General features: G+C 50.7%; 1 protein-coding gene across 4 annotated transcripts; it reads right to left on the bottom strand.

Moving 5' to 3' along the window:
• Window positions 1-38,781: 38,781 nt before the first annotated feature.
• On the bottom strand, window positions 38,782-63,442 carry LOC120933847 (C-type lectin domain family 10 member A-like). 4 transcript variants are annotated; one of them, XM_040347256.1, is made up of 10 exons: window positions 63,316-63,440; window positions 60,479-60,572; window positions 57,182-57,295; window positions 55,005-55,100; window positions 53,199-53,255; window positions 48,192-48,263; window positions 45,654-45,728; window positions 42,222-42,373; window positions 39,675-39,781; window positions 38,782-39,340 (listed from the first exon to the last, which is right to left on the bottom strand). In XM_040347256.1, the coding sequence occupies exons 2-10, from the start codon at window positions 60,567-60,569 to the stop codon at window positions 39,193-39,195; spliced, it is 912 nt and encodes a 303-aa protein (XP_040203190.1). In that variant the 5' UTR covers window positions 60,570-60,572; window positions 63,316-63,440; the 3' UTR covers window positions 38,782-39,192. The 4 variants fall into 4 exon arrangements, with proteins under 4 accessions (XP_040203190.1, XP_040203192.1, XP_040203191.1 ...); XM_040347258.1 differs by lacking the exon at window positions 55,005-55,100 and having other exon boundaries at window positions 63,316-63,442; XM_040347257.1 differs by lacking the exon at window positions 53,199-53,255 and having other exon boundaries at window positions 63,316-63,441.
• Window positions 63,443-72,089: the final 8,647 nt, after the last annotated feature.

The raw sequence follows: 72,089 nt of genomic DNA, 5'->3' as shown, positions 1-72,089 counted from the left end.
AGGTAGAAGGATGGGGAGAGGAGACAGCAAATGACAAGCCCTACCCTGAAAATAAGCCATTCTGGGTCTTTTATTGAAAAAAGATTATAAGACCCAGGCTTATTTTTTGGGGAAACACAGTAGCAACCCATCAACACCCAGTTCACCCAACACCACCACCAACCCATCAGTAACCCATCCACCCTACAATCCCCACAAACCATCAAGACCTAATCCATTCAACACTCCCAATCAGCCATCGGCATCCCTTTCCAGTCAATACTCTTAGCATCCCATCCACCCAACACTTCCAAAAATGCAGCAATATTCCATCCACTCAGCACCCCAAAGAATCCATCAACACCTTGTCCACCCAACACTCCCAGCAACTCATCAGCACCATGTACACCCAACACTCCCAGCAACTCATCACCACCCTGTCCGCCCAACACTCCCAGGCACTCATCACCACCCTGTCCGCCCAATACTCCCAGCAACTCATCACCACCCTGTCCGCCCAACACTCCCAGCAACTCATCACCACCCTGTCCGCCCAACACTCCCAGCAACTCATCACCACCCTGTCCGCCCAACACTCCCAGCAACTCATCACCACCCTGTCCGCCCAATACTCCCAGCAACTCATCACCACCCTGTCCGCCCAACACTCCCAGCAACTCATCACCACCCTGTCTGCCCAACACTCCCAGCAACTCATCACCACCCTGTCCGCCCAACACTCCCAGCAACTCATCACCACCCTGTCCACCCAACACTCCCAGCAACTAATCACCACCCTGTCCGCCCAACACTCCCAGCAACTCATCAGCACCCTGTCCGCCCAACACTCCCAGCAACTCATCACCACCCTGTCCGCCCAACACTCCCAACAACTCATCAGCACCATGTACGCCCAACACTCCCAGCAACTCATCACCACCCTGTCCGCCCAACACTCCCAGCAACTCATCACCACCCTGTCCGCCCAACACTCCCAGCAACTCATCACCACCCTGTCCGCCCAACACTCCCAGCAACTCATCACCACCCTGTCCGCCCAACACTCCCAGCAACTCATCACCACCCTGTCCACCCAACACTCCCAGCAACTCATCACCACCCTGTCCGCCCAATACTCCCAGCAACTCATCACCACCCTGTCCGCCCAACACTCCCAGCAACTCATCAGCACCATGTACACCCAACACTCCCAGCAACTCATCACCACCCTGTCCGCCCAACACTCCCAGCAACTCATCACCACCCTGTCCGCCCAACACTCCCAGCAACTCATCACCACCCTGTCCGCCCAACACTCCCAGCAACTCATCACCACCCTGTCTGCCCAACACTCCCAGCAACTCATCACCACCCTGTCCGCCCAACACTCCCAGCAACTCATCAGCACCATGTACACCCAACACTCCCAGCAACTCATCACCACCCTGTCCGCCCAACACTCCCAGCAACTCATCACCACCCTGTCCGCCCAATACTCCCAGCAACTCATCACCACCCTGTCCGCCCAACACTCCCAGCAACTCATCACCACCCTGTCTGCCCAACACTCCCAGCAACTCATCACCACCCTGTCCGCCCAACACTCCCAGAAACTCATCACCACCCTGTCCACCCAACACTCCCAGCAACTCATCACCACCCTGTCCGCCCAACACTCCCAGCAACTCATCACCACCCTGTCCACCCAACACTCCCAGCAACTCATCACCACCCTGTCCGCCCAATACTCCCAGCAACTCATCACCACCCTGTCCGCCCAACACTCCCAGCAACTCATCACCACCCTGTCCGCCCACATTACTCCCAGCAACTCATCACCACCCTGTCCACCCAACACTCCCAGCAACTAATCACCACCCTGTCCGCCCAACACTCCCAGCAACTCATCAGCACCCTGTCCGCCCAACACTCCCAGCAACTCATCACCACCCTGTCCGCCCAACACTCCCAACAACTCATCAGCACCATGTACGCCCAACACTCACAGCAACTCATCACCACCCTGTCCGCCCAACACTCCCAGCAACTCATCACCACCCTGTCCGTCCAACACTCCCAGCAACTCATCAGCACCCTCTCCGTTCAACACTCCCAGCAACTCATCACCACCCTGTCCGCCCAACACTACCAGCAACTCATCACCACCCTGTCCGCCCAATACTCCCAGCAACTCATCACCACCCTGTCCGCCCAACACTCTCAGCAACTCATCACCACCCTGTCCGCCCAACACTACCAGCAACTCATCACCACCCTGTCCGCCCAACACTCCCAGCAACTCATCACCACCCTGTCCGCCCAACACTCCCAGCAACTCATCACCACCCTGTCCGCCCAACACTCCCAGCAACTCATCACCACCCTGTCTGCCCAACACTCCCAGCAACTCATCACCACCCTGTCCGCCCAACACCTACAGACACCATGCTCTCCCAACAACCCATCATTAACCCATCATTAACCCATCCACCAAACACTACCAACAACCCATCAACACTTCATTTACCCAACACTGCCAACAACACATCACTACCTCATCCACCAAACACTACCAACAACACATCAACACTTAATTTACCCAACACTGCCAACAACACATCACTACCTCATCCACCAAACACTACCAACAACCCATCAACACTTCATTTACCCAACACTACCAACAACACATCACTACCTCATCCACCAAACACTACCAACAACCCATCAACACTTCATTTACCCAACACTGCCAACACCACATCACTACCTCATCCACCAAACACTACCAACAACCCATCAACACTTCATTTACCCAACACTGCCAACAACACATCACTACCTCATCCACCAAACACTACCAACAACCCATTAGCACCCCATAGACCCGACACTACCAACAACGCATCACCGCTCCATACATCAAACTCTAACAACAGCCCACCTGTCAGGGATCAGCAGCAGGGATGGCCAAATCTGCATAGCTACCATTAGAAAATGGAGACCAGACCATATGGATTTATTTACAATTAAACCAAAATCCATCAAATCATCAGCAAACTGAATATAAAGCAAATACGGAGATATAAGTGAACCGAAACCAAATGATGAAATGCCTAACTAGGAACCTAAGTAACAAAAAGCCAAACTAGCAAATAAACTACAAGAAGGTTAATTCCAGGTGCAGCACATTCAACAAAACCCATAGGGGTGGATTCAGTAAGCAATTGCGTCTGCATATCCATAGTTACGCAGCGCAATTGTGCCGGCGTAACGACTTTTCTGTATTCAGAAAGCTTGTTACGCCGACTGCAGCCTAAGATATGACTGGCATAAGGCTCTTATGCCGTCATATCGTAGGCTGCATTCTTACGATGGCCGCTAGGTGGCGTCCCCGTAGTTGTCAGCGTAGAGTATGCAAATTGCATACTCACGCCGATTCACAACCGTACGCGCGCCCTGCGTACGCATTTTACGTCGTTTGCGTTCGTCGGTTTCTGCGTAAGGCTGCCCATGCTATTAGCAGGGGCAGCCAATGCTACGTATACCCGTCGTTCCCGCGTCGCGATTTTTAAAAATTACGTCGTTTGCGTAAGTGAATCGTGAATGGTGCTGGACGCCATTTACGTTCACGTTAAAGCAAATGACGTCCTTGCGACGTCATTTGCCGCAATGCACGTCGGGAAAGTTTCCTGACGGAGCATGCGCACTACGTTCGGCGCGGGAACGCGCCCAATTTAAATGATCCACGCCCCCTACGGGATCATTTAAATTACGCGCGCTTACGCCGGCCACTTTTATGAAACGCCTTTCCGCAAATTATGGAGCTACTGCTTCCTGAATCAAGCGTAGCGCTGCGCCTCCGTAAGAGTGCGCAGCAGTACCTGAATCGACCCCATAGGTAGCAATAGTAAGAGCAGCCTCAGAGTTCATCAAGGCCTTGCTGTCAACACAGTTTACCCCACCCATGGGGCTTAAGCCTCGTACACACGACCGGTTTTCTCTGCAAAAACCAGCAAGAAAACTGCTCCTTGCCGAGAAAGTCGTGCACAAGGTGTTCAGGTTTCTTGTCGGAAACTGAAGCAGGTAATACCGCCCCCCAGGTGTACTTCAGGTAAATGCAGGATACATTTCAGTAACCCCTGGAATTCCAAAATGAAACACAAGAAAACAGAGTTGAGTGTTCATTAGATCTCTAAAGTTTATTCACTCCCTTGGCTTATATGCAAAAGAAAGATAGGAGGGGCTGTGTATTAATGCATATGGCCCAGATTCCTCGGCGCTTCTTTATGCGGGCGTAGCGTATCGAATATCCGCTATGCCGACGCTGCGCAGAGCGGCGAGCACAGTATTCACAAAGGAAATGCTCCCAACGTTGCACCGGCGTAACGTAAATTCATAGGCGTAAGCCGGCCTAATAGGTGGAAGTGGGCGTGATCCATTTAAATGAAGCATGGAAATGATGGGCCGAACGAACGGCGCATGCGACCGTCCCGTGGACGCATCCCAGTGCGCAAGCTCAGAATCACATCGGAAATACTCCCTAAGATACGTCGAATCACTACGAAATGAGCCTAACCTACGCCCAGCCCTATTCACGTACTACGTAAACGACGTAAAATACGACAGCTGTTCCCTGGTCCATACCTTAACCACTTAAGCCCCGGACCTTTAGGCAGCTAAATGCCCAGGCCAGGTTTTGCGATTCGGCACTGCGTCGCTTTAACCTAGCATATCATGCTTTAAAATTGCGCACATACCAAACTACGGTGCTAAAAAATCTCCAGCGGCGGCGCTTTAACCGTTTCAGCCACGGACCATTTGGTTGGCCAAAGACCAGAGCACTTTTTGCGATTCGGCGCTGCGTCGCTTTAACAGACAATTGCGCGGTCGTGCGACGTGGCTCCCAAACAAAATTGACGTCCTTTTTTTCCCCACAAATAGAGCTTTCTTTTGGTGGTATTTGATCACCTCTGCGGTTTTTTTTTTTTGCGCTATAAACAAAAATAGAGCGACAATTTTAAAAAAAATGCAATATTTTTTACTTTTTTTGCTGTAATAAATATCCCCCAAAAATATATAAAAAAAAATGTTTTCCTCAGTTTAGGCCGATACGTATTCTTCTATATATTTTTGGTAAAAAAAAATCGCAATAATCGTTTATCGATTGGTTTGCGCAAAATTTATAGCGTTTACAAAATAGGGGATAGTTTTATTGCATTTTTATTATTTTTTATATACTACTAATGGCGGCGATCAGCGATTTTTTTGTGACTGCGACATTATGGCGGACACTTCGGACAATTTTGACATATTTTTGGGACCATTGTCATTTTCACAGCAAAAAATGCATTGGCCCAGATTCAGGTAGAATGGAGCAATATTTGCGTGGGCAAAGAGCAAATATTTTTCTCTGCGCCCACGCAAATATTGCGTTTTGCCCGCGATTCACGGAGCAGTTGCTCCGTAAATTGCGCGGGCGATATGCTAAACAGCCGGGCGTAAGGCTGCCTAATGTAAATGATCCCGCTGGGGGCGGGAATCATTTAAATTAGGCGCGCTCCCGCGCCGAGCGAACAGCGCATGCTCCGTCGGGAAACTTTCCCGACGTGCATTGCGGCAAATGACGTCGCAAGGACGTCATTTGCTTCTAAGTGAACGTGAATGGCGTCCAGCGCCATTCACGAATCACTTCCGTAAACGACGTGAAATTTTAATTTCACGAGCGGGAAGGGCGGCTATACTTTAGCATTGGCTGCCCTTGCTACAGCAGGAGCAGCCTTACGCTAAAGTCGCCGTACGGAAACTCCGTACCTTGCGTGCGCAGGGCCCGCGCAACTTTTGTGAATCGGTGGTAGTATGCAATTTGCATACTATACGCCGATCACAATGGCCGCGCCCCCTAGCGGCCAACGCAAGAATGCAGCCTGGGATGTGAAGGCATAAGGAGGCTTATGTCTGTCATATCCTAGGCTGCAGTCCGCGTAGCGATGTTCCTGAATCAGGGGCATTCGTTACACCGGAGCAAGTAAGCCCTTGCGCCGCGCAACCTATGGTTGCGCGGGCGCAAGTGCTTCTTGAATCTGGGCCATTGTTTATTGTGAAAATGACAGTTGCAGTTTGGGAGTTAACCACAGGGGGCGCTGTAGGAGTTAGGGATCACCTAGTGTGTGTTTACAACTGTAGGGGGGTGTGGCTGTAGGTCTGACGTCATCGATCGTGTCTCCCTATAAAAGGGATGACTCAATCGATGCGCCGCCACATGAAGCACGGGGAAGCTGTGTTTACATACGGCTCTCCCCGTTCTTCAGCTCCGGGGAGCGATCGCGACGGAGCGGCTATAAACGAATAGCCACGCCCTCATCCCGGATCGCTCCCTGAGGCTTACCGACCGCCGCATGTACCGGGGGGATCCCGATCGGACCCCCGACCCGCGGCAAGGCAGCGACGTGCGGGCACGTCGTTCTGCCTGCCCGTGCCATTTTGCCGATGTACATGCAGCAGTCGTTAAGCGGTTAACATGACTTACACCTGCTTTATGAGGCTTAACTTTACGCCGGATGTACGACTTACGTAAACCGTGTATATTAATGCGCCGGGCGCAAGTACGTTCGTGAATCGGCGTATCTCACTCATTTGCATATTTGCATATTCGAATCGTAAATCAATGGGAGCGCCCCTTGCGGCCAGCGTAAATATGCGCCCACGATACGACGGCGCAGGAAACCTACGTCGGTCGGATGAAGCCTATTTTCAGGCGTATCTAGTTCTGTGGGCACGGCGCACAGATACGACGGCGCACATTGACACTTACGCGGCGTATCTCGAGATACGCCGGCGTAAGTGCTACGTGAATCCGGGCCCATGTCTCTAAATATTATACAAACTCAGTATATTCTTATCATGATTTAAACCAGCTGAATTTAGTTTTAACGAGGGCTAAAAGATGACTTTGGGCTAGATTCAGGTATCTGCGCCCATTATTACAGCGACGTAGCATATCGTATTTACGCTGCGCCGCTGTAAGTTAGAGAGGCAAGTGCTGGATTCACAAAGCACTTGCCTCCTAACTTACGGCGGCGTAGCGTAAATGGGGCCGGCGTAAGCGCGCCTAATTCAAATGATGATGAGGGGGCGTGTTTTATTTAAATTAATGGTGACCCCGCATGCTCGAAATTCCGCCGCAAATCGTCATTGCTTTCGACGTGAACGTAAATTACGTCCAGCCCTATTCGCGAACGACTTACGCAAACGACGTAAAAAACTCAAATTTTGAAGCGGGAACGACGTCCGTACTTAACATTGGCTGCGCCTCCTAATAGCAGGCATAAGGTTAAGCCAAAAAAGCCTAACGTAAACGACGTAACTGAATTGCGCCGGGCGTACGTACGTTTGTGAATCGGCGTATCTAGGTCATTTGCATATTCTACTCCGAAAACGACGGAAGCGGCACCTAGCGGCCAGCGTAAATATGCACCCAAGATACGACGGTGTAAGAGACGTATCTTGCTTTCTGAACACAGAAAAAAGATACGCCGGCGCAGCTTTGAATTTACGCGGATTCAGAAAAGAGATACGACGGCGTATCTCCTGATACGCCGTCGTATCTCTGAGTCCGGCCGGTCGTATCTATGCGCCTGATTCATAGAATCAGTTACGCATAGATATCCCTAAGATACGACTGGTGTAAGTGTCTTACACCGTCGTATCTTAGGCTGCAATTTCACGCTGGCCGCTAGGTGGCGCTTCCGTATAGTTGCGCGAGGAATATGCAAATGAGCTATTTACGCCGATTCAGAAACGAACGACCGCCCGGTGCTTTTTTTTTTACGTCGTTTGCGTTCGGCTTTTTCCGGCGTAAAGTTACCCCTGCTATATGAGGGGTATGTGCGGCGTATCCCATGTTAAGTATGGCCGTCGTTCCCGCGTCGAGTTTTGAAAATTTTGCGTTGTTTGCGCAAGTCGTTCGCGAATAGGGCTGGACGTAATTTACGTTCACGTCGAAACCAATACGTCCTTGAGGCGTATTTATTTTGGAGCAATGCACACTGGGTTATGTACACGAACGGCGCATGAGCTGTTCGTAAAAAACGTCAAATTCCCTCGGGTCACCAAGAATTTACATAAAACACGCCCCCTCATCTGCATTTGAATTAGACGCGCTTACCCTGGCCCCATTTAAGCTACGCCGCCGTAACTTAGGAGGCAAGTGCTTTGTGAATACAGCACTTGCCTCTCTAACTTACGGCGGCGTAGCGTAAATACGATACGCTGCGCCGCCGTAACTATGCGCACCCCTACCTGAATCCAGCCCTCAGTATATTCTTATCGTGATTTAAACCAGCTGAATTTCGTTTTAACGAGGGCTAAAAGATGACTTTGCTTATGCAATCAGGCTGCTTCGTGAATAGGCGTAACCACAATGACTAGCAGTAGCAGGGTGTGACTCTATGCAAGCTGTTAGCTAAGCTAAGGATGTCAAAACACATATAGAAAAGTAAATTTCTACTTAAAATTGAGTCAATTAGGGTGGCCCAGATTCAAAGAGCAATTGCGCCTGCGTAACCATAGTTACGCAGCGCAATTGCTTACTTGCCCCCCGGCGTAACGACTTCTCCTGATTCAGAGAGCTCGATACGCCGACTGCAGCCTAAGATATGCGTGGCATAAGGCTCTTATGCCCGCATATCTTAGGCTGCATTCTTACGCAGGCCGCTAGGTGGCGTTCCCGTTGTGGTCAGTTATGCAAATTGCATACTAACGCCGATTCACAACGTTACGCAAGCCCTGCGTACGCAGTTTACGCCATTTGCGTACGGCGGTTTTTGCGTAAGGCTGCCCATGCTAAAAGCAGGGGCAGCCAATGCTAAGGATACCCGTCGTTCCCGCGTCGCAAGGTTTAAATTTTACGTTGTTTACGTAAGTGAATCGTGAATGGCGCTGGACGCCATTCACGTTCACTTTGAAGCAAATGACGTCCTTGCGACGTCATTTACCGCAATGCACGTCGGGAAAGTTTCCCGACGGAGCATGCGCTCTACGCTTGGCGCGGGAACGCGCCTAATTTAAATGATTCCCGCCCCCCTACGGGATCATTTACATTAGGCGCCCTTACGCAGGGCATTTTTGAGGAGCGCCCACGCAAATTACGTGGCTACTGCTTCATGAATGAAGCGTAGTGCAAATAATTTGCGTAGGCGCAGGGAAAAAAGGGTACACTGCGCCCCCGTAAGGAGCGCGCAGCTGTACCTGAATCTACCCCAGTGTGTATACTCACCTGTCGCCGTGGAAACCCGCGCATGCTCAAAATAACTTTGACGCATGCGCGGTAGCTTCCACGGCATAGGTAGGGTGAAGCAAGATGGCGGGCGACGGCATCGAATGTGACGAGTGCATGCTCGTCGTACGCGATGACGTCACCGTGTTCTTTCCTTTCAAGAGAACCACGGCTCTTTTGAAATGAAAGTCAGTACACTCAGGCGGCAAGAGTTTCTTGCCAAGAATCTCGTCAGGGAAAACGACTGTTTTTTCCTGACAAGATTCTCGGTCTTCTGTACGAGGCCTAAGTCATGGTGGCAAAAACAAGATCAGGATAAATGGCAAGCAGTATCTAGGTAGCAGAGCAAAACACTAAAGCGCGAGGCACTAGTAGAGGAGGGACTAAATACCCTCCCAGCACCCAGCATCAGGCGGAGACTGATTACTGGGATCTGTTGGCTGCTGGAAGACACCAGCAGGTGAAACTGGAACTACAACCTTCCTCTCTGGCAACCACAGTGCCACCAGCAGGTGTTCCAGGTAGTAGAGGAGGGACAAAATACCCTCCCAGCAGCCAGTATCAGGTGGAGAGTGGTTACTGGGATCTGCTGGCTGCTGGGAGACACCTGCAGGTGAAACTGGAACTACAACCTTCCTCTCTGGCAACCACAGTGCCACCAGCAGGTGTTCCAGGTAGTAGAGGAGGGACTAAATACCCTCCCAGCAGTCAGTATCAGATGGAGACTGGTTACTGGGATCTGCTGGCTGCTGGGAGACACCTGCAGGTGAAACTGGAACTACAACCTTCCTCTCTGGCAACCACAGTGCCACCAGCAGGTGTTCCAGGTAGTAGAGGAGGGACAAAATACCCTCCCAGCAGCCAGTATCAGGTGGAGAGTGGTTACTGGGATCTGCTGGCTGCTGGGAGACACCTGCAGGTGAAACTGGAACTACAACCTTCCTCTCTGGCAACCTCAGTGCCACCAGCAGGTGTTCCAGGTAGTAGAGGAGGGACAAAATACCCTCCCAGCAGCCAGTATCAGGTGGAGAGTGGTTACTGGGATCTGCTGGCTGCTGGGAGACACCTGCAGGTGAAACTGGAACTACAACCTTCCTCTCTGGCAACCACAGTGCCACCAGCAGGTGTTTCAGGTCCTGTCACCACCATTACCCCAGCCAACCCATCACTCCCAACAATCTGTACGTGCTCTGTCCACCCAACACTCCCAGCAACTAACTTGACAAACTCTCACAGAAAGGAAATAATAAACCAGTCCAAAGAGAAATATATCAGGCAATGGAATGAAATATACTCCCAAGGAGCAACCAAGTACCCCATCAAGAGACTACAGACTGGTCCCGTACCTGGAAACATCACCAAACCCTAAAGACACATCCAAACCCCAACAGACTTAGGGCCAAAATTCACAAAGACTTACGATGGCGTATCTCCAGTCCGAATGGCCGCCGTCGTATCTATGCGCCTGATTCATAGAATCAGTTACGCATAGATTTGGCCGAGATACGAGCGGCGTAGGAGAGTCTCCTACGCCGTCGTATCTTGGGGTGCATATTTACGCTGGCCGCTAGGTGGAGCTTCCGTTGATTTCCACGTCGAATATGTAAATGAGCAAGATACCCCGATTCACGAACGTACGTACGCCCATTTTTACGTCATTTGCGTAAGTCGTACGCGAATAGGGCTGTGCGTAAGTTACGTTCACGTCGTAGGCAGTGTTCGACGTATCTTAGGCATTCTATCCGGCACATGCGCACTGGGATACGTCCACGGACGGCGCATGCGCCGTTCGTTCAAAACGTCATTTACGTGGGGTCATGCTTAATTTACATAAAACACGCCCACCTCTTCACAATTTGAATTAGGCGCGCTTACGCCGGCACATTTACGCTACACCGCCGTAACTTAGGACGCAAGTGCTTTGTGAATACAGCGCTTGCCTCTCTAAGTTGCGGCGGCGTAGCGTAAATACGATAAGCTACGCCCGCCCACACTTACGCCGCCCTACGTGAATCTAGGTCTTAATGTCCACATCCTGAAAAAGGAATTATGGTGACCCTAAGGCCCTGTACACACGGTCGGTCCATTCCTTCGGACCGTTCTCATCGGTTAACCGAAGAAGCTGACTGATGGTCTGATGTGCCTACCCACCAAGGGCCAGATTCTCGTAGATCGGCGTAAAACTATGCGACCGTAAGCTATCTCGTTTACGTTACGCGGCCGCAAGTTTTACGGGCAAGTGCTTGATTCACAAAGCACTTGCCTGTAAAGTTGTGGCGGCGTAGCGTAAATCCAATTGTAACAAGTCATGCAGTCCGTTGTAGGCAGAATAGTTCATAGGTCCATTACACTTGTAAAGTCCTAACCTTACCCTTAACCTCTGGGCTTACATGGCCCTTACCCCCAACACTAAACTAAAAAAATGAATTATACTCACCTTCTTATTGCAGGAATATTTATTACCAGTCAAACTATCCCACCGGTATTGTTAATCGCTGAAAACCAACGCGCCGAAAATAATTTACAGTTCAACGTACAGAACATCGAAGGCAATGTTAAGCACTACCGGGTCCCTAAGTGCGGTGGTGGGCGGTGACTGTACAGAATTCCCATACTGTGATTTCATAGATCATACAAACAGTGGTAGCTGACCCGCTGCCGAGCAACTTCCAATGGAAGTGCCTCCACCAGCCAATGGCAGGCAACCAACACTCAGGAAGAAAGATAAAATAGGAGGCTATGGGAAACAGGGGAGTGGTGGCAGCTGTGGGGAGGGAGAAAGAGCGCACTGGGGGCTCCTAACATGGTGTGGGGGTGGCTATCTCGGCAGATTGAGGGCTTTACTTCTTCATGTTAGTTCTGCCCCCCTGAAGCAGGGGCGTATCAAGGGGGGGCAACGGGGAAATTGCCCCCTCTGATAATGTGGGTGAGTGGGCGGGCAGGCGTCACTGCGGGCGAGAGAGACAGTGGGCAAAATGATAGTGGGCGAGCCGGGCAGCTCGGTTGGTGAGCAACTGTGCAGCTCGATGACAGTGTGTGAGCGGGCTGTTGGCCAATCAGGGAGCCGGTGGGGGAGCAGAGATATGACATCATCTCTCACCGCCCGGCGCCCGCCCTGCATTCCTGAAGTTCCACCCTCCCTGTGCAGTGTGCAGGCAGCCGCGGTAGCAGAGAGATTACATTATCTGTCTGCAGCCTGACTCTGGGACACAGCAAGAAATAATTATAGCAGGCAAGTGACAATCCGCAACGTGTGGCATGGAACATGGCAAGTGACAATAAGCAACGTGTGGCATGGAACATGGCAAGTGACAATTCCCAACGTGTGGCATGGGACGTGGCAAGTGACAATCCGCAACGTGTGGCAGGTGGCGCGGCAAGTGACAATCCGCAACGTGTGGCAGGTGGCGCGGCAAGTGACAATCCGCAACGTGTGGCAGGTGGCGTGGCAAGTGACAATCCGCAACGTGTGGCAGGTGGCGTGGCAAGTGACAATGCGCAACGTGTGGCATGAAACATGGCAAGTGACAATAAGCAACGTGTGGCATGGAACATGGCAAGTGACAATCCGCAACGTGTGGCAGGTGGCGTGGCAAGTGACAATCTGCATCTGGTGACAGGCAACGTGGCAAGTGACAATCTGCAACGTGTGGCAGGTGACAGCGGCTATTGACTATAGGCGTGCACACAGGGTGTGCCAGGTGTGCCCAGTCACACCCTAATCACCCTGTATGGCACAGATTCTCTCTACTGCCCTGGGCCCCCCATCCCCCCCCCCCACAGTGCTTCCAGGTTCCCTCCTCTACTTTCCCACCAGCTGCTGCGGCACACACACAGGGGGATGTTTTAGGATGAGTGGGGAAGGGGCCAATAAATATGTAATTTACTGGCCCCTTCCCTTTCTGAGTGAACACATTGAGTAATCGGTAGCACGTGTTTGAGCTTTGGGGTGCACACTAGGGTGACCACATTTCCAAACTGCCATTCAGGGACACCCCCCTCCTTCACAAAAAAAGATGCTTTTTGATACTGTTTTGCCAATTTTAAATGCTTATATGCAAGTAATTGGCCATAATATGGTTATGGGGGGGCTGGGTACTGCCTTGGGGAACATTTATCAATGCAAATGTTTTTTTAAATGATAGTTTTTTCAGGAGATTATATTTATGCTGAAAGTGCAACAATAAAAAATGAACAATTCCTCTAAATATAGTGCCTGGGGCGTCCCCTTAGTCTGCCTGTAAAGTGGTGCATCTGTACCATGTATAGAACCTGCTGCAGCAAAAATGTAATGTAATAATGTATAAATGAGTCAAATCACATTTAAGTTGACTCACGGTTGCAATTGCCGGCACCCGACTATTGAAAAAAAAATAGTGGGGCCCCCCCCAGTCCATACCAGACCCTTCGAGCTCTGCCCCTCCCCACCCCAAAGCACCTTGTCCCCATCTTACCCTGGGCGGTGGTTGTGGTGGCATGCAGGCAGGGGGGGGTTATCAGAATCTGGAAGCCCCCCAAAAGACCCAAAGGGTCTGGAATGGACTAGGGGAGGGGGACCCAACACCGTTTTTTTTTAAAGAAAAAAAGGTTTGGGAACAACTGCGCTAGGGTGAAAGATTGGGATTAATAAGCAGCAATTAGATTGTGTATAAACAAAGTAAATAACGGATAAAAGGAATAATTGCGCTAACCGTTTTTTTTTGTTTTACTTTTTTTATTGGCAGCATTTTTTATTTATTATTCAGCTGTCAGCGGGGGGAAGCCCATTGACAGCTGATGACTTATCAGTTGTTAAGGACGCCGCCTTCCCAGCCCCCACTCCTTAACGACCAGCTTTTACTGCGCCCTGGTTGGGTGCAGTGCATTGCAGGGTAGGGAACAAGGAAGAACCAATGGGAACCTAATACTTGTACATTGAAACAGAGACTACAGTTGAAACACATAAAGGGATTATGATAAGCAGGCAGCCCCTCCTTACACATCCCCCGCTGGGATGTCTCCAGACATTTGTCTACGTGCCATGACTATGGTATACCAGAATACACCCTGACCGCTAAGACCCCTTTCCAGTTAATACCCCACATTACCCCTTAATAAATAATGAGACCACCACTTAATGTTGGAGTAAAAAACTGGCCGTAGCAGCCTCCTTTATTTTAAATACTCTTTAAATAATAAATAACCAATAACATAACAACAAACACGTAAAATTCCTGAGATAATACCTCTCCTAAATGGTGTTGGACTTTGCAGGACCCAGTAACCACTAAACTTGTTCACACTTTAACTTTTTAACCTTGTAACTCTTTATTTGGCACTGCGGTGTCCTAACCTCCGGTCATAGGCCTCAAGCCGAAACTGGCTCAAAGACGACCGTTGACCGCAGTGCCCCCAATTCACCAACCTTCCAGCTACATTAGTAGACTGGGAACTAGAAACCCCTTCAGAAACCATCCACCACTGGGTACTGGTGTCCATCTTTGGGGTAATATCTTCTCCTGCAAAGTCCGAAAAACACCCGCCACCAGCACCCGAAGGTAACACCTTACCTCCGGGCGCACCTCCACACCCTCATTGCTTGTTGTACCCCCTCCTCTAGGCGCAACGCCCACATGTCAATCCCCACGTCCGTGAGGTGAACACCATCACTCCTGAGGTAACGCCAAGGGTCAACCTCCAATTCCGGGTGCCGAACCACCAGCCCCCCGTTCCTTAGCACAAAACGCCCCACATTCCTGTTGAGCTTCCTGCGCACACGATTCACCGCGTCCACCGACCTCGCCATCCTCCACGATGTCCTAGCCACCATGTCCGACCACACTACTACCGCCTCCGGGAAAGACAACCGGAGCCGCTGAAAATCGAATTTAATATCCCGCGCTATCTCCAGCATAGATCTCACCCCAAGATCATTGCCCCCGGCATGAATCACTAGCACATCCGGAGGTCTGTCCAAACGTGCCCATTTGTGTACCTCCGGCACAACTCTGCTCCATAGCATCCCTGGGACCCCCAACCACCGTACCCTCGCCTCCTGTCTCGAAATCCCCAGTTGCCGACCGGTCGGGCGCGCCTCCGCCCGTTTTTCCCCCCGAACCACGTAAGAGTGGCCCAATATCCAGACCAACAAGGGTCCAGTACCTGAAAGACAGTAAGCAACAACAAATAACTAACACATCCCCCAATACAGCGACACCCACGTTTCAAAAACAGTCATCTAACTCATTTCCCCTTATCCCAACATCACCTCCCAATCCCTCAACACAACTTTGCCACCAGCTGCGGCCTAACATATGAACGAAACCTCCTCGATTCCCACCGTCCTATCCTCTTTATTGCGTCCTCCCCCAGTCCATTCCTTGCCGCCTCCGTAGCAGCCCCAATCCTAAATGAATGAGCCGAGAACTCCCTTGCAACCAGGCCCAATTCCCCCAGACACTTCCTAAACACCGCCACAAACTGATATCTCGACAGCGGGGCCCCATTTTCGTGTACCAAAAAAGTGCCCCCCACCTCCGGGCGGATGTCCAGATATTTCCGGACCAGCCCCACTGGGCAAAGTTCCGATCCTTCGATCGGGAACACCTGGACCGCTCTGCCCTTGCCACTCTGGTCCGTTTTGGACCTTCTGAGCCACAACGTGACCCCCTCCGGGGCCCAACTAACGTCCGATGCCCCCATGCCCCCTTGGACCATTTTCGACGGGCTCACCAGCTCGCCTATCCTAAAAGCCCCAAAAAATGCCAGCGCGAATGCCGCGCGAAACAATGTAACTTCAAAACCGGACGAACCCACTGTACCCATCATATCCATCAGCCCTTTTAAAATGTCGAAAGACACCGGGCGGCGCATGTCCAGCCGCCGCCCTTGCTTCCTGTACCCTTTCAGAGCCTGGCGCACCCAGAAATCCTTTGTAAAGTCTGGCAACCCCTGCCACTTGAATAAAAACGCCAAACCGGCCAACTTCTTATCCAATACCGACTGAGACACTCCTGCCTCGATATTTCTGGACAAAAAGTACCAAACCAGTGTCCTCACCTCCGGTCCCGAAAGGTGCACCTCCGATTCCATCACCAAGCTACTCCATTCTAACCATACTTTTTCATAGGCCGCCCAAGTACCCGCACTCACCGATTTTTTAATCCAGGTGGAGATGATTCCAATGGAATCTGCCACAGCCACTCCGGACAGGGGACCCCTCGCTCTTCTGCTTCCGGCACCAACTCCCGGAACCTGTCCCACTGGAACCGAGACAAAGCATCAGCCACGACATTTTCAACCCCCGGTAAATTCACCGCATAAACAAACACATTCAGCTGCAGACACCGAAGTACCAAGTGTCTCAGGAGCCGAATCACTGGGGGAGAAGACGCGGTCACGCGATTTATCACCTGCACGACCCCCAGGTTATCCCCATGGAAGCGCACCTTCCGATCCCGGAAAGACGTGCCCCACAACTCCACCGCCAGCACCACTGGAAACAGCTCCAGCAGGACCAGATTTTTTGTAAAACCCGCAGCCAGCCAGGACTGAGGCCAGGGGCCAGCACTCCACTGTCCTTGAAAAAAGGCCCCAAAGCCTGATCCCCCGGCCGCGTCTGTATACAGCTCTAGGTCAAAATTGCTGACCGGGCCGGACATCCACAAGGCCCTTCCGTTAAAGGCCTCTAGAAAAGAGTGCCATACCCGCAGGTCCTCCCTGTGCTCCTTCACCAGCCTTACATAGTGGTTGGGCAACCTAACCCCCGCCGTGCTGGCCGACAGACGCCGACAAAAAATTCTTCCCAGGCAAAGTTGAGCTTCCCCAAGAGCGACTGCAGCGCTCGCAGTTGTACTTTACGCATGCCAATCATCCCCCTGACCTCCGCCTTGAGGCCCTCCAACTTGTCCACCGGCAGCCTGCATTCCATAGCCTCGGAATCGATGACTATGCCCAAGAACTGAATGACCGACCTAGGCCCCTCCGTTTTGTCGGGCGCCAATGGCACCCCAAAACGCTCCGCTATGTGCTCCAGCGTGGATAACAAAAACCGCGCAAACCTTTGACCCCGCCGGTCCAATGCAGAGAAAGTCATCCAGATAATGGATAACCGAATCCACCCCCGCCACGTCTCGTACCACCCACTCCAAGAAAGAACTGAACTGTTCGAATAATGCGCAGGACACCGAACAACCCATGGGCAGGCACTTGTCCACATAGAATTCGCCCTCCCAGTGACACCCCAACAACCGGAAGCTGTCCGGGTGCACCGGCAACAGCCGGAAAGCCGCCTCGATGTCCGACTTGGCCATCAACGCCCCCCGGCCGTACCGCCTAACCCAACTCACCGCCGCGTCAAACGAAGTGTAGCACACTGAACAATCCTCTGCATTAATCGCATCGTTCACCGACCCCCCTTTTGGGAAGGAGAGGTGGTGTATGAGCCTAAACTTGTTCGGTTCTTTCTTCGGTACCACCCCCAACGGGGAAACCACCAGGCCTGTTAACGGGGGGGACTCAAACGGGCCACCCATTCGGCCCAGCCCGACCTCCTTACGGAGCTTCTCGGAAACCACTTCCGAGTGTTGCCTAGCTGAACGTAAATTTTCGGACATTGGCGGAATCACGGTCAAATTAGCAGGGATACGAAAACCAACTGTAAAACCCTCCTCCAGGAGCTGGGCAGCCGCCCTGTCCGGATACCTACCGAGAAACGGCAGCATCCTTTTCACCATCACCGGTGTGCTCTCTCTTGCCTGAAGGATCTCCGGAACGGCCCTTGCCCTGCTTGAAGCAGCGGGAAGAGGGGTGATTACCCCCACACCCGGAGCACTCATGGTTGTACCGGCACGACCCTCCGAATTTGCAGTTTCCCTCGTTAAACTGCCAACAAACCCCCTTTTTCTTTCCGGCCGACTGTCCCAGGGAAGAGGCCCCGCCGGCCCCCCCCCTGAAAAAACGGAGCCGACGTCCTCGGAGCCGTCATAAACCGCATCCAAAGGCTAATGTCCTTCGCTTTCCACCGAATGTCCGGCCTAATCGCCCGGCGTTGCCTAAATTGCTCGTCATAACGAAGCCAACCCGTGCCCCCATAACACCGATAGGCCTCGCTAATCGCCTCCTGGTAGCTGAAGAGCGCCGAACAGTGTTCGGGGTTCTTCTCACCAATCACGTTGGCCAAAATAGAATAAGCCTGCGACCAATTCGCAAACGTGCGAGGTATGAGCCGATAACTCCGCTTTTCCTCGTCCTCCTTTTTGGAGTCCTCTGGCTTCACCCTGTCCAAATTGAATTTCTCCAACGGTAACAAAGCGAATATCTCCACATATTCGCTCTTCCAGATTTTTTCCCGGACCTCTTGTTTCAGATGTGCCCCCAGCGGCGCATCATAACAAGTGTACACTTGCCCCTTTGCTTCATCCGCTAACCGCACCAAATCCCGCTTCTTACCTGTGGCCCCTGCCGGCTCGGCAGTCCCTGCCGGCTGCGCCGCCGGTCCTGACCCCAAGCCACCCCCGTTCGCCTCCTTCTCAGTCACCACTACCGCCGTTGGGGCAGCTGCCGCAGCCGCCGCAGCCCCCCCTCCCGGCCCCCAAGCCGCTGTCGGGCCCGCGGGGGGTCTGTCCCCCCCTTTTAGCTGGCTAACCAACGCCTCTAGCCCCGACAAAAATCTCTGCAACCCCGCATCCACCCCAGGATTCCCCACCTGTGCGTCCGTAACCTGGGAAGATGTCGCACTGCCCCCAGCCACCGCAGGCACCACCAACCTATCCCGGGCCCCCCCCACCCGGCCCCCAACAATCACATCATCACACCGTGAATTTGAAACAAATGTGGAAAAGGACCTACCGGGCTGCGTGGAAGCAATCCCATCAGCCGATCGCCTGGAATCCCTCGCTGTAGGCACCGTCCTGGGCACGACCTCCTCCTCCGAACCGGACAGCTCCCCTTCCGACTGGTCCTCGCACAGCCCCTCTTCCCCCGATGATGACCCCCCGGGCAGCTCGGTCCCGGCGGCCGAAGGCCCAGGGCCGGATTCACTCTCCCTGCGGGCCCTGGACCCGTGAGCGGATTTTGCCGGCGCTTTCCTGCCAGGCGTAACTCTGCTGCTGCGGTCTTCCTCCTGACTTCTCCCCCTCGCCGCCTGGGCCTCCTGCAAGTGGCTAGCCGTAGCAGCTGAGGGGCTAGCCACCGTACTCTGAGATCCCTCTCGCCGAGGCCTGCTGACCGGGCCCGTCTCCACTTGCTCCACACGTCGGGCGGGCACGGCCGCCGCACCTGAGCCCCCCGGCCGTCCCCCCCTCTGTCCTTGGATGCTTCTGGTCCCCCCTGCCGGGCCCTCAATGACCCCTGTAGCCGCCGCCGCCGCACGTTTTGTGGGGGGGCCCGATGGGGCCCTGTTCCTGCCGCCTTCCGACCGTTGCTGGCTAGGGGATGTGCTGGGTGAATACCTGCGGGGGGGGGGGCGCGACGAGCGCGACCGCGCGGTCCCCCGGCCCGTGTGACTGGGCCCCGATGGCGCTGCTTCCCCACCGCTCTGAATATTGTCCTGGCCCGTGTGGTTAGGCCCCGACGCCGCCGCGCCATTAGCCGCCCCGCTCTGAGGGAGAAGTGCCCCCAGCTGACGCTGCAGCCATTCCTCCCCCCGCACCGCCGCCTCAGCCCTGAGCTGTGTAAACAGGGCCTCAATCCCTGCCATCTCGCCGCCCCTACCTGTGTCCCAACGATCGCTGGCCGAAAAATAAACTGTTGCAGGCTGTACAGACCATGCAACTTTGCTCCCCCACGCCTGTCTGCCCGGGAAACTGGATGGTGGGAGATATATATAATCTCCCCTCCCACCGCTCCTGCTCCTCCTCCCCCCCCCAGCTACCAGGGTTCTGTTAACCCTGTCATGCCGGCCCTACGCTGACTTGCAGTTGGCTCCGTGCCTCACTTGACCCAACACAATTAAACACAGCAACAAGGGGTGGGGGGGGATGGGTTAGGAAGGGATGTAGCATTACATTACATCATCTCAATGCCATCTTGTCCCCAATTCTCGTAGCCCACACTTTGGGAATACCGCCATCTTGTATGCGCCTTTATCAGCTAAAAGTACATTGTTTGTGGAATACAAGTATATATTTAGACCAGCCGGGCCAATAGGTTTAGGTAGCCGGAAACTAGCCCAGCCACAGATACCGCCTTCACCCGGTTCTGATGACCGCGGACACGTATGTCTGGAGGTGGCATCTTCTTCAGGTGGTGGGAGATGGCAAACAGCCCTCCAAATCTCCTGATCTCTGCTGGGCCATAGTCTGTGGGTAGGAGGCGAGCCCACCACCCCCTCCAAACCATACAGTGACAGTGCGTTCTGTCACACTGTACATCCATCCACCTTCATAAATATATAGACCTCCGTACTACACCCCCCCCCCCTTTATCCTGATCACCGGCATAGATCACAGCCTACAGTCTCTCTGTGAATCCCGGAATAAATTATGTTTTTAACACGTTTGTTCACCTTTTGTAGTTTGTACCCTTCAGCAAATGCTGCCCCAGCTCACCTCTCATGTCCTTTATGAAGGTTTTAATGTCGGTCAGTTTCTCCATCATCCTGGAATCTAGAGGAGAAGAACATCCATAAGGTGAGGAGACCAGACCCCCGTCACATAGTGTCACCCCTTAGAGGTCCATCTTACCATCCTAGACCAGACCCCCCTCACATAGTGTGTACCTCTCAGAGGTTCATCTTACCATCCTAGACCAGACCCCGTCACATAGTGTCTCCCCTCAGAGGTCCATCACACCATCCTAGACCAGACCCCCGTCACATAGTGTCTACCCTCAGAGGTCCATCTTACCATCCTAGACCAGACCCCCGTCACATAGTGTCTCCCCTCAGAGGTCCATCTTACCATCCTAGACCAGACCCCCGTCACATAGTGTCTCCCATCAGAGGTCCATCTTACCATCCTAGACCAGACCCCCATCACATAGTGTCTACCCTCAGAGGTCCATCTTACCATCCTAGACCAGACCCCCGTCACATAGTGTCACCCCTTAGAGGTCCATCTTACCATCCTAGACCAGACCCCCGTCACATAGTGTCACCCCTCAGAGGTCCATCTTACTATCCTAGACCAGACCCCCATCACATAGTGTCACCCCTCAGAGGTCCATCTTACCATCCTAGACCAGACCCCCATCACATAGTGTCACCCCTCAGAGGTCCATCTTACCATCCTAGACCAGACCCCCGTCACATAGTGTCTCCCCTCAGAGGTCCATCTTACCATCCTAGACCAGACCCCCACCACATAGTGTCTCCCCTCAGAGATCCATCTTACCATCCTAGACCAGACCCCCATCACATAGTGTCTACCCTCAGAGGTCCATCTTACCATCCTAGACCAGACCCCCATCACATAGTGTCACCCCTCAGAGGTCCATCTTACCATACTAGACCAGACCCCCGTCACATAGTGTCTCCCCTCAGAGGTCCATCTTACCATCCTAGACCAGACCCCCGTCACATAGTGTCACCCCTCAGAGGTCCATCTTACCATCCTAGACCAGACCCCCATCACATAGTGTCTCCCCTCAGAGGTCCATCTTACCATCCTAGACCAGACCCCCGTCACATAGTGTCACCCCTCATAGGGGCATCTTACCATCCTAGACCAGACCCCCGTGACATAGTGTCTCCCCTCAGAGATCCATCTTACCATCCTAGACCAGACCCCCATCACATAGTGTCACCCCTTAGAGGTCCATCTTACCATCCTAGACCAGACCCCCATCACATAGTGTCTACCCTCAGAGGTCCATCTTACCATCCTAGACCAGACCCCCATCACATAGTGTCACCCCTCAGAGGTCCATCTTACCATACTAGACCAGACCCCCGTCACATAGTGTCTCCCCTCAGAGGTCCATCTTACCATCCTAGACCAGACCCCCCTCACATAGTGTCACCCCTCATAGGGGAATCTTACCATCCTGGGACAGTTTCTCCACTCTGGAGTCCAGTCCTAGACTCAGGCTCCTCAGCTTCACCTCCATGTTCTGTTCTGTCTGATCCACACCCTGACCTGTCAGAGACAAAGAACCAGAATTTATTCCCACAAATCAGTGATACAGGGGAGGACCATGAAACTGCCACCACCCTGAACCCAACTACCCAGAGATGCCTCTACTGGAGGATTTCATCCGATAATATCTTGGGGAAGGTTAAGTATTATATTCACTAACAAATGTTTTCTGGTAATGAATGGGTTCATTTGAAAAAAATGAATGAATTGAATGTTTTTTCGGCCTTTGAGTGAATTGTAATATTGTGGTAGGTATTAGTGCACAATCTGACAATATAATAGATGTGTAGCGCCCTGCTCCTGTTGAACAGGCGCTGCTGTAAATTTAGAAGGGGTCTGTTATTTAGCTGGCTCAGTTATTTGGCTCAGACAAATATGATTGAGGGTAATTTGGCCTCTGTTCCAGCCATGGCAGTGCTGGGAGTAACCATCATTGTTCGCCTGGGGTTGTTATTACCACCCCAGGCCAAGGGTGGCAGCAGCAAAGTCAGGGTGTATTGGGTGTTCCCCTCAGCAGCAAATAAGTTGTGCATGCTGGGGAGGGGTACTTAAGGGATAGACGCCATTGGCAGGGGTCCGTCGTTCGCTCCTCGTGGCCCGCCTGGCCTGAGGTGCGTGTTCCTGAATCCTGACTCCGGGACCACGTTGGTCCGGGGTCGTGGCTTCGCCTGGTAGGCCCAGTAGTCACACTGGGCCTGGATCTTCGAAGGTGATCCTGCGCTGTCCGTCCTGCGGTAGGAAGCCACTTGATGAAGGAAGCCAGGGGAGGACCTATGCCGGAGGGGACCATGCAAGAGGCTGGTATCTTGGGAGAAGGCCTAGAAACTTCATCGAAGGATGTACACTGAGAGGCTTGTTAGTGGTCGTCTGTCGGATCTGAAATTCTACTAAAGTTAATCTGGAGAGATCCGGATGCTGAATCCTGTGTCAGGGGATTCTGGACCAAAAGTGTCTTCTCATAAAGGAAGGTCTGTGGCAGAGATTGTACTTTATTCCGTGCGCCATCCTGGCTGCTAGGCCAGTGAGAGGGACCTATCCGGGTGAGCAATACCCACTCTGGCTAGAGGGGCGACGAGAACTGTTTGCTGGAAGATTATACACCTGATGATTATACACCTGAACCCACCTATTTACCCTTCCACCCCTCCAACTTATTTTCTACTAAGTTCTTCAAATAAATCCCAGAAATAAAGAGGAGTATCATGTGGACATTGGATTTCTTCAGACTCTCTTTTCCACACTGGACAGCGAGAAGTTAGAGGTAATGTGCCACCCGAAATACTCAGCAGCTCCACTGGGGGTAGTGCTACAGATATAGATGTTGTGACAGGGGTCACTTTGGGTGGGGGGTTTGTGCAACTCGGCTTGCCTTGGAGAACTCCGGAAACTCTGTGTCCAGCTTCCCCGACCCTCTTAACCTCTGGACCCCTTTACATTACACAGCACCCTGCATCACTAGACCCCTTTACATTACACAGCCCCCTGCACCACTGGACCCCTTTACATCACATAGCCCCCTGCACCTCTGGACCCCTTTACATCACATAGCCCCCTGCACCTCTGGACCCCTTTACATTACACAGCACCCTGCATCACTGGACCCCTTTACATTACACATCCCCCTGCATCACTAGACCCCTTTACATTACACAGCCCCCTGCACCACTGGACCCCTTTACATTACACAGCACCCTGCATCACTGGACCCCTTTACATTACACAGACCCCTGCACCACTGGACCCCTTTAAATCGAATCAGCTTTACCTTCGAATCACCAACAAAAAAGAACAATTTCATGAACTTGGAAAATGCCTCACACTGATCGACAATTGGATGACTGAAAGCTCCCTCAAACTCAACGGATCCAAAACAGAACTACTCACCCTTCACGCAAATAGGAAATCCATTTCTAGGACCACATGGACACCACCCACCATCCTCGGACAAACCATTGCGCCAAGCAACAAAGTCAAAAGTCTCGGAGTCATCTTTGACGCAGACATGACGATGGATGCACAAATAGGATCAGTTGTCAGCGGTTCTCATCATCTGCTCCGCATGCTACGTAGACTCATCCCCTTCATCCCGGAAGAGGACAGAGCTCTAGTGGTTGAAACTATCATCAACTCACGACTCGACTACGCAAATTCCCTCTATTTAGGACTACCGAAATACCAGATGTCACGTCTACAAGTCGTCCAGAACACGGCAGCCAGACTGGTAACTGGTAAAAAGCCATGGGAACCAATCTCCCCGGCCTTGAGGTCCCTCCACTGGCTGCCCGTACAGGACCGGATGACATTCAAGACACTCTGCCTCACCCACAAATGTATACAGGGGAACGCTCCCCAATACTTAAGCGAGAAAATAAAACCCTACGTCACCAAGCGCGTGCTCCGATCAACCAACCAAAACCTTCTCCAAATTCCTAAATCCCGCTACAAATCGAAGGGAGAACGCAGATTTCCGGTCCAAGGACCTCGGCTCTGGAATGCTCTACCCACTACCATCCGCCTGGAGGAAAACCATCGGGCTTTTAGGAAAAAACTAAAGACCCACCTCTTCTGAAGGACCGGTACGACTCTGGATGTCAAGCGCCTTGAGGCGATTAAGTTCGCATTTGCTGCGCTATATAAGTCACTCACTCACTCACTCACTCACATCACATAGCCCCCTGCACCTCTGGACCCCTTTACATCACATAGCCCCCTGCACCTCTGGACCCCTTTACATTACACAGCACTCTGCACCTCTGGACCTCTTTACATTACACAGAACCCTGCAGCTCTGGACCCCCTGCATGTTACGCAGACCCCCCTTTAGTGTATCCACCCCTTCATTGCAGACCCCCTGTTCAGTGCAGACTCCCCTTTAGTGTAGCCCCCTGTTCAGAGTAGCCCCCCTTCAGAGTAGCCCCTCGTTCAGTGTCGTCTCCCCCTGTTCAGTGTAGCCCCCCTCGTTCATTGTAGCCTCCCTCGTTCAGTGTAGCCCCCCTCGTTCAGTGTAGCCCCCCTAGTTCATTGTAGCCTCCCTCATTCAGTGTAGCCCCCCTCGTTCAGTGTAGCCCTCCTCATTCAGTGTAGCCCCCTTGTTCAGTGTAACCCCTCCGTTCAGTGCAGCCCCCCTTCAGTGCAGCCCCCCCCGTTCAGTGCGGCCCCCCCCGTTCAGTGCGGCACCCCGTTCAGTGCGGGCCCCCCCGTCCAGTGCAGCCCACCCATTCAGTGCAGCCCCCTGTTCAGTGTAGCCCCCTCGTTCAGTGCAACCCCCCTTCAGTGTAGCCCTCTAGTTCAGTGTAGCCCCCCCTTTCAGTGCAGCCCCCCTTCAGTACCTCATATCAGCGCGGCGGGACATGCACAGCAGGTCCCCTCCCCCTGTTTACACATAAACAGAGAGGAGGGGGAGGTGGCTTCACTCGGCTGTGCCTGTGTGACATCCGGGATCGCACAGACAGGCAGCCCGTGGCCACTGTAGCTAGCTCGCCTCTCCCTGCCTGTGCCAGTGTGCTGCTGCCAAAACCCGCGGCGCTGCCACCGCGGGTGTAATACAATTACGGAGGGGGTGCTGGTCTGACACCGCCCAGTGTGTGGTACCTGGGGGCGGCTCGCCCCCCCCCTTAGTATGCCTCTGGATGGCCGCACGGTGCCCCTGTTGCCCATGGCGCCCTGTGGGCCGCACAGCTCGCACACCCCAAAGGTCGGCCCTGATGGTGGGGAAAATTACCTGTGATAAGAGTAGATGGAATGTAAGGTGTAGACCAAGAATGAACTCACGTGTGATGGTGACGATGAGGATGATGATGATGAAGAGGAGGCCAATGCAAAGTCCTGACAGAGAGCAGATCAGGCCGGAGGAGAGTTGGGGGATCCACCTGTTCATGATAATTCCTGAAAGAGAGAATTGCATTGGATTCTTTTGTCAGAATAGAACGATAATATTACTATGTCGGGTGTAATTCTCGGTATCTGTGGTGTTATGTACGGTGATTCATACCTCGGTAAGTTGAATGGTTTTCTTTGGGACTCTGGATGAGTGTTGGGTCTTCCTCAAGACGCTCTATGTCCTTGTACCGCACTGACATGATCTGTAGAAGACTCCATTATAGACAGATTCATATATAACAGGACAGACATCTCATTCCTCAGTGTTGAGGTCTCATTGTTGAGGTCTCGGTGTTGAGGTCTGAGGCCCCGTACACATGTCCGAGAAACTCGACGGGCAAAACACATCGTTTTGCTCGTCGAGTTCCTTGTGAAGCCGCCGAGGCTCTCGGCGAGCCAAGTTTCCCCATTGACTAACGAGGAAATAGAGAACATGTTCTCTATTTGGCTCGACGAGTTCCTCGTCGGTTTCCTCGGCCAAAAGTGTACACACGACCGGGTTTCTCGGCAGAATACGTCTCCCATCGAGTTTCTGGCTGAATTCTGCCGAGAAACTCAGTCGTGTGTACTGGGCCTCAGTGTTGAGGTCTCAGTTTTGTGGTCTTGGTGTTGAGGTCTGGGTGTTGAGGTCTGGGTGTTGAGGTCTCGGTGTTGTGGTCTCAGTGTTGTGGTCTCAGTGTTGTGGTCTCAGTGTTGTGGTCTCAGTGTTGGGGTCTCGGTGTTGGGGTATCAGTGTCGAGGTCTCAGTGTTGTGATGTTGGTGTTGAGGTCTCGGTGTTGAGGTCTCGGTGTTGAGGTCTCGGTGTTGAGGTCTGGGTGTTGAGGTCTCGGTGTTGTGGTCTCAGTGTTGTGGTCTCAGTGTTGTGGTCTCAGTGTTGGGGTCTCAGTGTCATGGTCTCAGTGTTGTGATGTTGGTGTTGAGGTCTCGGTGTTGAGGTCTCGGTGTTGAGGTCTCGGTGTTGAGGTCGCGGTGTTGAGGTCTCGGTGTTGTAGTGGATTGGAGAAAGTTCCACAATAATTCTCAGAACTTCATCCAATACAACAAGAGTAATAACAAGAATTAGAAATCCTATCGGCAAACTGAGACCTTTGGATTATTTTTTTCAGTAATTACATTTTAGACAATTATCCCTCCATAATAAAACAAACCACAACATAAAATCCATAAATAAATCCCATCTTCCATATTACACTCACGTGTCACCGTCCTGGGAATCCGGAGCGCGCTCTTCTCCAGGATTGAAGGGCTCCTTCTTATGATGATGATGAGGAGGAGGAGGAGGAGGAGGAAGGAGGAAATCTGATCTTTACATGGAATATACTGGATTATAAGATAAGCAAATCAGCCTAGATAATGAGCCACCTCCCAGAGTGGGCGGAGACAGAATATATTATCTATGAAATGACCAATAGGAGACGTATTTTCAGCCCAGAAGCTTTATAAAACGTTGGTATAAGTTGAGAGCGTTTTGTGGCTTTTCATCCCCAGGCATGGAAATCCAGGGGAAGTCTGAGGAAGGTTTGCTTCTCTATAGCGGTGTTCATGCAGACATATCGTCACGCACGATGGGCTACACGCCCACTCATCACTCACAGAAGATAAAAGCTTCATTTTTTTTTAATTCTTGAAATTTTTTGTTGAGACTATAAAATTGCCCGTTACAGCGTGCGAACGGCACGTGCGAATTTTCATTCGGCGCTTTCTTTGGAACAAAAGCCACTTTTTCAAGGATGTACAAATTTGAAGTTAATGTTTGTATTAAATAATAAACATATATCATAAAAGTAACATACGTACATGTGGCATCCCTGGCTGGGGAATCGTTCCCTCCATGTCCCCAGGAAGGGGCCTGGGTCATCACCAGTAGGATTTGTTTTTTTTTACCCCTCATCCTTGGTAGAATGGAATGACGTCATCACCAGTAGGATCCTGGTTCTTTACTCCTCAGCCTTGGAAGAATGGAATAATGTCATCACCAGTAGGATCCTGGTTCTTTACCCCTCAGCCTTGGAAGAATGGAATGACATCATCACCAGTAGGATCCGGGTTCTTTACCCCTCAGCCTTGGAAGAATGGAATGACGTCATCACCAGTAGGATCCTGGTTCTTTACCCCTCAGCCTTGGAAGAATGGAATGACATCATCACCAGTAGGATCCTGGTTCTTTACTCCTCAGCCTTGGAAGAATGGAATGACATCATCACCAGTAGGATCCTGGTTCTTTACTCCTCAGCCTTGGAAGAATGGAATGACGTCATTACCAGTAGGATCCTGGTTCTTTACTCCTCAGCCTTGGAAGAATGGAATGACGTCATCACCACACCAGTAGGATCCTGGTTCTTTACTCCTCAGCCTTGGAAGAATGGAATGACGGCATCACCACACCAGTAGGATCCTGGTTCTTTACTCCTCAGCCCTGGAAGAATGGAATGACATCATCACCAGTAGGATCCTGGTTCTCTACTCCTCAGCCTTGGAAGAATGGAATGACGTCATCACCAGTAGGATCCTGGTTCTTTACCCCTCAGCCTTGGTAGAATGGAATGGAGTAATCACCAGTAGGATCCGGGTTCTTTACCCCTCAGCCTTGGAAGAATGAAAGGACATCATCACCAGTAGGATCCTGGTTCTTTACTCCTCAGCCTTGGAAGAATGGAATGAAGTCATCACCAGTAGGATCCTGGTTCTTTACTCCTCAGCCTTGGAAGAATGGAATGACGTCATCACCAGTAGGATCCTGGGGCCATATTCTGAGTAAAGTTACGATGGAGTATCTCAGGATACTCCATCGTAACTCCCTTTTTTGGCCCGTGTATCTATGCTCCTGATTCTTAGAATCATTTTTGCATAGATACACTTAAGATCCGCCATCTGTAAGTCACTTACACTGGCGGATCTTAAATGCAATGACGCCGGCCGCCGCTAGATGGCATTTACGTGAAGGAGTCATTTGCGTATGCAAATGATCCTTCTACGCCGATTCCCGAACGAGTTCGCGTCGCGTAACCGTCGCTAACGTCGTTTGCGTAAGCGGAAACTTACTCCTGCTATATGAGGGGTAAGTTTCCGCAAGTCTCGCGTAGGCCATGTTACGGATGGCGTCGGGTCTGCGTCGTGTTTTTTTCGTCGGGTACGTCGTTTCCGTAAGTCGTTCTTGAATACGACTTTACGTCAATGACGCACACGTCGGCGTCATTGACGTTTTCCGCTGAGAACTGGAGCATGCGCACTGGGCTTTTTGAAGCCCGGCACATGCGCAGTTCTTTCGCATCGGGGGCGCGCTTCATTTGAATAGAAGCCGCCCCCTTGGAGATCCGCCAGGCTACGCCGGGACACTTACACTCCGCTGTCCCAACTTATGGAGCAAGTGTTTGGGGAATACAACACCTGCTCCTGTAAGTTGGGACAGCGGAGTGTAAGTGCCCTAAGCGAAGCAGGCGGATATTTACTCAGAATATGGGCCCTGGTTCTTTATTCCTCAGCCTTGGAAGAATGGAATGACATCATCACCAGTAGGATCCTGGTTCTTTACCCCTCAGCCTTGGAAGAATGGAATGACGTCATCACCAGTAGGATCCTGGTTCTTTACTCCTCAGCCTTGGAAGAATGGAATGACGTCATCACCAGTAGGATCCTGGTTCTTTACTCCTCAGCCTTGGAAGAATGGAATAATGTCATCACCAGTAGGATCCTGGTTCTTTACTCCTCAGCCTTGGAAGAATGGAATAATGTCATCACCAGTAGGATTTTGGTTCTTTACCCCTCAGGCCTCGTACACACGACCGAGAAACTCGACGTAAATGAAACATCGTTTTCCTCGACGAGTTCCTTGTTAGGCTTGTCGAGAATCTTGACAAGCTTTCTTTGCGTACACACTGTCAAGACAAAATCTCGTCGTTCTCAAACGCAGTGACGTAAAACACGTACGACGGCACTATAAAGGGGAAGTTTGATTCCACTGGCACCACCCTTCTGAGCATGTGCAGGTTTCTAAGCATACACACGAATGTGTTTCTCGTCGAAAACCAGCCTGACGAGGAACACAACGAGGAAATTGAGACTCCCGACGAGGAAAAAGAGAACTTGTTCTCTTTTTTTCTCATCGAGTTCCACGACAGTTTTCTCGATGAAAAACATACACACGACCGTTTTCCTCGGCAAAAAAGCTCTGCCACCAAGTTTCTTGATGGATTCTGTCGAGGAAAACGGTTGTGTTTGTACGAGGCCTCAGCCTTGGAAGAATGGAATGACGTCATCACCAGTAGGATCCTGTTTTTTTACCCCTCAGCCTTGGTAGAATGGAATGATGTAATCGCCAGTAGGATCCTGGTTCTTTACCCCTCAGCCTTGGAAAAATGGAGTGACGTCATCACCAGTAGGATCCTGGTTCTTTACCCCTCAGCCTTGGAAGAATGGAATGACGTCATCACCAGTAGGATCCTGGTTCTTTACCCCTCAGCCTTGGAAGAATGGAATGACGTCATCACCAGTAGGATCCTGGTTCTCTACCCCTCAGCCTTGGAAGAATGGAATGATGTCATCACCAGTAGGATCCTGGTTCTTTACTTCTCAGCCTTGGAAGAATGGAATGACGTCATCACCAGTAGGATCCTGGTTCTTTACCCCTCAGCCTTGGAAGAATGGAATGACGTCATCACCAGTAGGATTGTCAGGACCTGGATCTGAACCTGCATCCTCTGCTGTGTCTTGTAGTATCTCTTCTTGCTGAGCCACCTTTTATCTATAAACATAACTTCATTCCCTGAGAGCCTAGCCCTTCACATTAGTTGATCGGCTTTAAAGTATCTAAATATGGGTGAGATTCCAACAATTATGAGCCAGAATGAAACCTGTTCCTTTCTCCAGCCACTGTCAGTATTTATCATCTGAGGCTGTGCAGATTCATAGATCCTCAGGTCATGGTGAAATCTTACAAGTAGCACAATATTTTCCGATCAGACGATCCAAACTGAGTGCGATACAAGCACAGGGTTCAACAGGGAGGAGCCCAGGCAGGTTATGATGATAAAGAACCATGGAATGGACTCGCCACGTCATGTGACTCAAATTCTGGCCCCACCTTATTAGTCCGTCTTCTCTGATTGGATGGAAATTGCCCTACATAAGGTGATGCAATGCTTAAATTTAGGTGTGAGGCTGAATCTCCTCCCAGCTTCCCCCTCCTCCCAGTTCTCTCCTCCCCCTCCTCCCAGTTCTCTCCTCCCCCTCCTCCCAGTTCTCTCCTCCCCCTTCTCCCAGCTCTCCGCCTCCTCCCAGCTCTCCGCCTCCTCCCAGCTCTCTCCTCTCCCTTACCTTAAATCTTTCCTCTTCCCTCCACCTAGCTCTCTCCTCCTACCCCCGTCTCCTCCTAAGTTCAGCTCTCTCCTCCTAAGTTCAGCCCTCTCGTCCCCCTCCTAGCTCTCTCCTCCTACCCCTGTCTCCTCCTAAGTTCAGCTCTCTCGTCCCCCTCCTTCTAGCTTGCTACTCCTTCTCGTCCCAGCTCACTCCACCCCCTTCACCCAGCTCTCATCTCTCCCCTCCCCTTTTCCCAGTGCTCTCCTCTTCCCAGCTCTGTTCTTCCACTCCTCTCAGCTCTCTATTCCTCCCCCTCCTCCCAGCTCACTCCACCCCTTCTCCTAGCTCTCATCTCTCCCCTCCCCTTTTCCCAGAGCTCTCCTCTTCCCAGCTCTGTTCTCTCACTCCTCTCAGCTCTCTATTCCTCCCCCTCCTCCCAGCTCACTCCACCCCCTTCTCCTAGCTCTCATATCTCCCCTCCCCTTTTCCCAGAGCTCTCCTCTTCCCAGCTCTGTTCTCTCACTCCTCTCAGCTCTCTATTCCTCCCCCTCCTCCCAGCTCACTCCACCCCCTTATCCTAGCTCTCATCTCTCCCCTCCCCTTTTCCCAGAGCTCTCCTCTTCCCAGCTCTGTTCTCTCACTCCTCTCAGCTCTCTATTCCTCCTCCAAGATTACTCCACCCCCTTCTCCCAGCTCTCCGCCTCCTCCCAGCTCTCTCCTCTCCCTTCCCTTAAATCTTTCCTCTTCCCTCCACCTAGCTCTCTCCTCCTACCCCCGTCTCCTCCTAAGTTCAGCTCTCTCGTCCCCCTCCTTCTAGCTTCCTACTCCTTCTCGTCCCAGCTCACTCCACCCCCTTTTCCCAGCTCTCATCTCTCCCCTCCCCTTTTCCCAGTGCTCTACTCTTCCCAGCTCTGTTCTTCCACTCCTCTCAGCTCTCTATTCCTCCCCCTCCTCCCAGCTCACTCCACCCCTTCTCCTAGCTCTCATCTCTCCCCTCCCCTTTTCCCAGAGCTCTCATCTTCCCAGCTCTGTTCTCTCACTCCTCTCAGCTCTCTATTCCTCCCCCTCCTCCCAGCTCACTCCACCCCTTCTCCTAGCTCTCATCTCTCCCCTTTTCCCAGAGCTCTCCTCTTCCCAGCTCTGTTCTCTCACTCCTCTCAGCTCTCTATTCCTCCCCCTCCTCCCAGCTCACTCCACCCCCTTCTCCTAGCTCTCATATCTCCCCTCCCCTTTTCCCAGAGCTCTCCTCTTCCCAGCTCTGTTCTCTCACTCCTCTCAGCTCTCTATTCCTCCCCCTCCTCCCAGCTCACTCCACCCCCTTATCCTAGCTCTCATCTCTCCCCTCCCCTTTTCCCAGAGCTCTCCTCTTCCCAGCTCTGTTCTCTCACTCCTCTCAGCTCTCTATTCCTCCCCCTCCTCCCAGCTCACTCCACCCCCTTCTCCTAGCTCTCATCTCTGCCCTCCCCTTTTCCCAGAGCTCTCCTCTTCCCAGCTCTGTTCTCTCACTCCTCTCAGCTCTCTATTCCTCCCCCTCCTCCAAGCTTACTCCACCCCCTTCTCCCAGCTCTCCGCCTCCTCCCAGCTCTCTCCTCTCCCTTCCCTTAAATCTTTCCTCTTCCCTCCACCTAGCTCTCTCCTCCTACCCCCGTCTCCTCCTAAGTTCAGCTCTCTCGTCCCCCTCCTTCTAGCTTCCTACTCCTTCTCGTCCCAGCTCACTCCACCCCCTTCTCCCAGCTCTCATCTCTCCCCTTTTCCCAGTGCTCTCCTCTTCCCAGCTCTGTTCTCTCACTCCTCTCAGCTCTCTATTCCTCCCCCTCCTCCCAGCTCACTCCACCCCTTCTCCTAGCTCTCATCTCTCCCCTCCCCTTTTCCCAGAGCTCTCCTCTTCCCAGCTCTGTTCTCCCACTCCTCTCAGCTCTCTATTCCTCCCCTCCTCCCAGCTCGCTCCACCCCCTTCTCCCAGCTCTCATCTCTCCCCTTTTCCCAGTGCTCTCCTCTTCCCAGCTCTGTTCTCTCTCTCCTCTCAGCTCTCTATTCCTCCCCCTCCTCCCAGCTCACTCCACCCCCTTCTCCCAGCTCTCATCTCTCCCCTCCCCTTTTCCCAGTGCTCTCCTCTTCCCAGCTCTGTTCTCTCTCTCCTCTCCACTCTCTATACCTCCCCCTCCTCCCAGCTCACTCCACCCCCTTCTCCCAGCTCTCATCTCTCCCCTCACCTTTTCCCAGAGCTCTCCTCTTCCCAGATCTGTTCTCTCACTCCTCTCAGCTCTCTATTCCTCCCCCTCCTCCCAGCTCACTCCACCCCTTCTCCCAGCTCTCATCTCTCCCCTCCCCTTTTCCCAGTGCTCTCCTCTTCCCAGCTCTGTTCTCCCACTCCTCTCCACTCTCTATACCTCCCCCTGCTCCCAGATCACTCCACCCCCTTCTCCCAGCTCTCATCTCTCCCCTCCCCTTTTCACAGAGCTCTCCTCTTCCCAGCTCTGTTCTCTCACTCCTCTCAGCTCTCTATTCCTCCCCCTCCTCCCAGCTCACTCCACCCCCTTCTCCCAGCTCTCTCCTCCCCTTTCCAAACTCTCTTACCTCCCGCCATTGGTCACAGATATGTGTTGCTTCCACTGACATGATGTCCAAAGAAGGTAAAAAGTTCATTCATTTCATAAGGAGTTTACAGTCATAATGTTATTTATGAGCTTGGAAAGAGGAAGTATCCACATGGGCTGTTGGGCCGAGGCCAACAACATACATCATCTATGAGGATATATATTTCACAAAGATGGCAAAAAAATGTCTCACAAAATCCGTGCAAATGCCTTGCAAATCTACACAACATTTACTCTCCATCCTGAATGACCACTGAATTAGCAGAACTATTGAGCCGGACTCATCAGACACACCGAGTTAGATATAAATTGGTGGGACACAATTGAAGATGAAAAGTAGGGATGAGCCCGCAGGAGTCAAACGTAAGTCCGCAAACAAACCGAACACATGGGGCGTTCTTGGGAAATGGAAGTGCTGCGGAGCGCCCCATAATGCACTGCGAGATCATGCATTGACGTCTGATGATTGGCCAAAGCATGTACCTGACCTGCATGCTTTGGCCAATCAAAGCGTGCTCTGCTGCGAGAGGCATAATTGGCCAAAGACAGGGTGCCTTTGGCCAATCATGGCTCAGGGGGACTATATCCACGCCCCACACTATATAAGGCCGTGTAGAGTGTGTGGACAGAGATAGATTGAGCTAGATTAGGCAGGCAGGTTAGTTAGTGGCGTGCAGGCAGTGTATTTCTTATATATACAGTCTAGTATATATATTAAATACAGTAAGTGCAGGCAGTGTAGTATATATAACACAGTGTATTGAAGTGGTTAAGGGGAAAAAATGGCGTGGAGGTCTCCCCCAAAATCTATCCCAGGCCCTTCAGGTCTGAAATGGTTTTCAAGGGGAACCCCGCTCTAATTTTTTTTTTTAATGGCATGGGGGTCCCCCCTAAAATCCATATCAGACCCTTATCTGAGCATGCAACCTGACAGGTCAGAATGGGGGGGAAACAAGCGAGCAAGCACCCCCCTCCTTAACCATACCAGACTACATGCCCTGAACATGGGGAGGGTGCTTTGGAGTCCTCCCAAAGCACCTTGATCCCATGTTGATGGAGACAAGGGCCTCATCCCCACAACCCTTTGCCCGGGGGTTATGGGGGTCTGTGGGCAGGGGGCTTATCGAAATCTGGGGGCCCCCAGCTCCCCCCTATGTGAATGGGTATGTTCATCAATCTTCAATCGCGACATGACGATCCTGAGAAAAAAAATGAAAAACTCTGCCTCCGTGGGAGGCGCTCACCTTCTCTTAGCTCTCTTCTTTCCTTCCTACCAAGTCTTTCCACCCCTCCCCCCAGTTACCTTACCCTCCCCCATACCATTTCTGTCTATTCACTCCTCCCTTCCTCTCTGCTCTCTCCTCATTTCCCTTCCAGCTCTCTTTTCCCTATCTGCTCTCTTTTTTCCCCTCTCCTCTCCTCACAGTGTGCCCATCAACAATCTTTTCCCCACTCCCCTCATCCTCCCAGCTCTCTCCTCCCCTCTTCCCAGTTTCCTCCCCCTTTCACTCAAACTCTCCTCTCTCAACTCCCTCTTTTCCCTCCTCCCAGCTTTTTCATTTACTCTCCTTCCAGCTCTCTCCTTCTCCTCTTCTCGGATTTCTCACCTTCCCCTCCTTCGCGCTCTCTCTCTTCTCCTCCTTCCCCTGAGCTATATTCTCCTACTCCTCCAAGCCTTCTCTGCCACCTCTAATTTGCTCTTTCCTCCCCACTCTCTTCTCTCTCCTCCCCGATCTCTCCTCCCGATCTCTCTGCTCTTTTACCCTTCCTCAATGCTCTCTCCTTTCACTCCTCTCAGCTCTCTCCTTTTACTCCTCTCAGATCTCTCCTTTCCCTGCTCCCGCTCCTTCCCCTTCTTCTCTTCCCTCCTCCCAGCTCTCTCCTTCCTGCTCTCTCCTCCCCTTCCTCTCCGCTCTCTTTTACCCTTCTTCTCTGCTCTCTCCTTTCACTCCTCTCAGCTCGCTCCTTTCCCTCCTCCCGCTCCTTCCTGCTCTCTTTTCCCTCTTCCCAGCTCTCTCCTCCCCTTCCTCCCTGCTCTCTCCTCCCCTTCCTCCTTGCTCTCTCCTCCCCTTCCTCTCCGCTCTTTTTTACCCTTCCTCAATGCTCTCTCCTTTCACTCCTCTCAGCTCTCTCCTTTCCCTCCTCCCCGCTTTCTCCTCCCGCTCCTTCCCACTCTCTCTTTTCCCTCTTCCCAGCTCTCTCCTTTCACTCCTCTCAGATCTCTCCTTTCCCTGCTCCCGCTCCTTCCCACTCTTCTCTTCCCTCCTCCCAGCTCTCCTTCCTGCTCTCTCCTCCCCTTCATCCCCACTCTCTCCTCCCCTTCCTCTCCGCTCTCTTTTACCCTTCTTCTTTGCTCTCTCCTTTCACTCCTCTCAGCTCGCTCCTTTCCCTCCTCCCGCTCCTTCCTGCTCTCTTTTCCCTCTTCCCAGCTCTCTCCTCCCCTTCCTCCTTGCTCTCTCCTCTCCTTCCTCTCCACTCTTTTTTACCCTTCCTCAATGCTCTCTCCTTTCACTCCTCTCAGATCTCTCCTTTCCCTCCTCCCCGCTTTCTCCTCCCGCTCCTTCCCACTCTCTCTTTTCCCTCCTCCCAGCTCTCTCCTTTCCTTCCTCCCTACTCTCTCCTCCCCTTCCTCTATGCTCTCTCCTCCCCTTCCTCTGCGCTCTCTCCTCCCCTTCCTTCCCGCTCTCTCCTCCCCTTCCTCTCAGCTCTATTTTACCCTTCTTCAATGCTCTCTCCTTTCACTCCTCTCAGCTCTCTCCTTTCCCTCATCCCTGCTTTCTCCTCCCGCTCTTTCCCACTCTCTCTTTTCCCTCCTCCCAGATCTCTCCTCCCCTTCCTCTACTCTCTCTCCTCCCCTTCCTCTATGCTCTCTCCTCCCCTTCCTCTACGCTCTCTCCTCCCCTTCAATCCCGCTCTCTCCTCCCCTTCCTCTCAGCTCTATTTTACCCTTCCTCCCCGCTCTCTCCTTTCACTCTTCTCAGCTCTCTCCTTTCCCTCCTATCGCTTATTCCTCCCGCTCCTTCCCACTCTCTCTTTTCCCCCCCTCCCCACTCTCTCTTCCCCTATCTCCCCGCTCTCTCATCCCTTCCTCCCTGCTCTCTCCTTTCACTTCTCTCAGCTCTCTCCTTTCCCTCCTCCAATCTCTCTCCTCCCCCTCCTTCCCACTCTCTCCTCACCCTCTCCCCTGCTCTGTCCTCCCCTCCTTCCTTCTCTCTTTTACCTCCTCCCAGCTCTCCCCTCCCCTATCTCCCCGCTCTCTCATCCCCTTCCTCCCTGCTCTCTCCTTTCTCACCTTTCCCTCCTCCCCTCTCTCTCCTCCCCTCCTTCCCACTCTCTCCTCCCCCTCTCCCATGCTCTGTCCTCCCCTCCTTCCTTCTCTCTCTTTTCCCTCCTCCCAGGTCTCTCCTCTCCCTCCTTCCCACTCTCTCTTCCCTGCTCTGTCCTCCCCTCCTTCCTGCTCTCTCTTTTCCCTCCTCCCAGCTCTCTCCTTTCACTCATCCCAGCTCTCTCCTTTCCCGCCTAGCAGCTCTCTCCTCCCCTTTCTCCTCGCTCTCTCCTCCCCTTCCTCTCTGCTCTCTCCTTTCACTCCTCTCAGCTCTCTTTCCCCTCCTCCCCGCTCTCTCATCCCCTCCTTCCCACTCTCTTCTCCCCCTCTTCCCTCTCCTTCCGGTCCTTCCAGCACTTCTCTTCACTTCCTACCAGCTATTTTTGCCAACTTATCCCAGATCACTCCTTGTAAACGGGAGGGCATGTGGAACCCAGAATCCCTTAGAATCCCTCTCTCTTTTCCCTCCTCATCGCTCTCTCCTCCCCTTCCTCCCCGCTCTCTACTCTCCCTCCTCCCCGATCTCTCCTTTCACTCCTCTCAGCTCTCTCCTTTCCCTCCCACCGCTTTCTTCTCACGCTCCTTCCCACTCTCTCTTTTCCCCCTCCCTGCTCTCTCATCCCCTTCCTCCCTGCTCTCTCCTTTCACTCCTCTTAGCTCTCTCTTTTCCCTTCTCCCCGCTCTCTCTCCTTTCCCTCCTCCCGCTCCTTCTCCCTCCTCTTCCTCCCAGCCCTCCCCTCCTCCTCTTCCTCCCAGCTCTCTCCTCCAGCTCTCCCCTGCTTTTCCTTCCAGCTCTCCCCTGCTTTACCCTCCAGCTGTCCCCTGCTTTTCCTTCAAGCTCTCCCTTCCTCTTCCTCCCAGCTCTCTCCTCCATACTCTCTCTTCCTCTCCCCTCTTCTTCCTCCCAGCTCTATTCTCTCCAACATATTCTCTCCCTCCTCTCATCTCCAAGCTCTCCCATTCCTACTCTTTTCCCTTTCCTTCCCCTTTCTCCAAGTTCTCATCTCCTCCTGTGCGATTTATCCTCCCCTCCTACCAGCTTTGCCCCACCACTCCTTCCATTTCTGTCTCCTTTCTCCTCTTGTCTCAGCTCTCACCTCCCTTCCTTCCGGCTTTCTTCCCCCTTCCTCCCAGTTCTCTCCTCCCTGCTTTATCCTCCTCTCCCCGAAGGTCTCTCCTTCAATCTTTCTCTTCCCCCTTTTCTTCCAGCTCTCCTCCCAGCTCTCCCTTCCCCCCTCCTTCTAGCTTTCCTCTCCCTCCTACCATCTTTCTTCTCTCTCTCCTCCCAGTTCCTGAATTTGGCTGTGATAGGTGCTTGCCAGAATGTTAATACATACAGAATGTGCTTCCCTTCCCAGATATCACTAGACTAATAGCTGTCTACATAAATTTATTAATACTCATCATCCACACATAAAATGCTTTGCAAATGGTTGCCGCTATATAAATCCAGTATATTCTTAATAATAAAAGCAACACACAAAAGGGAAGCTAGCGATAAATCCCCACCCCCGAGGAGCTCAGCTCTGCTTAGAATATTCTCTAAAATCCAGAAGGTGCAGCTGAACTGTTGTTGCAACAAAAAAACATGGCAAGAATCCCTCTACTTATTACTGTACTGTGGTTGGACACCTGGAGATACTATTGCTCTTCGGGAACTATAAGTTCCATCATGACCTGCAGGTGCATTTTAGCATTTTATTAGTAGAATCATCACTGTAATGTAGCAGAGGAGAAGAGGTGATTAGTAGATGAAGATGTCAGATGTTCTCCTGTGATGCAGGTCAAGGCATTTTCTTCTCGCAGATGTATGAAAAGGTCCTGGAACAATGATCATCATTCCAACCATTTCCGTTTTTCAGCTGAGCGCAATCTTCTCCTCCTCCGAGACCATGACCGAACCATTCATCAGGCTGACCACGCTGCCAGAACCTGCCGGAACCAAGGGAAACAGTGACTGGGCCAAGCCCTTTACTGACCAGGACCAATGGCAGGACCTATACAGAAAATAAGTCTTAAAGAGCTTACTAACCTAAAGAGATCAACTAGGAATAACCCAAAAAAGAAAAACACATCTGATAAAAAGTTAGAGAATTCCATTTACAGAGCAAAGTCTGAGGCCCCGTACACAAGTCCGAGGAACTCGACGTGCCAAACACATCGAGTTCCTCGTCAAGGTTCTGTGTTGAAGCCGCCGAGGATCTCGGTGGGCCAACTTTCCTTATTGAACAATGAGGAAATAGAGAACATGTTCTCAGGGCCTTACTTTGGAGTAACATCATAAGAAGTCCCGTCCACCCATTTCCAGGATCCATCCACATCTGTGAGACCGATCCACGAGGTCCGAGATTTTGTAAGGTCATATAGAAAAGTCTGTGAAAAGATAAAACATACATAATAGCGTAGCAGTCGTGGTGGGAACAATCGTGAATTCCAGACTGGACTATGCTAACGCCCTGTACCTCGGACTCCCAAAGTACCAAATCTTCCGTCTGCAAGTCGTTCAGAATACGGCCGCCAGACTGGTGACTGGGAAAAAAAAAATGGGAATCAATCTCACCTTCGTTGAGAACCCTTCACTGAGATCCCTTCACTGAGATCCCTTCACTGGCTGCCAGTAAAAGACAGAATTGCATTTAAAGCACTCTGCCTGACACATAAGTGCATCCATGGGAAGGCTCCGCAATATCTTTGCGACAAGATAGAACCTCACAATTCAAATCGCGTTCTGCGATCCACCGACCAAAATCTGGTCAGGGTACCAAAAACCAAATACAAGTCCAAAGGAGAAAGAAGGTTTGCTTTTCAGGGTCCTAGACTATGGAACGCTTTACCAACCAGCATTCGGTTGGAGGAAAACCATCTGACTTTCAGAAGACGGATCAAAACTCTGCTCTTTTGATGTCATGAGACACGAACAACTAGCGCCCAGAAGCGATTCAGTTCGCATGCGCCGCGCTTTATAAGTTTTTCATTCATTCATTCATTCATAATGATACAGTGTTTATGTCTACTCTTATAGTATAGCTCTGACATGTTCTATAGTGCTGTACAGAGAACACTGAGCCAGTCACATCAGTCTCTGCACCAGAGGAGCTTTCCCACCAGGTGGTGCTGTTTTGCAAAGTGCTGCATGGTTTACTCTGCTTTGGTGTCAGCTGGAGGAAACATCAACCCTGGGCTGCCTGTCCTGCAGGCTTCTCCCCCAACCACCATGCAGTGGGTGGAGGAAGATGAAGGTGGAGGCTCTCCAGAGGCACTGAGGCTTACTCCATGTGCTCAAGCTGCAATTGATCCTGTGCCTGTCCCTATGCAAGAGGAGTCCTTACCAGTCTTCCAGGATAGAGTGGTGAATAGACTTTGTTGCATTGCTAAGGAGGAACAGAAACTTGCTGTCATGAAAGAAGATCTCAGGAAAAATAAATCCCTGCATATTAAGTCTGGAAACAGTAAGAGGGAAGTTTCCAGGCTGAAGTCTCTGGAAGAGGCATTGAAAAAGCAGAAGTTGGTGGCCTCTCTGAAGGAGAGCAGCGGTGTGTTCAGAGAAAAGTGTGAGAATGAGGAGAGATTCCAACACATGAAGGTGCCTGTGCCAGTACCAGCCAGAGGGTGGATACCAGAGCAATGGCAACAGTATGGATTGTAACATCATTAAATGTAACCTATGTGATGAGGTCGGTCACCCTAATAGCCGGTGCCCTAAGGCTTTGCACAATAAGCCAGAGCTAGTGGAGGAATTCTTCTGTCTGGATAGAGAAGAGTCTGGGTTGGTGGAGGTTGTACCAGGGGAGTCTGTGGTGTCAAGAGTCCCCCCAGTCTGTTGTGTCAGTGTCCCCCCGGTCTGTGATGTTGGTGTCCCCCCAGTATGTGGTGTCAGAGTCCCCCCGGTCTATGATGTCGGTGTCCTCCCCAGTCTGTGATGTCGGTGTCCCCCCGGTCTGTGATGTCGGTGTCCCCCCCGGTCTGTGATGTCGGTGTCCCCCCGGTCTGTGGTGTCGGTGTCCCCCCGATCTGTGGTGTCGGTGTCCCCCCGGTCTGTGGTGTCGGTGTCCCCCCGGTCTGTGGTGTCAGTGTCCCCCCGGTCTGTGGTGTCGGTGTCCCCCCGGTCTGTGGTGTCGGTGTCCCCCCGGTCTGTGGTGTCGGTGTCCCCCCGGTCTGTGGTGTCGGTGTCTCCTCGGTCTGTGGTGTCGGTGTCTCCTCTGTCTGTGGTGTCGGTGCCCCCCCGTCTGTGGTGTCAGTGCCCCCCCCCCCAGTCTGTAGTTCCCCTAGTCAGTGTCAGAAAGTGTGGTGTCTGCGTCTGTGTCTGCACCTATTGTTTCTCCTAGTGTAGTGAAGGCAGCGGAGGGTGCTGGACCAGCGTGTATGGTTGTGCCAATACCTCCTCCTCGGCATGGCAGAAGTGCGGCTCGAGGTCGGCAGACACAGAGGGGTGGAGGGAGGGATGGATTGGATGATGGTGGAGGGGGGTGGGAAGGGGAAGGGAATGAGAGTGGCTGGTGCAGAATGCAAGGTGAATGATGTGGTAGTCGGGGTGAATGATGTGGAAGTCGGGGTGAATGATGTGGAAGTCGGGTGAATGATGTGGAAGTCGGGGTGAATGATGTGGAAGTCGGGGTGAATGATGTGGAAGTAGGGGTGAATAATGTGGAAGTCGGGTGAATGATGTAGGGGGGAGGGGTTAATGGGGGGTTTTGGAATCGCATTTTAATGGTGATTAAATCTCAAAATGTTTCTTAGCCTGGATTGTGTTTACGTTGAGGTCCGTTTTGGGAGGAGATACAGGCAGGTCATACGGGGCTAATGAAATACTCACATTTTCTTCCTCGCCATTAATGACCACCAAATGAGCCTTCTTCGTCTCGCAGTCTTTTTTCGCACTCTCCCACGACCGCCCGCGCTGGGAAAAATAGTAGCAGCTGAGGCCATAGTGTGTCCAGCCCACCTCACACAATGGATCAGTAGAACCTGAGGAAAAAGGAAACGACAACGGTGTAGTAATTTAGTAATTACACCGAAACCATAAATTTCTCCACCTAGAATGAAAAGTTGTTTGCAGAGACTCGGAAACCAGATAAGCCTTGTGTGCCATTTGGAGAAAGCTTTACAAACTTATACCAACTGCTCCCAAAACTTTGTTGTCATGGACCCCCATACGCAAAGAGAGTCTGTCCGTCATCTACGCTTCCTTTGTCTGGTACCAACACGATCCAAGGTCCCTTAGCCGGCCCAGTCACTTGTTGGGACATCAATGTAGGGTGGAAAACATCAGACACAGACACAAAGACATATACACTCCGGAGACAATCCACCTTCTTTGTATAATGACACAGGGCGGGGCAAACTTTACCTCCTCCAGTCACATGACACACAGGTATTCAATCATTTATTTGGGAGGGGCTGCTGGAGAAACCCCCCTTCCCCTCTTCCAGCTAATCCACATATACATCCCATAATAGGTTGCTCCCAAGGCAGGCAGAAACAATAGAACAATGGGATACAGCCACACCTCAAACAATCTAGCAGTCTGAAAGGTGAAATTATTTATCTTTATATTTTCTTGAGGGAAATTGTTTAGAAATCTAACTGTCCCCAAGTGAAAGAGCCCCTTCATTCTTTCAACACAAGCCACACATATAGAATCCAGGATAACAGGGGTAAAAGGAAATTCTGAGTTGTACGGTGAGTTGGGTTAGGCGGACCCGACTGGGGTTCTCGGTCACACTGTGCCCCTAATAGACACAGGGTGACGTACACATAGGAGGGCCCGAGGGAGCTGGACAATGAGATTCCAGAGCTCTCTAAGGCAAGCTGGGTTCCACAAGCTCCCCGCCCAAAGTGACTCCCGTCACACTCGTTCACCCAACAATCCCACCAACTCATCAACACCCCATCAATCCTTTACTCCCAGCAGCTTCTCACCCCCTCATACAATAATCTCAACAACCCATCAGTACTCCATCCACCCAACACATAAAATAAACCATTGGCACCCCATCTATCTACCAGTCCTATAAACCAATCTGCACCTTGTCCATCCAACATTCCTGGCAACCCGGCAGTACCCCATACAATAAACACCCCCAACAACTCATCAACAACATCCCATCCATCCAATACTCCCAACAACTCATCAAGACCCACTCCATCCAACTCTTCCGGCAACCCATCAGTACCCCAGCCACACAGCACTCTTTTAATACACCAGTACCCCAACAATACCAAAAACCCTTCAGAACCTGATCCACTAAACATGCTGAACAACCCATCAGCACCCTATGCACCAACCACATCCAGCAACCCATCAGCACCCCATCTATTCAAACACTTCAGACAACCCATTCCCACCCCTTCCACCAAACATTCCCAAAAATTCTTTAGTATCCTTTCAGCCAACATTCACATCATACCATCAACACTCTTTTCACCCAACACTCTCGACAACCCATCATCACCCTACCCACCCAACACTTCCAATAAGCCATCAACACCCCATCTATTCAACAATTCAAACAACCCATCCATATCCCTTCCAACAAACATTCTCAAGAACGCTTTAGTACCTTCCAACCTGACATTTTTATAATACCATCAATACCCTATTCAACCAAACCCTCAGCAACCAATCAGAACTCTGCATACCCAATGTAATGGAGATGTAGGTGGAACAGACACACACGGAGAGTAGGAGCACCCACAAAGCTTTTTATTTAACGTTAGAGGGGGCTAACACACAGCCAGGTAGCAGTTATCACGGCCAGGCAAAAAAAGAGTCCGTAAAACAGTATAAATGCACAGCGGGGTAGCAGAGTCAGTGCTGGTAAAGGGTAATGCATGCCAGGCTGGCCAAACAAGAGCAATAGCAGAGTTCTGGCAGATAGGGGTAGTCCGTGCCCAGTCTTGGACACACAAAAACAGAGTTTGCTCTACTCAGCACTGGCGATCACCGGGTTAATCAACTCTCAGGATGGCACACAGCCAGGGATAATCCACTCCCAGGATGGCACACAGCCAGGGATGATCCACTCCCAGGATGGCACACAGCCAGGGATGATCCACTCCCAGGATGGCACACAGCCAGGGATAATCCACTCACAGGATGGGGGCTGCAGGACTGGCAAACCACACAACTGCCCCTATCCCAGCACATGTTACAACAGATAAATGCCTCAGACACTTCCCCCCCACCCTTGGAATCAGGGCAGGTTAAACTGTCCAATGACAATAGACACACATGTCGGGTGAATTCAAGCTTATCAGCAAGGGGGGAGCTGCTGGAGGAATCCCCCCTCCCTCCACATGGACATCCATCCCATAATATACACTTCCAAGACAGACAGACAAACAATGGAATACAACCACACCCCAAATGATCACAGCAAAGGGGACAGCTCTCTGGGGTGTAAGGTACAAGGAGGGGCAGAGGCCGTGACAACCAACACTTCCAAAAACCCATCAGTATCCAATTTATTCAACACTTCGAACAACCGAATCATATCCCTTCCACCAAACAAAAAAAAGACCTTGTACCCTTGCACCCAACATTACTATCATACCATCAACACCCTATTTACCCAACATCCTCAACAACCAATCAGCTCTCTGTACACCCACCACTCCCAGCAATTTCCCTCACAAACTATCACAGGAAATGAATAATAAGCCAGTCCAAATGAAATATGTCCGTGAATAGAGAAATGAAATAAACTCCCAAAGAGTAACCTATTGCCCATTACTTCATAGAGTCACTACAGCCGGGCCCTGTGCCTGGAAATTTTACCAAACTCCAAAGACACATCAGAAGGCTGTACACATCAGGGGCCCCAGTGTATACGGCTAATCATTGGCGTAGCATAAGGGGTTGCAGGGGTCACAATCGCAACCCCACCCCTAGCTCCAGGGCGATCCTGCAGCCTCCCTGTCATATTATCATCTCCTTCACCAAGTCCAGCTCCGATCTGCCCAAGGGCCCCACAACCACACTCCAGTACTGGGCTTCCACTTTGCCTTCCACGGTCCACACCCCTCCGTTCTCATTGGCTCGGGACAAGCTGTGAGCCATTTCCTGAGGGGAGAGGAGCACAGGGTGAGAACAGCCCAGGGGCCAGGTCAACTTTTGCATCGAGGCCCATAAGTTTCAAGCTACGCCTCTGCGGCTAATTATAGAACAAGAACCAATCGGAGGGTGTTCTGGAAAATGAAAGTTTGGTGAGTAAATGATCCGATTCCTGAAATGAAATAAACGTACCGTTCCCTTTCCGGATCTCCTCTGTCAGCCTCGCTACGGCTCCCAGAATCCTCTGGATGTCATTGGATATAGAACCTGTAATATAAAGAATGTCCCTCAGACTTCTCTATAGAAAGGTACACAAACTCTACAAAGAGACTTTCATTGTCTGCAGAATAACATTTCCTTGGTAGTCTTGGGGGCACAAATTCCACCACCACTGAAGGTTTACATCTGAAAAAAAAAACTAATTTTCATGCCTAAAAAGTCCTCAACCCCTGGAATTAAAAAGTTATACCTTCTCCAAGCTCTAATCTTGATATACATCGTGTGGGAGTTCTGTGCCCTGGCCAATGTGTGAAAAGAATTAAAGACCCGGGATTCTCATCCAGGCAGGTGCAGGGGCTCCAGAGAATTTTTATCATTCAGAGGAAACTTTTCCTGATCAGTAGATAAAAGCTGGTTTGGGACCTGGAGCATGGAGCCTTTCTTAGAGGTCTGGGTGGGATGAGATCTCCAATCCTGGATGCATGCATTAAGAAACACCAGCACACTTATTGTTAAGGTATGTTCTGGGCTTTAGGAGAGGGTTTTAGGGCAAACAGGAAGACGTTGCCCAGGAGTTTGAAGGGCTGCACCCTGGCAGGTCATTGCCCAGGAGTCCAGAGGGCTCCACCCCGGCAGACAGGAGGTTGTTTCCCAGGAGTCCAGAGGGCTCCATCCCAGCAGACAGGGGGTCATTTCCCAGGAATCCGGGGGGGGGGGGGTCCACCCTGGCACAGGAGATCATTGCCAGGAGTCTGGAGAGCTCAACCCCAAAAGACAGGAGGTCATTGCCCAGGAGTTTGAAGGGCTTCACCCTGGCAGACAGGAGGTCATTGCCAAGGAGTCTGGAGGGCTTCACCCTGGCAGACAGGAGGTCATTGCCAAGGAGTCTGGAGGGCTTCACCCTGGCAGACATGGTTGTTGCTCAGGAGTCCAGAGGGCTACACCCCGGCAGACAGGAGGTCATTGCCCAGGAGTCCAGAGGGCTTCACCCTGGCAGACGTGGTTGTTGCTCAGGAGTTCAGAGGGCTCCACCCCGGCAGACTGGAAGTCATTGCCCAGATGTCTGAAGGGCTCCATACTTGCAGATCATTGCCCAGGAGTCCAGAGGGCTCCCCCCTGGCAGACGGGAGGTTATTGCCCAGGAGTCTGGAGGGATCCACCCTAACAGACAGGAGGTCATTTCCCAGAAGTCTGGAGGGCTCCAACCCGGCAGACAGGGGGTCATTGCCCAAGAGTCCAGAGGGCTCCACCCTGGCAGACAGGAGACCATTGCCCAGGAGTCTGGAGGGCTCAACCCAGAAAGACAAGAGGTTGTTGCCCAGGAGTCCGGAGGGCTCCACCCCAGCAGACAGGGGGAAATTTTCCAGGAGTCCGGAGGGCTCCATCCCAGCAGACAGGGGGTTGTTTCCCTGGAGTCCGGAGGCCTCCACCCTGGCAGACAGGAGATCATTGCCCAGAAGTCTGGAGGGCTCAGCCCCAAAAGACACAAGGTCATGCCCAGGAGTGCGGAGGGTTTAACCCCAGCAGACAGGGGGTCATTGCACAGGAGTTCAGAGGGCTCCACCACGGCAGACAGGAGGTCGTTGCCCAGGATTCTGAAGGGCTCCACCCTGGATAACAGGAGGTCATTGCCCACGAGTCTGGAGGGCTACACCCTGGATAACAGGAGGTCATTGCCCACGAGTCTGGAGGGCTACACCCTGGATAACAGGAGGTCATTGCCTAGGAGTCTGGAGGGCTCCCCCCTGGCAGACAGGAGGTCATTGCCCAGGATTCTGAAGGGCTCCACCATGGTAGATGGGAGGTCGTTGCCCAGGATTCTGAAGGGCTCCACCCCGGCAGACAGGAGGTTGTTTCCCAGAAGTCTGGAGGGATCCACCTCGCGGAGTGGTGGGAGCCAGAGTAGCAAGGTGCTGTGAAGCGTATGGCCCAAGCATGTGTGAAGAGACTAACAGAAGCCTAAGGAGTAAGTTTAGAGAAGCAGCGCTGAAGGTGTAAGCCAGGAAGTTGAATGTCTTGTTGTTTTTTTTTTGTTGTTTTTTATGAAAGAGCAAGGCTTAACACCTCTGCAAGCGAAACTCATGTTTTGTGTTTTTGTGGACCTTTCTTTTAATAAAATTAGGCAAGAAAAGCCCTTAAAAATGTGTCCTTCAAAAAATTATCGACCTAGGACCTCCTCCTTTGATGCACTTCACCCACAAAGCTGGGCTTTATCACTGGGACAACTGCTTCCGCCTTTCCTTCCACTAATGGATCAAACTTATGGACCACCTAACTATATTCTCCGACATTCTGCTGTCTCCTTGTCAGAAAAGCTTAGCCCTCTGTACTGAGAAATCCAAGCAAAGCCCAAAAAAACCCAAACCCATATTCAAGAAAACCACTCCCAGTCCCATGTAAATCCCACCCCTTTTAGAGTCCAAAGTTGGGTCAATGTTGGAGATTTTTGTAATAATGATCTAATGCCCCCCAAATACATATGTAATGTCTCATCTTGGAGCGTACGATTACCTGTTACGTCATCAGATAAAATTCGGTTCACAGATGCCTCCATCCCATTTATTTTAGAAATTACACTGGCGGCTGTGAAGAAAGGAAAACCGTTATAAACATTCACTGTACATTCATTCACCAACTGTGTGAAACACTATGGAAGAGTGGACTTGCTCTGGGCTGCTTATGGGCACAGTGAGGCTGCTTATGGGCACAGTGAGGCTGCTTATGGGCACAGGGAGGTTGCTTATGGGCACAGTGAGGTGGCAAATGGGCAATGTGAGGCTGCATATGGGCAACCTTGAGGCTAAAAATGGGCAACGTGAGGCTGCATATGGGCACAGTGAGACTAAAAATGGGCACAGTAAAGACTGAAAATGGGCACAGTGTGGTGGCAAATGGGCACAGTGAGGCTGCAGATGGGCATTGTTGACCCTCTTTTCCACTTACAGTAGCTGCAGCATTCTCACCCTAGGCTGATGCTCGAGTCAATACGTTTTCCCATTTTTTTGTGGTAAAATTGGGTGCCTCGGCTTATATTCAGGTCAGCCTATACTCAAGTATATACGGTATATAATTTTTCTTGTATTGTTTTGACAAAAACATTTGTGTAGATTCCCCACCAAAATAGATAACAGACCATTTTTAAGTCTGGTATAGGTTTTTAAGAGTATACCCCAAGAAATTAAAAATGTGGGTAGGAATCTGGCTCGTCAGGATAGGAGGGATGAACATGCACCACCCATCCTCCTAAACCATACCAGGCCACATGCCTTCAACATGGGTGGAGCCCTCTTGGCAAAGCACCTCCTCCCTATGTTGAAGAGGACAGGGGCCTCTTTCCCGCAACCCTGGCTCAAGGTTTTGGGGGGGTCTGCAGAAAGGGGACTTATCGAAATCTGAAACCCCCCTCTGTGACAGGAGTCACTTTGGGTGGGGGTTTGTGCAACTCAGCTTACCTTGGAGAGCTATGGAAACTTTGGCCCCGGATTCACAAAGCACTTGCGCCAACGTATCTGTGCGCCTGACTCAGAAACTAAGATACGCCTGAAAATAGGCTTCATCCGACCAACGTAACTTGCCTACGCCGGCGTAGAGTGGGCGCATATTTACGCTGGTCGTATTTGGCACTCCCATTGATTTTCTATTCACATATGCAAATGAGGGAGATACGCCGATTCCCGAACGTACGTCCGTCCGACGCAGTGCGTGTAAAGTCATACGTCTGGCGCAAAGTTATGCCCCATAAAGGAGGTGTAAGTCAGCAGCATCCATGCAAAGGGAACAGAAGCCAACGTATATTACGTAGTTTACGAAGGACGTGAATATGACTAGGCGTAGGTTACGTTCACGCCGTAGGCAGTGATCTGGCGTATCTTGGGGAGTAGTTCCGACGTGATTCTGAGCATGCGCACTGGGATGTGTCCACGGGACGGCGCATGCGCCGTTCGTTATACGTATCTGTCTGGCGCTCGGCCCATCATTTGCATGGGGTCACGCCTCATTTGCATGGCTCACGCCCACTTCCACTTACGCCTAGGAAACCCAGCGCAGTTTTGGCAGCACTGGCTTTGTGAATCCAGTGCTTGCCTCTCTGCGCTGGGTCGGTGTAGCGTAAAGGAGATAAATATGCGCCGCTGTATGTGAATCCGGGCCTTTGTGTCCAGCTTCCCCGGACCCTCTTATGTGTCCATTAGGGGTACAGGGTGAATGAGAACCCCACTATGATCTGTGCTAGTCAGCCTCAATGTTGTATATATGTATATATTGGCCCAGATTCTCGTTGAATTGTGTAAAACTACGGCGACGTAACGTATCTCATTTACGTTACGCCGCCGCAAGTTTTACAGGCAAGTGCTTTATTCACAAAGAACTTGCCTGTAAAGTTGCGGTGGCGTAGCGTAAATCCCCTGGCGCAAGCCCGCCTAATTCAAATGAGCCGGGTAGGGGGCGTGGATCATTTAAATTAGGCGCGTCCCCGCGCCGAACGTACTGCGCATGTGCCGTCCCTAAAATTTCACGACGTGCATTGCGCTAAATGACGTCGCAAGGACGTCATTGATTTCGTCGTGAACGTAAATGGCATCCAGCCCCATTCACGGACGACTTACACAAACAACGTAAATTTTTTAATTTTGACGCGGGAACGACGGCCATACTTAACATTGGTTGCCCCTCATATAGCAGGGGCAACTTTACGCGTCGCAAATCTAACGTAAACGTTGTAACTTCACTGCGTCGACCGCGCGTACGTTCGGGAATTTGCGTATTTTGCTAATTTGCATACTCGGCGGGGAAAACGACGGAGGCGACACCTAGCGGCGAAAAAAAAATTGCATTTAAGATCCGACAGCGTAAGAGCCTTACGCCTGTTGGATCTAATCGATATCTATGCGTAACTGATTCTAAGAATCAGGCGCATAGATACGATGGCCCAGATTAGGACTTACGACGGCGCACATGGCGCTGCGCCATCGCAAGCCCTTTGAGAATCTGGGCCATTGTGTGTTGTCTCATGCTGTGATCGTTTAGGGTGTGGTTGTATTCCATTGTTTGTGTCTGTCTGCCTTGGAAGAAACGTATACTGTATTATGGGATGATGTCTATGTGGAGGGAGGGGGATCCTCCAGCAGCCCCCACCCTCTGATAAGACTGTTTACTGATGAGAAGTTTAAATACACCTGACCTGTGTCTATTGTCATTGGACAGTTTAACCCGCCTTGATCCTCTGGGGGGAAGTGCCTCAGAGTTGAACATCTCTGTAACATGTGCTGGAATAATGGCAGTTTGATGTTGTTGTCCACCCTACACTGTGTTACGGCTGGTGATTGGGTGATCTAAGGGGTCTTGGATAGCGCTGGTTCTAGACAGAGGAAGCATTGACGGCGGACATAGTCCTGTTGAGGACGAGGGTTCCTCACAACCCCTCAAAAGTCCCTGAAAAATAAAAGGCTCATAGTGCCCTCATTTACACACAGAAAATGGGAATAAAGACACACAAGCCCATTATTTATTTCACATTGTAAATCTAACATCAATCACGATGCCTGCCGCCCCCCAACCTGCTGAGAGGCCCGGTGCCCCAAGACTGATCCCGATGCTACACCTTGCCGAATGTCAGCTCCCCAAGCAGTCATCAGCTACAGTGCCTTGAAAAAGTTTTCATGCCCCCAAATTGGGAAAATTATAAATGGTTTTCAACATTTTTTACAAATAAATATCTGAAAAGTGTGGGGGGAGGGGCATTTGTATTCAGCCCACTTTACTCTGATAACTAGAGGAACCAGTTGCCTTCAGAAGTCACCTAATTAGTAGAGTCCACCTGTGTGTCATGTAATCTCAGTATGAATACAGCTGTTCTGTGAAGCCCTCAGAGGTTTGTTAGAGAACCTCAGTGAACAAACAGCATCATGAAGGCCGAGGAACACACCAGACAGGTCAGGGATAAAGTTGTGGAGAAGTATAAAGCAGGGTTCGGTTATAAAAAAATCTCCCAAGCTTTGAAGATCTCATGGAGCTTCTGTTCAATCCATCATCGGAAAATGGAAAGAGTATGGCACAACTGCAAACCTACGAAGACATGGCTGTCCACCTAAACTGACCGGGCCGGGCAAGGAGAACATTCATCAGAGAAGCAGCCAAGAGGCCCATGGTAACTCTGGAGGAGCTGCACAGCTCAGGGGGGGGGGGGGGAATCTGTCCACAGGACAACTATTAGTGGTCTCTCCACAAATCTGCCCTTTATGGAAGAGTGACAAGAAGAAAGACATTGGAGGAAGAAAGACATCAGAAGTCCTGTTTGTAGTTTGTGAGAAGCCATGTGGGGGAGGGGGACACAGAAAACATGTGGGGGAGGGGACACAGCAAACATGTGGGGGAGGGGACACAGCAAACATGTGGGGGGAGGGGACACAGCAAACATGTGGGGGAAGGTGCTCTGGTCACATGACACCAAAATTCAACTTTTCCGCTATGTGTGGGGGGAAAATTACACTGCACATCCCCCTGAACACACCATCCCCACTGTGAGACATGGTGGTGGCAGCATCATGTGGTGGGGATGCTTTTCTTCAACAGGGACAGGGACAGGGAAGCTGGTCAGAGTTGATGGGAAGATGGATGGAAATACAAGACAATCTTAGAAGAAAACCTGTTAGAGTCTGCAAAAGACTTGAGACCGGGGGGAGGTTCACCTTCCAGCAGGACAACGCCCCTAAAGTAAAGCCAGAGCTACAATGGAATGGATTAGATCAAAGCCTATTCATGTATTAGAATGGCCCAGTCACAGTCCAGACCTAAATCCCATTGAGAATCTGTGGCGAGACTTGAAAATTGCTGATCACAGACGCTCTCCATCCAATCTGACAGAGCTTGAGATATTTTACAGAGAAGAAGAATGGGCAGAAATGTCCCTCTCTAGATGTGCAAAGCTGGTAGAGACCCCCCCAAAAAGACTTGTAGAGAAAGGGGGTTCTACAAAGTATTGACTCCGGGGGCCCCCATACAAATGCCCCTCCCCCCACACTTTTCACATATTTATTTGTAGGTATGAATACTTTTTCAATGCACTGTATATAAGGAAAGAGGCAGGGGTAGTGGTGACATCATTGCTTAAATATGGGCAGTGACCCAATTTGGGCAGTGATGTCACTTCTATCCCGGCCCCTTTGCTGGCAATTCCCAGCTATGTAAGTCAATGGTACTGGTGAAGCCAGCAGTTGCTAGGGGCATGGCAGGTGCCGGTGCCCATCGCTTTCTTAGCAACCATTGACAAGGTCATAAAATAAGTAAAAACACGGCTTCTGCGTTCGATGTTCCGCTCCCACCAAACAAAGGGACCAACAGACAAATGTTTGTACATTTATTCAGATGCCCAAACAGCTATTGTTGGGGCCGAACCATTGGCTCATCCTTACTAAACACTCCTCCCTTTTATCCTGATTGGCTAGATCACATTTTATAATTAATGTTTTTTCACCTTTAGGAGTGTCTTCCCTACACTTTCCAGTCCCTCCCCAAACTCACCTCTCATGTCCTTTATGAAGATTTCAGTGTTGGTCAGTTTCTCCATCACCCTGGAAACTAGAGGAGAAGAACATTCATAAGGTGAGGAAACCAGACCCCCGTCACATAGTGTCACCCCTCAGAGGTCCATCTTACCATCCTAGACCAGACCCCCATCACATAGTGTCACCCCTCAGGGGTCCATCATACCATCCTAGACCAGACCCCCGTCACATAGTGTCTCCCTCAGAGGTCCATATTACCATCCTAGACCAGACCCCCATCACATAGTGTCTCCCTCAGAGGTCCATCTTACCATCCTAGACCAGACCCCCGTCACATAGTGTCTACCCTCAGAGGTCCATCTTACCATCCTAGACCAGACCCCTGTCACATAGTGTCACCCCTCAGAGGTCCATCTTACCATCCTAGACCAGACCCCCATCACATAGTGTCACCCCTCAGGGGTCCATCATACCATCCTAGACCAGACCCCCATCACATAGTGTCACCCCTCAGAGGTCCATCTTACCATCCTAGACCAGACCCCCGTCACATAGTGTCACCCCTCAGAGGTCCATCTTACCATCCTAGACCAGACCCCCGTCACATAGTGTCTCCCCTCAGAGGTCCACCTTACCATCCTAGACCAGACCCCTGTCACATAGTGTCACCCCTCAGAGGTCCATCTTACCATCCTAGACCAGACCCCCGTCACATAGTGTCTCCCCTCAGAGGTCCATCTTACCATCCTAGACCAGACCCCCATCACATAGTGTCACCCCTCAGAGGTCCATCTTACCATCCTAGACCAGACCCCCGTCACATAGTGTCACCCCTCAGAGGTCCATCTTACCATCCTAGACCAGACCCCCATCACATAGTGTCACCCCTCACAGGTCCATCTTACCATCCTAGACCAGACCCCCATCACATAGTGTCACCCCTCAGAGGTCCATCTTACCATCCTAGACCAGACCCCCGTCACATAGTGTCACCCCTCAGAGGTCCATCTTACCATCCTAGACCAGACCCCCGTCACACAGTGTCACCCCTCAGAGGTCCCTCTTACCATCCTAGACCAGACCCCCGTCACATAGTGTCTCCCCTCATAGGTCCATCTTACCATCCTAGACCAGACCCCCGTCACATAGTGTCTCCCCTCAGAGGTCCATCTTACCATCCTAGACCAGACCCCCGTCACACAGTGTCTCCCCTCAGAGGTCCATCTTACCATCCTAGACCAGACCCCCATCACATAGTGTCACCCCTCAGAGGTCCATCTTACCATCCTAGACCAGACCCCCGTCACATAGTGTCTCCCCTCAAAGGTCCATCTTACCATCCTAGACCAGACCCCTGTCACAGTGTCACCCCTCAGAGGTCCATCTTACCATCCTAGACCAGACCCCCGTCACACAGTGTCTCCCCTCAGAGGTCCATCTTACCATCCTAGACCAGACCCCCCATCACATAGTGTCACCCCTCAGAGGTCCATCTTACCATCCTAGACCAGACCCCCGTCACATAGTGTCTCCCCTCAGAGGTACATCTTACCATCCTAGACCAGAACCCCATCACATAGTGTCACCCCTCAGAGGTCCATCTTACCATCCTAGACCAGACCCCCATCACATAGTGTCACCCCTCAGAGGTCCATATTACCATCCTAGACCAGACCCCCATCACATAGTGTCTCCCCTCAGAGGTCCATCTTACCATCCTAGACCAGACCCCCGTCACATAGTGTCTCCCCTCAGAGGTCCATCTTACCATCCTAGACCAGACCCCCGTCACATAGTGTCACCCCTCAGAGGTCCATCTTACCATCCTGGGACAGTTTCTCAACTTTGGTGCCCACTCCTAGACTCAGATTCCTCAGCTTCACCTCCATGTTCTGCTCTGTCTGATCCACCCCCTGACCTGCCAAAGACAGGGAACCAGAATTGGGGAGGATGAGAGGTTCAAGGAAATATAGTGTAGACAGTGGGGGGGGGGGGTCTATAGAATGTAGTGTGGACAGTGGGGGGAGATCTTCCAGAGAATGTAGTGTGGACAGTGGGGGGAGATCTTCCAGAGAATGTAGTGTGGACAGTGGGGGGAGATCTTCCAGAGAATGTAGTGTGGACAGTGGGAGGAGATCTTCCAGCGAATGTTGTGTGAACAGTGGGGGGAGATCTTCCAGAGAATGTAGTGAGGACAGTGGGGGGGAGATCTTCCAGAGAATGTAGTGAGGACAGTGGGTGGGGGGAGATCTTCCAGAGAATGTAGTGTGGACCATTGGTGGAGAGCTTCTAGATAATGTAGTATGGATGGTGGGGGAGAACCTCCAGAGAATGAAGTGTGGATATGGGAGGACTTCCAGAGAATATAGTGAGGACAGTGGGGGGGGGGGATCTTCCAGAGAATGTAGTATGGGCAGTGGGGGGAGTTCTTCCAGGGAATGTAGTGTGGACAGTGGGGGGAGTTTTTCCAGGGAATGTAGTGTGGACAGTGGGGGGAGATCTTCCAGAGAATGTAGTGTGGACAGTGGGGGGAGATCTTCCAGAGAATGTAGTGTGGACAGTGGGGGGAGATCTTCCAGAGAATGTAGTGTGGACAGTCGGGGGAGATCTTCCAGAGAATGTAGTGTGGACAGTGGGGGGAGATCTTCCAGAGAATGTAGTGTGGACAGTGGGGGGAGATCTTCCAGAGAATGTAGTGTGGACGGGAGGGCCCGTGGGACCCAGAAGCTCTTACAAAGTATGAGCCAGGAAATAAGGGACATATGTTGGATTGTTTTAACATGGGTCTGTAATCCACAAAATATTCAAGAATGTCTGTAAGAACTATTTACAGGTTGTTGATTCTGAACTCTACGGGTTAATAGAAAGAGTGACTCATTCAATGTGGGAACACCGACTGATAGGTGTTAATGTCGTCTGCTACTGTGATGTAAATGAATCGTAGTATGGCTCCTAAGAACCTTTCATTGTGTGGTGCTAATTGAACTGTATTGTGTGAAGTTCTATTGATGATAAATGTGTATTGTGAGTTAACACAGTTTAAAGGTCAGATGTCTGACTTATCAGCTGTAGTTAATTGGCTCATGTAAATTATGTCTACTAAAGGAATGTGTATTGTATAGCAGGTGTCTATCTTGAAAGGTCATATCTCAGAGTCACCTTGTCTGGGTAAATGATTAGTTAATAAGCTCATGTAAATTAGATCAAGAGGCCAGAAGGTCTACCAAAAAGATGTGTATTGAGCTCCTTGTGTCATGTGGTGGGTGGAGTTGAGTCATTGTTCATTTTTGGTTACTGACTGTATATAAAGAGCCTGATTTTCTTATTAAAGAGGCTATTCATTTTGAACCAGAGAACGGAGCCGTGTGTCTCGTTTCTGGGGGAAATCCGTATGGGTCGTGTTTGCCGGATTGTGGAGTGTCGATAAGCTGTCTTGTCAGTGGCGTCACTAGGGTTGGTGTCACCTGGTGCGGTAAAATATGGTGCCCCCCCCCCCCCCCCCCCCAATAAAAATGTTCAAATATTTTTTACCCTACTGTTTGCTCTCTGTTCTCCTTTCTTCCCCTTTTCTCTCTCTCCCTATCCATCTTTCTTGTTCGTTCTATCCCTTCTTCTTTCTCTCCATTTTTTGTCCCCTCCCCCCACCTCTCTTTCTCCAGGACCGGAATTCACATCTCAGTCTTGTGTTTGGGAATGGAATATCTTAAACGGCGGTAACCCCTGTCCCATTTGGGGTTCTGTTACAGGACCATTGGGGAGACCTTCCAGAGAATGTAGTTTGGACCATTGGGGGAGACTTTCTAGAGAATCTAGTTTGGACCATTGGGGGAATCTTCCAGGAACTATAGTGTGCACGGTGGAGGGGAGAACCTTACGAGGATTTAGTAAGGATGGAAGGTGGAGAGCGTCTACTGAATGTAGTGTGAATGGTGGGGGGAGTTTTTCACGATGAATGGATGGAATGTGAGGTGGTTGGAAGGACAGTGGGAATGAACTCACGTGTGATGGTGACGATGAGGATGATGGCGATGAAGAGGAGACCGGTGCAAAGTGCCGACAGAGAGCAGATCAGGCCGGAGGAGGGTTGGGGGATCCACCTGTTCATGGTGAGTCCTGAAAGAGAAAATTGCATTGGACTCCTTTGTGAATGTTCTTAATTCTCCATGTTGGGTGTAATTCTTCGAATATGATTGTGTGAAAGACGAGATCTAGATGTCATTACAATAACTGAGTTCTCTTCTAGATGTCTTTAGGTTGGTGGCCTGCACTCTAAGCATACTGTATAATATACAAACAAATTGTGATATGGACCCCAATAGGAGTATTCTTCCAAAACTGCACTTCATTGACCACTGTGACGAACCCCCCCGTACTCAAGGTGAGTCTGTCCGGCGTCAATGCTTCCTCTGTCCAGAACCGGCACCATCCAAGATCTTTTAGCCCTCCCAATCACCAGCCGTACTTCAGTGTTGGGTGAAAAACCAGCAGACTCTCTTATTCAAGCACATGTTACACAGATGTATAACTCAGAGTGACCCCCCCCACCCTTGGATTCAGGGCGGGGTAAACTGTCCAATGACAATAGACACACAGGTCAGGTGTATTCAAACTTCTCATCAGTAAACAGCCTTATCAGCAAAGAGAGGTTGCTGGAGGAATCCGCCCCCACCAATCTCACAGCTAATCTACATACACATCCCATAATATCCAAGGCAGAGAGACACAACATACACATACACAATGTGACAGACTCGGACCCTCTTATGTCTAAAATCATCCTATGTCCACTAGGGGCATAGGATGATTGAGAAATGATATCTTGGACTACCTAGGAGGGGATTATTATGTAATTATTATCCACAATATATTCCAGGATATCTGTAGAGAACTATTTGCTGGTTGTTGATTCTGAACTCAAAGGGTTGGTTGTAAGAGTGACTCATTCATAGATGCTAATGTCCTCACCTCCAGCCATCTCTGTTCTCTGTGCTAATTGACCCTGCTATTGTGTGAAGATGTCCTGTGTTTACACGTATGATAATGTATATTGTATAGCAGGTGAGAGGTCTACCTTGAAAGGTCATATCTCGGAGTCACCTTGTCTGGGTAAATGATTAGTTAATTAGCTCATGTTAATTTATATTTCTCTCTTAAAACTGTATATAAGGCTGTATTCTTGGTTCTATTAAACACTCCATGTTCAGCACACAAACAAGTCTCATCTCGTTGTGTGTTGAGGGCAGCTGGAATATCTGATATCTATATCCAGACTGATAGGAAGTGGTATATGACGGAAGCACTCAATCGGAGTGTGGGACGTTCCGTTACACACAACATTCCAGTGTGACTGTACAGTGAGTCCGATTAGTACAGCTCATAGTGGGGTTCTCAGATACCCTGTGCCCCTAATGGACACAGCGTGTTTTACACATAAGAGGGGCCGGGGGAGCTGGACATGGAGTTTCCAGAGCTCTCCAAGGTAAGCTGAGTTGCACAAACCCCCCACCCAAAGCGACTCCCGTCACAACCACCAAAGGAATTTTTCCTGAAAAAAGTATTTTTTTTTTAATTTTATTTTGACACAGGGTTCCCATTAATATCCATATCAGACCTGAAGAGCCTGGTAATGGACTGGGGGGAGGGGACTCACGCCGTTTTTTTCAATGATTTTTATGTACCGGTAAAGGTAAATTTGCTGCTCTCATTCATTACACTATGTACAGCCGCTATGTAAGCAGCCTTACATATTGTGGGGCGTGGACTTAGCCTCCTGAGCCATGATTGGCCAAAGGCACCCTGCCTTTGGCCAGTTATGGCTCTCTCGGCAGAGCGCGCTGTGATTGGCCTAAGCATGCAGGTCATGTGCATGCTTTGGCCAGTCATAGGACGCCAATGCACGACCATCTCAATGTGCATTATGGGGGTGTTCCGTGTTTTTTTTAATTTGCAGCGAACGCCCCATAATGTTTTAAATTCAGCAAACGGGCAAACACCCGATGTTTGAGTCGAACTTAAGTTCGACTTGAACATCGGGCTCATCCCAAATCTTCAGGTGTGTTGGGCGGGAGGTGCAAGGGAGGGCTTCACAATGTCCAAGACTTCACCAGGAACGTTATACTAAGGCAGCAGTGTTCCTGTTGAGGAAGAGAAATTCCCAGCCTGAAGGGCTGCTGGTCTTTAGGGGCAGTAGTACAGCCAGGGCAGCCATCAGAAATTGTGGAACCCCTAACACGGCTTTGGGCCTGGCCCCCCCAAGCCTGCCTACCAACATTCCCCAGGGCCTGTCCACCGGCCGTCCCACCGAATCTACCCGCTAGTCATCCCACCAAGTCCTTCATTGCCTCAGCCCCCCTCAAACCAGTACGCTCTCAGTCCCCCTCACACCTGTATGCTCTCAGCCCCCCTCACACCTGTATGCTCTCAGCCCCCCGCACACCTGTATGCTCTCAGCCCCCCGCACACCTGTATGCTCTCAGCCCCCCTCACACCTGTATGCTCTCAGCCCCCCGCACACCTGTATGCTCTTGCTAACCCCTGGGGCACTAATACTAAGGGTTCTTTCACACGGGGCGGATCAGTAATGATCCGCCCCGTGAACCTCTGCTTGCTCAGTGGGGATCACTCCGTTGATCCCCGCTGAGCCGGCGGATGACAGGGCGGTCCCCGCACACTGTGCAGGGACCACCTTGTCTTTTCTCCACTCTCCCCTATGGGGGGATTGGATGAACACGGACCGTCTGTCCGTGTCCACCCGATCCGATCGGCCAGACGGATGGAAAAGTGGGTTTTTCCTCCATCACACTTTGGCAGATAGGAGCAGGTCGGATGTCAGGGGGCGTGTCACCGCTGACATCCGTGGCTCCATAGAGAAGCACGGAGCGCCCATTCAGATCCGCCTAAAAAACTGGCAGGCAGACCTGAACGGTCCGCCCGTGTGAAAGAGCCCTAAGGCTTGCCTGGCCTGGAGCGTTGCTTATGGTGCCCCAGTGCTGCCCATTCCCTGCTCCAGGGACTGTTCCAAGAAGAAGTCACACAGAGAACAGCGTCTTCTCATTACTGTCCGGTGTTCTGGAGTATATTTCTCGGCTCCACCGAGCCCCATCCGCTAGACTGTTTACTGAGCCTGAAGAGTGAATGTTGTTTGCCTGGCTGAAGAGTGAATGTTGTTTGCCTGGCTGAAGAGTGAATGTTGTTTGCCTGGCTGAAGAGTGAATGTTGTTTGCCTGGCTGCCGCCACCCTGGTGGGAAAGTAACCCGGGACACAAATCAGCGCTACTTCTGTATGGTGGTTCATACCTTGGTAAGTTGGATAGCTTGGCATGGGACTCTTGTTGGGTGTTGGGTCTTCTGGAATAAGCTGCTGTATGTCCTTATAGCGCACTGACATGTCCTGTAGAAGACTTTGTTATAGACAGACAGATCCATAAATAACTAGGCGGACCCCCATCCTTTCCCCGTTCATCATCGCCCAACACAGGAGGATACAACCTGGATGGACTCTGAGACAGATTAGAACCCGTACTGAACTCCTCCAATGGAGGAACAACTTGCCAGAGTCCATCCAAGTTCAATCTTGTGCTGAGCTCTGATGAAGGGGGAGGGGGTGTTACCACCGAAATGAGATTAGAAGTTTTTATATTACATTTTTTACCAACAATTAAAATGATTTTGGGCTCTTTCATTGGGCTTTGGTTTGGCGCTCCTTCTTAGGTTCTATGGTTGGAGCCAATGTTGGGGGACCATTGATGGAAACCTTGCTGCGTGGGAGCCGCCTCGCAATTGGGCTTGTATGAAGTTTTCCTTCATCTGACTACACATGGAAGTCTAAAAGTTCCCTCTTCCCCCTTATCTCTCTCTCTCTTCTCTGCTTCTCCCCCTTCCTCCCACCATCTTTCCCCCTCATCTCTCTCTCTCTCTCTCTCTCTCTCCCTCTTCTCTGCTTCTCCCCCTTCCTCCCACCATCTTTCCCCCTTATCTCTCTCTCTCTCTTTCCCTCCTTCTTCTTCTCTCACACTTCTTGCCTTCCCCACACTCTTTCTTCCCCTCATCCGGTCTTCCCTTTCTCCGCTCCTCTATCTCCCTCTCCGCTCTCTTTCTCATTTTCCCCTACTCTGTCCCCCCTCCTTCTTTCCCCCATTTCTCTCTCCCCTTTTCCATCTTTCCTTTCCTCCTATCTCTACCTTCCTTTCTCCCCGTCACTCTCTTCCCCTCTTTCTCTCCCCTCACCGTCTTCCTGTGTCTTTCTCTCCTTTTGCCCCGTCTTTCCCTTCCTTCTCACCCCCTCTGTCTTTTTCCTCACCTCTTTCTCTCCTCTATTTGCTCTCTATCCATCTCTCTCTTCTACTCCGCTCTCTCTCCTCCTCCTTCTCTCCCCCATGTCTCTCTATCCATCTCTCTCCCCCCTCTCTTCTCCTCCTATCCCTGTCCCCTCTCCCCGTCACTCTCTCCCTCTCTTTCTCTCCCCCTCACTCTCTTCCTGTGTCTTTCTCCCCTTCTGCCCCGTCTTTCCCTTCCTTCTCACCCCCTCTCCCTTCTCTTTCTCCTTCTTCCCCTCTTTCTCTCCCCTCCTTGCTCTCTTCTTCTCTCTCTTCTACCCCACTCTCTTTCTTCCTCCTTCTCACCCCCATTTCTCTCTATCCATCTCTCTTCACCCCCCTCTCTTCCCCTCCTATCCCTGCCCCCCTCACTCTTTCTCTCTCCCCCTCTTTCTCTCCCCTGGCTCTCTCTCCTTCTGCCCCATCTTTCCCTTCCTTCTCACCCCCTCTGTCTCTTTCTTCACCTCTTTCTCTCCTCTATTTGATCTCTTCTTCTCTCTCTTCTACCCCGCTCTTTCTTCCTCCTTCTCACCCCCATTTCTCTCTATTCACCTCTCTTCATCCCCCTCTCTTCCCCTCCTATCCCTGCCCCCCTCGCTTTTTCTCTCTCCCCCTCTTTCTCTCCCCTGGCCCTCTCCCCATGTATTTCTTCCCTTCTGCCCCATATTTCCCTTTCTTCTCACCCCTCTATCTTCTCTATCTCTTTCTTCACCTCTTTCTCTCCTCTCCTTGCTCTCTTCTTCTCTCTCTTCTACTCCGCTCTCTCTCTCCTCCTCCTTTTCACCCCCATTTCTCTCTATCCATCTCTCTCCCCCCTCTATTCTCCTCCTATCCCTGCCCCCTCTCCCTTACTCTCTCCCCGTGTCTTTCTTCCCTTCTGCCCCATCTTTCCCTTCCTTCTCACCCCCCCTTAACTTAATTTCGCTCTCTTCCCCCTCCCTTTCCTTCTCCCTCTCTCTCCCTCTCTATCTCTCTCCCCCTTTTTTACCACTCTATTTTCCATTTCTTCCACCCCTCCCCTCCATCTCTTTCTCTCCCAGTTCTTGCATCCCCCTTATCTTCCCTTTCCTCATCCCTCTCGCTAACCCCACCTCTCTTTCCCTCCATTTTCTCCCCCTTCTCAATTTCATCCTCACCCCATTTTTCCCTCTCCTTCTCTCCGCCCTCTCTTCCCCCCTTGTACCCCTCTCGGTCTCATCTACTGTTTCAACCCCCTTCTTTCTTTTTCTCCCCTGTCCCCTCCCCTTTCTCCTCCCCCAACGCCTCTGTCTCTCCTCTTCGTTTTGCATTGCCCCTCTTCCCCCTTCTATCACTGTTTTTCTTCTCTTCTTTTTAGCCCCCTCCTTTTCTACCTTTCCTCCCCCTCACATCCTTCTTTTACCCCTTTTTTCTTCCTTCTCCACCTGCCTCTCTTCATCCTCTTCTCCCCCACTCTCTTCCCCCTTCTACCCCTCTTTCTTCTCTTCCTTTTAACCCCCCCTCTTTCTACCTTTACTCCCCCTCCTATCCTTCTTTTAACCCTTCTTCTTCCTTCTACCCCCTCCCCTCCTTCTCTTCTCCCCCCCCCCCCTCCCCCTCCTTCTCTTCTCCCCCTCCTTCTTACCCCCTTTCTCTCTATCCATCTCTCTTCCTCTCCCTTCCTCCTCCCCTTTCTTCTTCCCCTCTCTCTGCCCCCCCCAACTCTCTTCCCCTCCCCCCTTCTTCTCCCTTATTTCTGCCCACTTTCTTCTCTCCCTCTCTTTCCCTCCCATTACTCTCTCTCTCTCTCCTCTCTCTTCTCCCCTCCTCTTACTCCCCCTTGGCCTCTCCCGGCCTTACCTTGTAGTCTCTGTGTTGTCCTCTCGGTGTCTGGCAGTGGTTTGGAACTCTCTCTGGTTGGGATGATATACAAATTGTTTCTTTGTGATTCTCTTATCTATATCAGGTTCTTCTTCCATCCTGACCCCTCATCCCCTGACCTCACTTCATCCTGGGCCAGAAAACATCTTCATTCCTGGAGGAAATCTGCCAAGTTCTAAAATTATTCTTCAGAATTTCATCCACTACAAAAATACTATTAATGGTAGGGGGGAGGGGGGATTTGTTCCTGCACCGGACTGAATATTGACCAATTCTTGACATATCTGGGTACATTCGCTGCCTTTGGTGTCAACCACTCTGAAAAAAAATACTACTATATACCACAGGTTCCTTCTGTCAATGGTTGTTAAGGCAGCAGTGAGTACCTGCACCCGCTGCGTCCTTAGCAACCAGTGATATCACCCAGTCCCATTAAATTATTGGCTAGGAAACCCCAGTGGTTTTCTTTACATAACCAAGGATTAAAAAAAAACATTGTGGAGTCCATACCAGGTCCTTCAGGTTTTCTATAAGTTTTAAGAGGTTGTTAAGAAAGCGTGGGTGCCTGCGCTAACTGCGTCCTTAACAACTAGTGATATCACCCAGTCCCATTATTTAGTCCCAATTATTGGACAGGATTCCCCAGTGGCTTTCTTTACATGGCCAAGGATTTAAAAAATAAAAACCTTGTGAAGTCCATACCAGGCCCTTCAGGTTTTCTATAAGTTTTAAGTGGTTGTTAAGGAAACGTGGGTGCCTGCATCCTTAGCAACCAGTGATATCACCCAGTCCCATTCAATTATTGGCCAGGAAACTCCAGTGGCTTTCTTTATATAACCAAGGATTTAGAAAAAAACATTGTGGAGTCCATACCAGGCCCTTCAGGTTTTCTATAAGTTTTAAGAGGTTGTTAAGGAAGCGTAGGTACCTGCGCCCACTGCCTCCTTAACAACCATTGATGTCACCCAGTCCCATTCAATTATTGGCCAGGAAACCCCAGTGGCTTTCTTTACATAACCAAGGATTTAGAACAAACATTGTGGAGTCCATACCAGGCCCTTCAGGTTTTCTATAAGTTTTAAGAGGTTGTTAAGAAAGCGTGGGTGCCTGCGCTAACTGCGTCCTTAACAACTAGTGATATCACCCAGTCCCATTATTTAGTCCCAATTATTGGACAGGATTCCCCAGTGGCTTTCTTTACATGGCCAAGGATTTAAAAAATAAAAACCTTGTGAAGTCCATACCAGGCCCTTCAGGTTTTCTATAAGTTTTAAGTGGTTGTTAAGGAAACGTGGGTGCCTGCATCCTTAGCAACCAGTGATATCACCCAGTCCCATTCAATTATTGGCCAGGAAACTCCAGTGGCTTTCTTTATATAACCAAGGATTTAGAAAAAAACATTGTGGAGTCCATACCAGGCCCTTCAGGTTTTCTATAAGTTTTAAGAGGTTGTTAAGGAAGCGTAGGTACCTGCGCCCACTGCCTCCTTAACAACCATTGATGTCACCCAGTCCCATTCAATTATTGGCCAGGAAACCCCAGTGGCTTTCTTTACATAACCAAGGATTTAGAACAAACATTGTGGAGTCCATACCAGGCCCTTCAGGTTTTCTATAAGTTTTAAGAGGTTGTTAGAAAGCGTGGGTGCCTGCGCTAACTGCGTCCTTAACAACTAGTGATATCACCCAGTCCCATTATTTAGTCCCAATTATTGGACAGGATTCCCCAGTGGCTTTCTTTACATGGCCAAGGATTTAAAAAATAAAAACCTTGTGAAGTCCATACCAGGCCCTTCAGGTTTTCTATAAGTTTTAAGTGGTTGTTAAGGAAACGTGGGTGCCTGCATTCTTAGCAACCAGTGATATCACCCAGTCCCATTCAATTATTGGCCAGGAAACCCCAGTGGCTTTCTTTATATAACCAAGGATTTAGAAAAAAACATTGTGGAGTCCATACCAGGCCCTTCAGGTTTTCTATAAGTTTTAAGAGGTTGTTAAGGAAGCGTAGGTACCTGCGCCCACTGCCTCCTTAACAACCATTGATGTCACCCAGTCCCATTCAATTATTGGCCAGGAAACCCCAGTGGTTTTCTTTACATAACCAAGGATTAAAAACAACATTGTGGAGTCCATTCCAGGCCCTTCAGGTTTTCTATAAGTTTTAAGAGGTTGTTAAGAAAGCGTAGGTACCTGCGCTAACTGCGTCCTTAACAACTAGTGACAGTCCCATTATTTAGTCCCAATTATTGGACAGGATTCCCCAGTGGCTTTCTTTACATGGCCAAGGATTAAAAAAAAAAAAAAACCTTGTGGAGTCCATACCAGGCCCTTCAGGTTTTCTATAAATTTAAGGGGTTGTTAAGGAAACGTGGGTGCCTGTGTCCTTAGCAACCAGTGATGTCACCCAGTCCCATTCAATTATTGGCCAGGAAACCCCAGTGGCTTTCTTTACATAACCAAGGATTTAGAAAAAACATTGTGGAGTCTATACCAGGCCCTTCAGGTTTTCTATAAGTTTTAAGGTGTTGTTAAGAAAATGTGGGTGCCTGCGTCCTTAGCAACCAGTGATGTCACCCAGTCCCATTCAATTATTGCCCAGGATTCCCCCAAAAAAACTTGTAGCGTTCCCCATAATTCATACCAGGTTCTTCAGATTTTGTATACATTTTAATGGGACACCCATGCAAAAAAAACAGCAAAAAAAAGCATAGGACCCCCTAAAAAAAAATCACACCAGACCAGAAAAGGGCAGAAGGAGCATACAACCCACCTTCTCCTGAAACCATACCAGGCCACAGTCACTCAACATGGGGGGACCCCAGAGCTTGTTCGAGAGCGTGTGGTTTGGTATGGTTCACAATGTTCTGTTCAACCCAAGGTTCAACCCCCTAATGCAATAGGCTGCGAACACCTATGCCAAGGTTTTGATATTCATTTTTAGAGGGAACCCACCAAATTGGAGAAGAAAAATTGCCACCCACCCTAGTCCATCCACATACCATTTATTAGACGATCCCTTGCCTATTAGCCTAGAGATTGGCCAACACAAATACAATATAATCGATGGTCTACAGCAGGGGTCTCCAAATTGCGGCCCGAGGGCCAGATGTGGCCCTTTGGTAGCCTTCATCCGGTCCTTGGGGCACTATTCCTCCCACTCACACCAACAATGGGGCATTTTTTCTTCTATGGATACCAATCATAGGATACTATTCCTCCTATTAATAGGGGCACCACTCCTATTGACCACCAACCCTGAGGCCATATTTATTCTCACTGATGATGGGCCCATGACATTTTCTGCCCCTGTTGGCCACAATGCGGCCCCCCTAAAGTCTGAAGGAAAATAAACTGGCCCTTTATTTGAAAAGTTTGGAGAACCCTGGTCTACAGCAAAAGAGCCAACGGGGCCCTGGCACCCAACAACCAACAAAAGACCAGCCAATGTTAACGTGGTCACGTGGCTTTATGGACTCAAACTTTTTCTTTATCTATTTGTTGGTTAAAAATTGTGTGTCCTTTTTTAAAAAAAAATTTTTTAATGTTTAATTAATTGAACTTTAAGTAATTATTGCTTCATAATACAAAATAAAAAATCTAAATAAACTCCAACTTACATTCCGTATTTATTAGAATCATTATATTAACAGAAAAGACGAGATAAAGTTTATTCCGCAGTTTTAGTGGACTTTTTTATTTTAGAGGATTTTTTTAGAGGATTTTTTTAGAGGATTTTTATGTAGATCCAAAAAACAAAAAAAAAAACACAATAACAGCCCAAGTGACAACTTTGCTTCCATGTTAGTGGGGTCCCGAGGCCCGGACCTGTACTCTGGCTCTGCTAAAAAATGCCACGTTCCTGGTGTGTGCAGCCAATCACAGGGCCCCATACAGGCTACCTGGCAGCCTCTCCCCCTGAATATATCAGAAAAATATATTCACAAAAAAATACACTAAAATCATTGCTGGCAGACACAAACATAACAGAGAATCTGGGTGAATTAGCCCATTTTTTAAATAGTTGTTTACATTCTTTGAATGATTTTTTTATATATATATTTTTTTATTTACTTTTTAAAATTATTTTATTTTACAATTGTTTTAAATTTAATTTTACAATTTATTTTATTTTACATTATTTTTAATTACATTTTACAATTTTATTTTACATTTTTTATTATTATTATTTTTACAGTTTTTTATTTATTTTTTTATTATTTTACAATTGTTTTATTATTTAAAAATATATATTTTACATTTTATTTTTTTATTAAATTTTACAATTTTATTTTACATGTTTTTATTATTATTATTTTACATTTTTTTTTAATTATTTAAAAAAAATATTATTTTATTTTACAATTATTTTTATTATTTTTTTACAATTTTCTACGGGACAGGGAGGCTGTCGGTGCTGTGGTGGGGGGGGGGGGCAGCATCACAGTGATGCAGAGGCAGGCAGAGCAGGGAGGGGGATGGGTGTAGGGGAAGAAATTACAGGAACAATGCCCTGTGTTTGTGTCTCTCCTTGTAGCAGCTGAAAGCTGGCAGGAGGGCGAGAAGCTGGCTTTTAGCTGCTGCGGAGAGGGCATCCTTCTGTAATTGCCCCCTCTGTCCAACCACACCAATTTCCTCTGCTGTCTGGGCCCCCTGTGTGCTCGGGGCCCCTACATGAGGCCTGGTGGTCCTCACCCCCTATAGCGGCCCTATGTGCAGCCCCTTCTAGGTCATTGCACAGTTATCTGTTTCATGCCCCCCCACACCTATTCTTCACCCCCACAGAACATTCACCTGCTCCATGTCTCATCTCTGCAAAAGGCAGAGCCACCCCCTACTCCCCAGTGCTTGCTCCCCAACATCCCTATTCACTGCACCCCCTCTGCTTCTGTCCACAGAATCACCTCCAACTACTGCATTTCACCACCGCCTGTTCACCACTATCTTTTCTCACCATCACTGCCTTCTGCTCAGGGCCACCACTTTTTTACTACCACTTCCTCATACCCTTCCCTGCCTTCTCCATAGGGCCACCACTTGTTCACTACCACTTCCTCATACCCTTCACTGCCGACTCCATAGGGCCACCACTTGTTCACTACCACTTCCTCATACCCTTCACTGCCGACTCCATAGGGCCACCACCTGTTCACCGCCACTTCCTCATACCCTTCACTGCCGACTCCATAGGGCCACCACTTGTTCACTACCACTTCCTCATACCCTTCACTGCCGACTCCATAGGTTCACCACTTGTTCACTACCACTTCCTCATACCCTTCACTGCCGACTCCATAGGGCCACCACTTGTTCACTACCACTTCCTCATATCCTTCTCTGCCGACTCCATAGGGCCTCCACTTGTTCACTACCACTTCCTCATACCCTTCACTGCCGTCTCCATAGGGCCACCACTTGTTCACTACCACTTCCTCATACCCTTCACTGCCGTCTCCATAGGGCCACCACTTGTTCACTACCACTTCCTCATACCCTTCACTGCCGACTCCATAGGGCCACCACCTGATGAGCTCTACCTGCTCCCACCACCACATGCTCTTCATCACCACTATCTTCTCTCACCATCACTGCCTTCTGTTTAGGGCCACCACTTGTTCGCTCCCACCTGCTCCTACCCTTCACTGACAACTCCACAGGGCCATCACTTGTTCACCACTATCTTCTCTAACCACCACTGTCTGCTCCCTACCACCACTGCCTTCTGCTCAGGGCCACCACTTGTTCGCTACCACCCGCTCCTACCTCCATCTGCTCCTACCCTTCACTGCCAACTCAATAGGGCCACCACCTGTTGAGCTCTACCAGCTCCCACCACCACTGCCTTCTGCTCAGGGCCACCACTTGTTCGCTACCACCCGCTCCTACCTCCATCTGCTCCTACCCTTCACTGACAACTCCACAGGGCCACCACTTGTTCACCACTATCTTCTCTCACCATCACTGTCTGCTCCCTACCTCACAACCACTGCCTTCTGCTCAGGGGCCACCACTTGTTTGCTACCACCTGCTCCTACCTCCATTTGCTCCTACCCTTCACTGCCAGTTCAATAGGGCCACCACCTGATGATCTCTACCTGCTCCCACCACCACCGCTCACTCCACAGGACGGACACTGTTAACCACTACCTGCTCCCACTACTACCTGCTCTTTGCCAACACTGCCTTCTCCACAGGGCCACCACCTGGTCACCACTTCCTGCTCCCACTACCACTGCCTGCTTCCTACCACCATTGTCACCTTCACAGGACCACCACCTCTTCACCACTACCTGCTCCCACCACCACCTGCTCTTCATCACCACTGACTTCTCCAAAGCACCACCACCTGTTCACCACTTCCTGCTCCCACCACCACCTACTCATCATCACCACTGCCAACTCTACCTGTCACACAATTACCTGGTCCCACCACCAACTGCTCTTCATGACCACTGCCTCTTCCACAGGGCCACCACCTGTTCACCACTTCATGCTCCCACTGCCTGCCCCCACCATCACTGCCTCCTCCATAGGACCACCACCTGTTCACTATTACCTACTCCCACCACCACCTGATCTTTACCACCGCTGCCCTCTCTACAGAGCCAACACCTGTTCACAACTATCTGCGAGGCGGCTCTTTAATTAGGCAAATTAGGGGGTCGCCTAAGGCCTCGCACTCACAGGGGCCTCGTGGCCACCTAATTTGTCTCTGCTCAATCACTGTGTGCTAGATCCATGCAACTTTCTGCAGCCATTTTTATTTGCTTGTGTCAGCCCCACATGTTATTTACCACCACTGCCAACTCAACAGGACCATCACCTGTTCACCACTACCTGCTTCCAACACCACCTGCTTTTCATCACCACTGCCAACTCCACAGGGCCACCCCCTGTTCCCAACTATTTGCTCCCACCACCTGCTGTTCATCACCACTGCCAACTCCACAGGGCCACCACCTGTTCACAACTATTTGCTCCCACCACCTGATGTTCATCACCACTGCCAACTCCACAGGGCCACCCCCTGTTCCCAACACCACCAGCTCTTTATCACCACTGCCTTCTCCACAAGACCACCACCTCTTCACCAAAACCTGGTCTCAACACCACCACCTGCTCTTTATTACCACTTCCCCCTCCACAGGGCCACTACCTGTTCACCACTACCTGCTCCCACCACCACCTACTCATTATCACCACTGCCAACTCCAGAGGGCCACTACCCGTCACACAACTACCTGGTCCCACCACTAGGGATGAGAGGAACACCCCCCCTCCCCGTTCGGTTCGCACCAGAACCTTCGAACGGGCCGAACGTTCGCGCAAACTTTTAGAACCCCATTGAAGTCTATGGGACTCGAACGTTCAAATTCAAAAGTGCTAATTTTACAGCCCAATATGCAAGTTATTGTCGGAAAACGGGTTTGGGCACCCGGGTCTTGCCCCAGGGGACATGTATCAATGGAAAAAAAAGTTTTAAAAACGGTCGTTTTTTTCCGGAGCAGCGATTTTAATGATGCTTAAAGTGAAAAAAAATGAAAAATTCATTTAAATATCACACCTGCTGGGTGTCTATAGTATGCCTGTGAAGTGGCACGTGTTTAGAACTGTCCCTGCACAACATGAGATTACTCTCAGAAAAAAGTAATTTAATACTGCCTGTGGCTTTAATGTAATGTTTGGTCCCTGCAATATGGATGAAAATCATTGAGAAAAATAGCATGGGTTTCCCCGCCCCCCTCCCCCCAGCGACTATGCTGATAGAGGGGGTCTGCACTGGGGGTGACTATGCTGATGGAGGGGGTCTGCACTGAGGGTGACTATGCTGATGGAGGGGGTGACTATGCTGATGGAGGGGGTCTGCACTGGGGGTGACTATGCTGATGGAGGGGGTCTGCACTGGGGGTGACTATGCTGGTGGAGGGGGTGACTATGCTGATGGAGGGGGTCTGCACTGGGGGTGACTATGCTGATGGAGGGGGTCTGCACTGGGGGTGACTATACTGATGGAGGGGGTCTGCACTGGGGGTGACTATACTGATGGAGGGGGTTTGCACTGGGGGTGACTATGCTGATGGAGGGGGTTTGCACTGGGGGTGACTATGCTGATGGAGGGGGTCTGCACTGGGGGTGACTATGCTGATGGAGGGGGTCTGCACTGGGGGTGACTATGCTGATGGAGGGGGTCTGCACTGGGGGTGACTATACTGATGGAGGGGGTCTGCGCTGAGGGGGTCTATACTGGTGGAGGGGTCAGTACTTTATGGGGGGTTATACTGAGGAAAGGGGGTCTGTACTTAGTGAGGGGGGTCTGTACTGAAGGGAGTCTATAGTTAGCAGGGGGGTGACACCAATTTTTTTCGCACCGGGTGACACCAACCCTAGTGACGCCAGTGACAACCTGTCATTCTATCCGGGGACAGGTGTCCTTTATCCAGCACCTTGGGATCTCGGAGATTACCCAACACATAGAATATTCCCAGATTATGGGTGATTGGAATTCTCGGTGGTCATTTCCAGGCAGGCCGCGTTACCGAATTTCACCACAAGGCCGTATCACTGAAATATTCAAATTTCGAGTATTTTTTTTAGAAAACAAGAGATTCTTTAGTACAGGTCATGGAGAGAATATTCCAGGAAACAGATCTTCAGATCCCGAGGAGCCAATGACAATGCGAGTCGGACCTCACAGCGCCACCTTCCACCATAACCCTGAAAACTCCACCATCAGCAATGTCAGCGGGTTTCTCACAA

The sequence above is a fragment of the Rana temporaria genome, chromosome 3 (genome assembly GCF_905171775.1).
Source record: "Rana temporaria chromosome 3, aRanTem1.1, whole genome shotgun sequence".
Lineage (NCBI taxonomy): Eukaryota > Metazoa > Chordata > Amphibia > Anura > Ranidae > Rana > Rana temporaria.
Note: the sequence above shows the minus strand (reverse complement) of the source record. Positions and strands in the feature narration are given on the sequence as shown.

What these genes read in the sequence shown, in the direction of transcription:
- LOC120933847 (XM_040347256.1), bottom strand. Translation starts at nt 60,569, where the DNA reads ATGTCAGTGCGCTATAAGGACATACAGCAGCTTATTCCAGAAGACCCA. An exon ending in AAGCTATCCAACTTACCAAG is followed by an intron (nt 57,296 to 60,478) that starts GTATGAACCACC and finishes TTTCTCTTTCAG; the next exon opens with GACTCACCATGAACAGGTGG. An exon ending in GGAGATCCGGAAAGGGAACG is followed by an intron (nt 42,374 to 45,653) that starts GTACGTTTATTT and finishes CTTTTTCCTCAG; the next exon opens with GTTCTACTGATCCATTGTGT.